General features: G+C 40.6%; 6 protein-coding genes across 7 annotated transcripts in view; 2 read left to right on the top strand and 4 right to left on the bottom strand.

Moving 5' to 3' along the window:
- The window catches only part of LOC109408864 (phytanoyl-CoA dioxygenase domain-containing protein 1), a 47,231-nt gene extending 13,859 nt beyond the window's left edge, over positions 1-33,372 (top strand). Inside the window, exons 2-3 of one of the 2 annotated variants that reach the window (XM_029867126.2) lie at positions 32,326-32,879; positions 32,946-33,372. In XM_029867126.2, the coding sequence (XP_029722986.1) occupies positions 32,326-32,879; positions 32,946-33,228 (837 nt within the window). In that variant the 3' untranslated portion in view covers positions 33,229-33,372. Of the gene's footprint in view, positions 1-23,275; positions 32,256-32,325; positions 32,880-32,945 lie in introns of those variants that run through there. The other variant, XR_009996411.1, reaches the window with a different exon arrangement.
- Positions 1,944-8,565, bottom strand: LOC134285415 (uncharacterized). The gene is made up of 2 exons (XM_062846105.1): positions 6,847-8,565; positions 1,944-5,554 (listed from the first exon to the last, which is right to left on the bottom strand). The coding sequence occupies exons 1-2, from the start codon at positions 7,351-7,353 to the stop codon at positions 5,240-5,242; spliced, it is 822 nt and encodes a 273-aa protein (XP_062702089.1). The 5' UTR covers positions 7,354-8,565; the 3' UTR covers positions 1,944-5,239.
- Positions 33,373-45,391: 12,019 nt separating the features above from the next.
- On the bottom strand, positions 45,392-46,849 carry LOC109430401 (omega-amidase NIT2). Its single transcript, XM_019706462.3, has 2 exons — positions 46,190-46,849; positions 45,392-46,118 (listed from the first exon to the last, which is right to left on the bottom strand). Exons 1-2 carry the CDS (start codon positions 46,526-46,528, stop codon positions 45,627-45,629), a joined length of 831 nt encoding a protein of 276 aa, XP_019562007.3. The 5' UTR covers positions 46,529-46,849; the 3' UTR covers positions 45,392-45,626.
- A 326-nt stretch (positions 46,850-47,175) lies between these two features.
- Positions 47,176-48,012, top strand: LOC109408866 (omega-amidase NIT2-like). Its single transcript, XM_062858547.1, has one exon. It carries the CDS (start codon positions 47,176-47,178, stop codon positions 48,010-48,012), a length of 837 nt encoding a protein of 278 aa, XP_062714531.1.
- A 13,197-nt stretch (positions 48,013-61,209) lies between these two features.
- LOC109430404 (omega-amidase NIT2) lies at positions 61,210-62,404 on the bottom strand. Its single transcript, XM_019706465.3, has 2 exons — positions 62,205-62,404; positions 61,210-62,150 (listed from the first exon to the last, which is right to left on the bottom strand). Exons 1-2 carry the CDS (start codon positions 62,221-62,223, stop codon positions 61,312-61,314), a joined length of 858 nt encoding a protein of 285 aa, XP_019562010.3. The 5' UTR covers positions 62,224-62,404; the 3' UTR covers positions 61,210-61,311.
- Positions 62,405-64,919: 2,515 nt separating this feature from the next.
- LOC134291158 (uncharacterized) lies at positions 64,920-66,482 on the bottom strand. Its single transcript, XM_062858537.1, has one exon. It carries the CDS (start codon positions 66,480-66,482, stop codon positions 64,920-64,922), a length of 1,563 nt encoding a protein of 520 aa, XP_062714521.1.
- Between the last annotated feature and the right edge of the window lie 5,607 nt (positions 66,483-72,089).

Here is a 72,089-nt window from a genome sequence, read left to right as displayed (position 1 = left end):
TATTAATTAGTTTATTTACTCAGAAGTTCATTTGAAAATCCTCAAGCAGTTTCTTGTTGGCATTCCTTAGAACTTCTTTTAGGAAATCTTCCAGTATATTTTTTTTGGAATCCACATGAGGCATTAGGGTATACGCATGAAAACGACTAATAAGGTTCTCCACGAAGTCTTTAACATTACGACTCATTACCGGCCATCACAAATATTGCCGCAATGTTCTTCTCATTGTTGCACAACCAATCCCCGGTGTGCTGTGCGGTATGTGATTAGCTTCTTCTAGCAAAACTCTTGGAATATCAATGCTGTGATCTTTGCACACTCGTGGATCCAGAGTGCGTGTTACATTTGAATGCGATAATGCGGCCAGTTTCGTGATATCATGCAATACTCATTGATCTCGCATTGAGAGCATCATCTTCGCTAATCAATTTTGGTACCTTGAAAGGCATTCCCAAATAAAAATGTGATTGCTTCTGAGGAAGTTCAAACAACAAATAATATTCCCGTGCGATGGAAAGGAAATATTTGAATGCCCCTAATTATAGCTAATTTCTGCCTCTTTCTGTGTGTGGAGATATTTTATTTCTGATTTTGTCTGACACATTTGACGCTACATTGAACTGCATGCCTAAGATAATTGAGCTCGTCGTCTTCGACTTTAGTCCAGTGAACTTTCTCGTTGCTGCAATATTAATAAAAAAAAGAGGAAATGCATCCAGTTTTGCCTTAAGGAACTGATGAAACAACTGTATTAGAAATATCCAAAAGGAATCCATAAAGGAAATTAGAGAAGTCCACAAAATGTTTTCGTTGGGAGGAATCCCTAGCTCGATTTTGAAAAAGAATCCCCAGAAGGTACATAGTGGAGATTCTATTTAGTCAATGCCCGATTTTGTTAGCTTTTTGTAGGTGGTAAGGATAAGCATAAGTTAAAATTCACGAATAAAAAAAAATTAAAAAAGAAATATTTTTATCTCAATTTGGCCAGTCTATTTTGAACAAGGCAGATAAAAGCAAGCATGGTTCACTCAGCATTGGTAATTTATTCGATGTATTTCGACGTCATATATAAATTATGTAACGAATAAATTTTGCTTAACTTTTGAAAATGGTCAAATATGTTTGCAAACAAACACATTTCTGCTCCTTTAGCGCCTAACCCTATCCAACCTTTCAAAACAATATTGTTTCAAATTTCTGCAAAATTCGGAACAGAACAAACATTGCATGTTGATTTTAAAAAGACATCTGCAAACATATGATGCAAATCATTCCTTTAAGTTGATCTTGTTCCAATATCAGAAAAAAGTGGAATGTGTGCTTCCATTTTTCCAGGAATTTCTGCTGGTGTTCCTCTAGAAATTCCGCCGGGCTTCCTCCTGAAATGTTTTCGAACATTTTTGTAAGAATTCCTTCAGATATTTCCCCATTGATTGTTCGAAGCATTTCTCCTGTGATACCTCCAGAAGTTCTTGCTGGTATTTCTGCTGAACTGCCCCCATTCGCACAACAGTCCCATGCGAATAGGAAACCAAACAAACATGGGACTGTTATGTGAACAGGGGCAGTGAACTTTTCCCAAGAATGGGAAGACTGGTGCGCTCAGTCAAGTCAGGTTTATCAAATATGACTTTGCCAAAAGGGGGGTCCATACAGCCGAGGCGGTAAACGCACGGGTTCTTCTTCTTCTTGGCGTAACGTCCTCATTGGGACAAAGCCTGCTTCTCAGCTTAGTGTTCTATCAGCACTTCCACAGTTATTAACTGAGAGCTTCCTCTGCCAATGACCATTTTGCATGCGTATATCGTGTGGCAGGCACGAAGATACTCTATGCCCAAGGAAGTCAAGGAAATTTCCTTTACGAAAAGATCCTGGACCGACCGGGAATCGAACCCGTCACCCTCAGCATGGTCATGCTGAATACCCGTGCGTTTACCGCCTCGGCTATAACGCACGGGTATTCAGCATGACCAAGCTGAGGGTGACGGGTTCGATTCCCGGTCGGTCCACGATCTTTTCGTAAAGGAAATTTCCTTGATTTCCTTGGGCATAGAGTATCTTCGTGCCTGCCACATGATATACACATGCAAAATGGTCATTGGCAGAGGAAGCTCTCAGTTAATAACTGTGGAAGTGCTCATAGAACACTAAGCTAAGAAGCAGGCTTTGTCCCAGTGAGGACGTTACGCCAAGAAGAGGAGAGGAGACTTTGGTTACCGAAAGAGAGGAAATCGAATCAATCGTCACCCTTGACCTATCTGCCAATTGAACGTAAGGAATATATTGGACAGACATCTCAAACACTTGACAAGCGCATAGCGCAACACAAGAACTCAGTACGCACGAACGCATCAGCTACAGGACTCACCCAACACGCGCTAGACAACGGACATCGTTTTGACTTCTCTCGAACTAGAATTCTGGAGAGAATCAACAATGACGCGAGCAGACTAGCAGCAGAGGTAGTTCACATTAAGATAAACAGAGAAACGACGGTTAATTTACAGCGTGACGTAGACGGGTTCTCAAACACATACAATAACTTGATACACAAACTGAAAGACGACCAACGACGAACAAGACGACACCGAGACGGAACATGACATAGATAATTAGAATTAAGTGTGCCGCCCCAAAGAACGCAGGCGCGGCGGAAATTGTAAGTGTTTAGTCTAGAAATTTGAAAATTGTAAATGTTTGTAATTATGTGATTGTAATTAATGTGAAAAATTGTTTATTGTTCCTTTTATATGACAGTTCTGAGGATGACCGAAAAATAAAAGTAGGTTGAAACGTAAAACCAAATTACGATTTTAATTTAATATCATCACCGAGAAACACCAATTAAAATCGAACAAGAATTGACAAAAAGGAGAGCAAGGATTTAACGCCAAACCACTTCCAGCTGCTGAGCTCGAACAGAGTGCAGCCAGCAGTAGAACCCACAGAAGAAGGAACAGTATTACGGACGAACTGGAAGCATATCCAAGTTATGCTGGACCGATTTTGGACCCGATGGATTCGAGAATACTTGCCCGTTATAGCCCGACAAAAGAAATGGTTAGGCGAGGTTACGCCGATCAACGTTCTAGATTTGGTCATCGTTGTGAACGACGGGATTCGAAACAGTTCGACGCGAGGAAAGATCTACGTGTCTATCCGAGACGGGATGGACAAGTTCGTTCTGCAAATGTTCAGACGGTAAGAGGAGTCTTGTGGAGACCTGCAGCGAAGCTCGCTGTTCTAGATGTTGCCAGGGATAAAGTATAGCTTTAGGAGACCTTAAGCAATACGAGCGGGGCGTGTTGGCAACCCGGACTAGTGCGTTCGGTACCTGCGGTTCAGTACCGCCCGCCCGTCACTTTTAATCGTCAAAAATATCCAAACATGAGAAGTGCTAAATCACGATCAGTTAATCGGCTAGTAATAAATAACGTTTGTTGATTTTCTAAATTTTCTAATAGTATTTATTATGAATTGTTTTGTAAGTACCCTAAATTATATTCAAATTTGTTTCCCAAATGAATTTCTTATTCACTCATCATAAAATTATAGCACAAACAAATATTGGAATACACGATTGTTGATACACAAAGAACGGATGATTTGCACCTACATGCAGGACTATTAAATGTAAGAAGGTAATCGTAAATTTGTGAAACACATGCAAAAATAACGAACTAAACGATTAAAACTAATTCACAAAATAAGTACAGGTTTGACTAAAAGAGGTACGAAAACTTTGTCCGCTCCATGTATCATCAATAACTTAATACATATATAAAATACAAAGAAACCTGAAAAATGTCTTGGTTGGTGGAGCGGGCCTGGTGTGATGGTAAAAGTAAGTGACTATCACGCCGAGGACCTAGGATCGAATCCCACTCTCGGCAAACTCACAAAATGTAAGTTCTTGGATCAGAAGTGCAGTGGAGTGTGGCTTTCCGATCCCGAACTAGCCTAGGGGTTTGAACTTCGAGAAACACTTGATCAATTTGATTTATAAGAGCGATTTCAGAAATCAGCAACAAAAATCTTAGAGCATTATTTCACATCTTATATGTTCCTAGTATAACGGCGATGTTTCATTTTACATGATACTTTTTTTTAAAGCGTGACATTGCATACGCTTGATTAACTTTACACAAATTGAGGATTGTGGGACTTCAGTAACTAGAGGAAAAATAAGTGCTTCGAAAAATGGAGGTGTTTCGACGAAATCGTGGGGTCTGCAAAAATAGTTGTAGCCCTTACTTACGGGGGGTCCATGAATTTGAGTCATCAATTGCTTTTTCCTTACTTTTTTGGCGAGGACTTTCAGAAAATCATCACCTTAAGCATTTTTAAAGACAAGGTGTAATAAGTGAGCCGATCTCAGTGATAGTTACTCGTATGCATGAATCAGAACTTTTCAGAACATCTTCAGGGGAAAATTTTATAAACAGACGTTTGGGCTTAGCATGGGTAGCAAGTTGTCCCCACTGCTGGCAGACTTCTTCATGAGCGACTTCGAGGATGAAGCTCAGAAGAAAAAACTGTTTCTGAGGGTCTGGTGGCGATATGTAGATGATGTTTTCGCCCCGGTGGAGGAGCGCTACCTTGACCAGGCTCTGGCTGTGCTAAATTCACAACAGAAGACGATCAATTTACTGTAGAGAGAGAAGTGGAAGGGAGCCTACCGTTTCTCGAGTTAAGTAAGGAAGACGACACGTTGAAATTCGGGATATACCGCAAATCCACATCAACAGATAGGTATATTGCTTCTGACTCAATCATTTTGGCGCTCAGAGCTAGCTGCTTTTCACTCCATGGCACACCGGCTGTACATGAAGCGACGAGTTTGAAGAAGAAAAAAGTCGTGTTTATACAGCAGCTAAGGTAAACGGATATGACAGACCTTTTGTGAAAATTTTTTTGAAGAAGCAGAAACGGAAAAACCACCGCATAAGCATTAGGACCCTTCAACAGAATCCAGAAGAAATCAGAAGAATCAGCTTGCCGTTTTATTATTATTATTATTATTATTATTCGTTTATTAATTCAACGGACTTGTTTTAGTCTTATTGAATGTACTTATTCTAAACAATATTGAAACTCATGACATACTACATTATTTCACTTATTTATACATTGGAACGTATACATTAACAAAACAGGGGACAAAAGCAAAAAAAAAAAACAACAGAAATCAACAAAAAAAAGCGCACGTATTACTAAAAATACACTCTAATGGGACAAGTTACACAATATCGGGTTTCCACGTGCATTCTCTTCTTCTAAATTCACGAAACTTAACGTATCTTGGCCATGTAGTTGACATCATTGCAGTCGCTTTCCATTTGCAATGCAAGATTACTTTAAACGAGACATAATCAAGTGCGCTACAATCAACCCATCGTGGAACAAGCTTTCTAACATTCCTACACTCAGCATCACAGGCTCCTAAACATCGGGCGACCATCAGTTGGATATCCTCCTCGGAAACGTTCCCATCTAGAGTAATGCGGGGCAAAAGTTCGCACGGGGCAAAAGTTCGCAGTGGGTCTTTTTCTGAGCACGAGTTAAGAACTCAAACAAATCTGTATGGGTTCGAAACATAAGCAGGTCAGTTACTCGTCAATAAAAATTGGAACGATTTCGTTATGGTTTGGCAGAGTTATGCAAAAAACTGTGTTTCTAGGTGTTTTGATAGAATTTTTGGACCATTTGGAATAAGAATTTGTAGTAACAGGAAGAAGAAGAATCTCATAACCTCTTGATGCTGGAGAATCGTTATTCTATAGTAGTGCGCGGGGTGCACTCGAACAAACTATAAACTACTAGTGCTTCTTGTAGAAAGGGACATTGCTAAAACCTCGACAGTGGGGTAAAAGTTCGCAGTAGCTGTGGGGCAAAAGTTCGCACTAGATTTCTGAATCTAGTTCATCAATATAATTACAGAATCTTTGGGGCAATGATGATTTCGTATAGAAACTACTATATATGTATAATATATGTAGTATGCACCCTGAAATCGTTGCGGCAGAGGGTTTGAACTTAGTTTTGAAGGAAGATTGATTGTAAGGCAAACATTATGTTCACCCATTTTAATCAAAAAATGAAGAATGGCCAAAAACATTTTAAAACATTCTCTTCGTCATCCTCGTCGTGTCTTTCCATATGTTTCTGAAGGTCTTTTGTTCATCTACTTTACCGGAGTCTTTCATAGCTTAATTTGTAAATTCACAGTTATAATTTATCACCATACTGACGGGGATAAGATTCGATTACGGTCCCGTTCAACAGTTTTGCTGCATATTTAATTTTATTTTTCATGTATTCTGTGCAACACGTATATCTATGATTACTCCACAATGTATTTTGACAACTACAGAAACGCTGGAAAGGACAGCTCTTAGTTAATAGTTGTGGAAGTCTTCATAAAACACATTCTATACATAAGCTGAACATCAGGTCGTATTCCAGTTGGGCCGTGATGCTAAGAACAGAAAGAAACAGATTTCATGGCAAGAGTGAAATGACGAATATGAATTAACATGAAATAAATGAACATCACACCAATAAACTACCCTTTACAAGGTGCGAACTTTTGCCCCGCATAATGCGAACTTTTGCCCCCACTATGGGGCAAAAGTTCGCATTGGAGTACTTGTATTGAAAATTGTATTACTATAACTAGAAAAGCAATGCGAAAAAATCTAGTACTACGTTTTGAAGGCAACATGATAAGGACCCGTTTTACAAAGAACAACGATATTGTTTTCTTTTCGTTTAATAGTTATTTTGAGAAGTCTGTTAGGTGCGAACTTTTGCCCCGCATTACTCTATGTTTGTCAGCAACAATGCGAAATTTTCATCTCCTACAGTCGAGTCCGTTGATCGTTCCGAAACAACAGGTACACTTGCACTTGGCGTTACACTGCTATCGTTTATACCGCTCATTTCTCTATCGGGTTGCCGTGATGAATTTGGGGTCGAGTGACGAATCATCTCCGTGTTCGGATGGCAGCTTGCAGTAGTAGTTAGCGTGGACAGTAGTAAACATTCAACTTTTGCCTTTAGCTCATCGACATCGCGTTGTGGTGCATATTCTTGCTTTTGACTGAGTGAGTGATCGGGTCGAGCAGATGATCCTTTAGCACTCTCGGTTCGTTCGTTTCTCCAACAAATGAATTCGGCAAAACAGTCATCACACAGCCAAAAGCTGTTTCTTTTTGGAGGTGACACAGCAGCTAGATCAGCATTCTCCAACCCAACACAAGCAGCGTGATGTATGGCAGCACACAACCCATTACAGTGAATGAATGGCTGACTTCTCGTGTCCACTGGAAGAACGCATTTCTTGCAATTCATGGCGATATTCAACAGTCAATATTTCCTTGTTTTCTCCACAAAAACGGCGAGGAATCGGCAAGATGAATAAAACAACAGTTACGGTACCAATGAGGTCGTGTTTTCCAGGTAATTTAAACAATTTATAGCAGCAAATTCAACGGCAACTGAGATAATCTCGTTAGACGACAATAGAACGTACACCGACCGAATCGACAACGACAACCTCAGGATAACCAATCATATAAAAACAGCGCTTCGTCGACATAATCTGCATGAGCATGAGCATGAGCATAGATGACCACACAATTCGTAGTTACTGCTCCGTGATTGACCAGAGCAATCAAAATTGCACAAAGAAAAAATGAGTAGGGCTTGGGACTAGCTTACTATTCTCAATGTACACAGTTCGCGAGCTCTCAGCTTTAGTAAGGTCAATAACGGCGCCGGCTACGTCCTTACGGTCATCAAGGATGAGAGGGAATGTTAGTAAGACAAACGTTGTTATAAAGACCACGAATCGCTGCATCTCCACGTTTGTCTTAAGAAGGAATTTTCGTTAGTAGGGTAGGGTACATTGTCAGTCTGGGAGTCACCTATGGTTGGTGATATGATTTGACAATGGATCAATATACACAAACCGCCGTTAACAACCAACCACTTTTCGACGCAAAAACAACCAAAAAAAGAAAATTCTATCGCGCGTCTCCACTCCACTAGGGAGCAGAAACCTTTAGTCTATTCCACATAGAAATAGACTGAACGCGACTCACTTGTCGGCATCCGGATTGTTTCCCTCGACCGGCGAGCCCGAACCAACACTTTTCACTGGTGATGCTTCGCCGTAGCATCACCAGCCAGAATGCCGTTTGCGCGCGAACCTAAAACCCCTCAGTTGTTGGCGCCCAGATTTTTTTTCCTCGACCGGTGAGCCCGAACTAACACTTTTCACTCTTCGTCGATATAATCTACACGTAGTACACAAAAGCGTCAAGACCTTATGAGTTAATAAATTTAAAAGTAAAACTTAATTTTTCGCATTAAAATCAACTGTTCAATCGAAGCTACTGGGACTGACTAACTAAAAAGACTCCCATCGGCCAAGCTGCTGGCCTATTTATTGATAATTTTATTATTGTTTTGATTTATACATTCCACATCTGTGTTATGACTTGAAGTTATCGCTGGAAATGATACATTGCCGGATAAGTGCTGTTGCAGGTGCTTAGGGGCCGTCCATATACCACGTGGACAGAAAATTCGTGGTTTTTGACCCCCTCCCCCCTCCCCGTGGACAAGCGTGGACTTTTCATTGACCCCTACCCCCCTCCCCTAATGTCCACGTGGACATGAGAAAAAAAAATGATTTTTTTTTTCATATTTCTAAAATAAATGAAAAAAGTGATTTTCAAAAGTTTTTTTAAATATTGTTTTTTTTTTTCTTCCATAAAACAATATTTACAGCATCTTAATTGTATTGCTGAGGTTTAGGCTTTAATATTCATTAGAAACATCTTAAATTTTAAAGGAACCTACAAAAAAAGTTTTTGAGATAATCCTGCAAATCCCTACATGTATTTTAAAACTGTGAAGTAGTTTAGAAATTTGATATGAAACTTCGAGAAATCCATACAGCACTTCAATGAAAATTTCCTGACAGAAACACCAACATGTGCATTTTGAATCTCCAGAATATTCCCCGATGAAAAAACTAAGTAATTAGAAATTCTGAAACCGTCTATCTCCGTTGGTTTGACCGCATCTAATCTGAACACTTTTTAGTTTGACCCCCACTAATCTGCACATCGTTCAAATTAAAAATGGTTCAAATGTCAATCTGCCATTAGAACGGAGTGAAACGGAACGCAGAATCAAAACAAAACATCAAATAAGGCTGCCAGCTGTGCGTTTTTCTGTCGCCCTCAGGGTTGGTTCAAAATAAAAATGAACCGCGTTGGTTTGCATAAGGTGCCGTACAAACTAACGAGGGTAGACGGTAATTTGAAACAAATTAGTCTGTGAATCAATATTATGATTTTTTTACTTGAAGAAGTAACTTACAACTAATAGACAATGTATAATAAAAAAAATGTATGAAAGAACTGTTGAAGAGAATCTCATAAAAAATGCGACACAGTTTGTTTCGTTTGTAGATTATTGTTTCTTAATTTATATTTCAATGTTGTCCGCGTGGACATTTAACGAACCCCCACCCCCCTCTCCGTGGACAAGCGTGGACTTTTCGCTAACCCCCTCCCCCCTCCAAGCTGTCCACGTGGTATATGGACGGCCCCTTATGTGTCCGGTGCTCTGCTAGGGTGGTGCTAACTCCTCCCCCTTTAAATGACTTTGTCCTCAAAGTCGTATGGATCGATCTGCTGTTGGAATCCTCAAGTAATTGTTCATTTGTTGAAGTCTTTCATCGGAAACATCAGGATACGGTGATTTGATTTGAATACCTTCTGGTGCCGATGGTTTTTCTTGCTCATGTAAATTAATTTCGATTTGTGTACTTTTAGCTTGTTTTTTAACTGTAAGCACGTACACTACAATTGCTGCCGTGATTAACGTTGTGGTTGTAAAAGTAATTGATCCAAATACATACAATTTCCATTTGAAAGAATGATTTTTCAAGTACACATGTTTTAGCATTCTTCTATGCTCTAATGTCAAATTTGCCAAATATTCTGGTGGCGGAACATCGATTTTGTTTTCTTCATATGCTAGTATTCCTGTTGTCGGTCTGAACGAAATTCTCGGAGCTTCCATGAAGACATTCGTATAGCGAATGTTGTTGAGGTACAATTCACATTGTTCAAAATGAATTAAGAACGATCCTTCCAAGAGTTTATTTGAATTGCTGCAGTTGGTTTGTAGCGTTACATTCACATTATTCAAAAGTAATGTTGCATCATTGATTCTATTAATTACTCCAGATGAATACACCTTTTCGAATGTGCAGTTTGCATGTTGTGACAGAACTAAATTTCTGATACATGGGCTTGTTGGTTTTATCATCTTGGATTCATATAAAAAATACTCAGAATCTTCCTTGCATGCCGATGTTTCCAAAGTTTGCGATTCATTGGTAAGAATGTAGCTTGATTCAATATGAATTTTAGTTTGATTTTGAATCAAAGGACTTACGTATTCATAGTTGTAGGTTTCATTTGAAAGTTGAGGAATTTTTAGCATATACATTACGTGCGTGTTATTCATGGCAATTTGTGTACTGGTTCTGGTCAACATATCTTCAAATGATATAACAGGGATATTCTGTTGTTGTAGGAAATTTCTTATTTTTAGATAATCCTTCATAGATAAGATTTGACTGCTCGGAATTCCATTTTTTGCAAGTAATATGGCATCTTCAAGTACTTCCATCTGATGTTGGGCTGCATTTAGATTTAGCAAGATCGTTAGCAGGTTGATGTCGACAATATGTTTTTGTTGTGATTTAAAATCCAATTCTAACAAATCATTGGTGACTTGATTCAAGTGTTTGATACGGAAATTGATTGCTTCGTTGATTAAAATTTGTTGATTATTGGTTTCAATTAGCGCGTTCATTGTGTTGTTAATTATGTTCAAATCATCAGCATCAGGAGTTCCAGCAATCCATTTCAACATTTTTCCAATAGTGTCCAACCGTTTTACACGAGATTGTGGAATGTTATATGGAATAATTTTTAAATATGTTTGTTATTATTATAAACATTTTTTCTTATCAGCTCATCAAATTTGAGGATTATATTATGTAACTGCATAAGATCTATTGGTTGTACAATCCTTACATATCCTAATTTAATTTTGGCTTGTCCCAATGGTATTATTGCTAAAGGATTTTTATTCAGGTTATGAATCTGTATTTCTCCTTCAACCAAAAACATGGAATATATTGATAATCTGAAAATAGAGTAAATTAACATATTTTCATATTAGTTTTTTCTTATATTCATCTTATGTATTTTTCGATTATCTATAATATACGTATCAAAGCATTCTTTAACTTGATTTTTTTTATATCTACTTTTTCTTTTTGAAATATCTTTAGATTTCTCAAAGACATAAGAACCTGGTTCATAAACTGGATAGGTTTTGTCTTGTATATTTTCGTTCTTTTTCTGATAAAAATTTAGAACATTCTCATGGCTTTTGGCTTTTCTTCTGTCTATTTCTTGTATACTTAAATTTCTATTTATCTCACTAATATAAATGTTGTGTGGAGTGTTTTTGACAAAACTGTGGATTGTATTACAGGTCGGACTCGATTATCCGGAGTGAGATTCTGATGCTTCTTAACCATATATCTGGGCAACGAAGAGCTGTATAAAGCTGTAATTTTGACATTTTGTCAAGCCAACTTCGATTAGTTATCAGTCAAAATTTCAGCTTCTTACACCATTCCGTTTGCGAGATATTATTTTGGTAAGCGCCAGAACCCGACTCCGGATAATCGAGTCCGACCTGTATTGTATTTATGTACGGCTGATCTAATTAATTGAGGAACATCGATTTCTGATGATTTATTTTTTATACATCTTGCAATTTCACGTATGGTAGAATGGCATCGTTCGATTTGCCCATTCGTTTCCGATCTGTTGATTGGAGTTTTATAAATTTCGATATTCAAATTTTTCAAGCGTTGTTCTACTACATTCGAATTAAATGAACTTTCATTATCCAAAATGATTATTCTGGGTATATTCCACTCATGCATTAATTCTAATAGAGCATCTTCAATATCCAACAATGATTTACTTCCTATTGCTCTATATTTTAAATATTTGGAAAATTTATCAATAGATGTGAAAAACAAATTATCCTGATCATATGTAAATATGTCTACATGAACTATTTCACAGGGTTGATTCGGAATTGGTGTTTTAAATTATATAAATTTCTGTGGATTTCTTTGATATTTTTCGGTTTTGCATATCTCACAATTTTTAACAAATTCTTCTATTATTCTAGTCATTCTTGGGAAATAAAAAGTTTTTAACAATTGTTCTGAATTTTCTTTTGCATTCCGGTGAGCAAATCGATGAACCCCTTTTATTTCTTCTAATTGTCTTTCTTGAACATTTAGGTCTTGTACTTTGATTTGAGAAAACCTAGCTTTTATTAATCTTGGATTGAACGATTGAACGTTTCTTTGTAGATGTCCTGTATTGTAGCCATTATTGGTTCATCAGTATAAATACCATTGATTACATTTGGATTCAGAAATTTTTTTAGCTGTTCCTTCAAAAATTGATTTGAAAATCTAGGCTCAATAAAAATATGTCGTTTATAATTATCAAAAGGAACTACAAGGCCATAACTAGATCTTGCTCCAATTTTGAAGAATAGTTGATTTTTGAAGACATTTATGGGAGCTTCTGTAGATGGAATATAGGAACTGTCATCATCTTCTGCTGAATGTTGAGTCGCAGTGAGTGAATTAATTTGAATTCGTGACAAAGCATCTGCAACAACATTAGCTTTGCCAGGCTTGTAACAAATCTCATGGTCATGCTCTTCAATAAAAGCTTTCCATCTTTTGAGTTTTGCATTATTGTTTCTCGGAGAAATTGTATACGTCAAGGGCTGATGATCAGTATAAATTATTATTTTATGACCATAAATAAAATTCCTTAAAGTATGTAATGCCCAAACTATCGCATCTCTTTCTCATTGGTTGCATAATTTTCCTTTGTGGTAGACAAAGTTTTTGAAATAAATGTAATTGGTCTTTCTCCATCGTTAAAGTTTTGTGACAAAACAGCACCAATTGCTTTATTTGAAGCATCTGTTATTAGTAAAAATGGTTTATTAAAATCAGGAAATGCTAACACATCTTCTGAAGATAGAATCTCTTTTAACAGTTTAAACGCTTTTTTTCCTTCAAGATCCAATGATATATTGAAATTCTTAGACTCATTTTTTTGAAATCTGCCGATGTCCATTTTCTCCTTTCAAAAATTTAGTCAATGGTTTAGCAACTTTTGCATAATTTTTCACAAATCTTCTGTAGTATCTGGATAATCCAAGGAATGCACGTAATTCTTTTAAATTACTGGGCTCTGGGTAATTTTGGATACTTTCAATTTTTTTCGGATTTGGTTTCAATCCATTTCTGGATACAATAAATCCAAGGAATTCGACTTCAGATTTCAACCATTCTGATTTGTCTGGTTGAATTTTAAAATTTGCATTTTGTAAAGTTTCCAAAATAATTTTCAAATTTTTTAATTGCTCTTCCAAAGTTTCTCCAAACACTTTTATATCATCTATATAAACGTAACATATTTTTCCTATATAATCATGTAAAACATCATCCATAACACGCTGAAAGATGACAGGAGCATTTTTCAATCCAAATGGTAAACGAACGAATTCATATTTTCCGTTGTTCACTGAAAATGCCGTTTTTTCTACATCTTTATCATTCAAAGGTATCTGGTGAAAACCAGATGCAAGGTCAAGTGTAGTAAAATGTTTCATTTTTCCTAAATTTGCCAAAATAGAAGACGTATCGGGTATTGGATACCTATCACTTATTGTTTTTTGATCCAGTTTACGATAATCAATAACAAGTCTATACTTTTTCTGCCCTGAAGCGTCTAGCTTCTTAGGAACTATCCAAACAGGGGAATTGTACGGAGACCTTGACGGTCTTATTATGCCATCTTGTAACATTTTTTTCAATTTGAGTATGAACTTCATGTTTCAAAGCTTGAGGATAAGGGTACAATTTTGAATATATGGGATTATCATCAGAAGTTCTTATATCAGCTTTCACTTTTGTCGTAAAAGTCAATTTTTCATTCGGTGGTTGAAATAGATCCTTGTATTGCTTTAACAAATCATGAAGTTTATCTTTTTCTTGTGTTTCCAGATGTGAATCTCGAATCTCTATTTGATTGAGCATTTGTAATTTACGCTGCAATAGAGGGATTTCAAACTTTGAATCAATTATTAATTTTTCATTCGACGTGTCAATAACAGCTTTGATTTCCTTGAGTGTGTCATGACCAATTATTGCATCAAAAGTTCTTAGCTTCGGCATATGGAAAAGTTTCACATTAACATTCGAGTATGGTGCAAAAATTTTACCTTGAGAAAAGCTGTCAATTTTGATATCTCCTCCTACCGATGAAACATGAAAAGGATTTTGAACCGCATGAGATATTTTTGCAAACTTCGGATGAATCAAATTCTTATTTGATCCTGTGTCAACTAAAATACGAAGTGGGTTTTCCAATTTACCATTACCATAATGTAAAAAATATGGTAATGATGATTTTACTCTAAAAAATGTAACTCATTTTCATCTTTAGGTTCTTCAATAATATATTGTTCATCAAGTGGTTGTTGGTATTCAACATTTTCACAATATCTTTCAAATAAAGGCATTTCAGGGTATTCAACATTTGCTAGATATGGAAGCTGTTTGAAATATTCCTCTGAATCATCATATTCGATATGGTAATTTCGAGGCCTGTTGACATAATTCACCATTTTGCTTTGCAGAGACGAATCAACATCCATTGGAGCTGGTCCACGTTGGAAAGGATTAGGTGCACTCACTTGTTGTGGTTTAGGCTGTGATATTGGTTGAGGTATTGATTGCATTCTTGGTAATTGCTGGGATACAACTCTTTGTGGAGGCATCATTTGTTGATGGAATTGATAATATTGTGGTCTTGGAACAAAACTTTGCATATGACGTGGGAGTTGATTCATATATGGCCTGTTTTGATATGTTATATTATGGTGTGGTAATTGTCTGTTCTGTATTGGGTGATGTGGTACAAGGGTACTGCCTGGTATCCTGTATGGTGTTTTGTTTGGAATTGGAGGTGGTAATTTTTCGGAAGTAAAATTTCTAGGTTTAATCATCTTATTTCTTAATTCCATGTTTTGATACGTTATGCAATATGCATAAGCATTCGCTAATGAGTCTGGCTCATATTTTTTTAAAAATTTCCCTAGATCACCATCCAGACCCCTAATGAATGCATCGATCGCTTTCTTATTGTACATTCCAATCATTGCTTTTGAAGCTTCTGGATGACTATAAGCTTCATTAGTCTTAATTTGCCCCGCAATCAATGATAAAAGTTTATTTATTTCATCAAAGTAGACTTTCAAAATTCGCCCTCCTTGAGTTACACTCATCAATTGATAATCCAGAGTTGTGAGATCTCTTTTCTCACCGTAATAAGTCAGAAGCGTTTTTTTAATCTGGTTCCAATTGATATTAACATCCCAAGTAACACATCGAAACAAGTTGCTGCTAAAAAAGTTGTTATGCAGACGTTATTCGAAAACATCTCTAGTTAAAACATAGTTTTTTGAGAACATGTGCATTCAAAATAATGTTGCCAATATGTTTTTTTGAAAACAAACTCAAAAACCAAGTGTCTCATGTTCAGGCAATAGATTTGTCATTCAAGTTTGATCAACATGTTTTATTGAAGTTTCAATAACAACATGCATAACATCTTCCCTTCAAATGAAGAACGTGGTTCAATTTTCTCGAATGTTTGTTTACATTCGCTTGTCAAACCCGTCATATGTGAACAAGTGAAAGAGTGTGAAAGTGTTCTGGATTGCGGATTTCACAGCGAATTTTGCCGGAAACCAAGAAAGCTAATAATAAAAAACTCCAATTCAGTCGTAGTTCTTCTTTAATCATAACCGCAGAATGACTTAACTAAAGGGAAAAGAATGCTGAAACAAGTTTGGCGACCCAGCGAATACGGACGGCAATTGATGGGGATTCTTTCTGTTACCCCGATGGACGTACTTTTTACGTGAAACATCCAAAAGTTCTCCCCCAAGCTTTATGTTTTTAATGATTCCACACCCATTCCCACACATATTCCCGAAGCCGCTGGTCGTTCTCTTCTTTTCTTGCACTGATGCACCGTGGCCGGGACTTGTCCGCTGTTCCGCTTCGACGGCAAAAATCCTCCTGTGTTGTTGACCCTTTCGTTTAAAGGTGCATTTCTTTGGTAACCCTACTGCGGCGGCACTACGACGATTACGACGAGGAACGAAACGAGGCGTTTTAGCATTTTACGTTACGATTTAAATCGTAATTACGATCCATTGAAGTCGACGATGGCGATGTTTGTTTTGTTTATTTTTGACACTGCCCTTCAAAGTGCGTCAGACGACGAAATGGATTAGAAAAAAAAACTTTTGTTATATTTTGGTTTCGAATACTTATAGATGACAAAATTCAAAACATAATAAAACATTGTTTGGAAGATGTTCATTATTACAGTGTGTGTCAAAAAAGAATGTTCACACGTCAAAGATGCACGAGTTCAGTCGATTGTTTCTTAAGAGTTTTGATTAAGAGATTATTATTGAAAATGGGTAAGGGTCTGGAATTATTTCGGTAGGGAGAGATTTTTTAATTCAGTTAATAACATTATTTTACAACAATGCATATGAATTTTTGAACTCAACTATATATTGTACGTGGATCCACTGGTTCAATTGAAATTGGCCACCTGCCCTAATGGTCCCCAGACATTACTTTTGATAAGTTTGTTGAAAATATAAAAGAATATTAGTAAGGCCAGAAGTTAAAATGTTTTTGGTTGACACTGTATCTTCTTCGTACCAGTCGTTTGATGGTACCACCATGTTGGTTTTTTCTGGAGCAATACGAAACATGTTGAAGCAGCTCAGTGGCGGTCGTGAAAAATAAAAATAATTTGACAAAATGCAGTCGATAGAATGGCGCATTAATTTTGTGGAAGTAATATGCTAATTTTCACGGTAAAATTTAAAGCGCACACTTCATTTAACGTCTCTCGACTACGTATGAGTTTCATTTTCTCAATTTAATTTGTGAGCTTCATTTATTTTGTTCTTTGCGGACAATCTCCTCATACATAAAATAAAACAAATACATTTTATAACCTTTTTATGCATTCGTGCGTTTGTTATTATCTTGATGTTAGAATTTTGTATTCCGAAAGCTATAATATGTATTATGAATAATTTCTGTAACATGTTTGTTTGTTTTCATTCGGTTACATAGTAACTTTTGCATAACAATTATTTGTTGCAGTAGATAAATTTCTTGCGCTTTTTCGGTCATGCAAAAGTCACGGAACATGTTATCGTATCTTTATTTCATAACTTTATAATGTTTTGGAGAAGTAGGACAAACTTTTCTATAACAAGGTGTGTTGCTTGGGATCCGAATTCACTAAAGCCGTATTGGCTTCGCCTTTGATTTTTCTCCTGCTCACTGTACAAATAGCATAAAATCTGTTTTTCTGTGCGACAGTACTACTTGTGTTGATTTGGTACGCCTTTACTAAATTATCCACATCTGTAATCCAGTTACTTAATTCATCCGATGTTCCCTGAAAAATTGGAATTCCAGTGATTAATTCCGGTATATCCTCAATCGAAGATGGATCCGCTGGCGTTCCGTCCGGATTTACATAATACAAAATAGGATCTTCGTAATTCAATTCTGGCGGTGTTACATGCAATTGCTCTAATGCATTAAGCCGATCATTAATGCGGTCAAGAACACCTTGCTCATCATTTGGCATTTTTATGTTTAGTTTATTAAACGCTTTTATTAAATTATCCAGAATTCAAAATTAAATATTTAAAATAATTGAACGTTATAAGTTTGTTTAAGATATACTACACTTGACTTCACCTACACTACACTTTATTTTCTTTCAACCTGCAAATAAAATTGATAATTCGTTATACTCACAAAAACAATATAAGCATACTGCGAATGCCCTGTCCTGTTTTAGAGAGCACTTCGTCTTCCAGATGGGTCTCCGTCTTGTGTCGTCGGGACTCCTTTTTGTGGCGACCAGACGCAAGCTTCAACTGTCCCGGTGAAGCGGCGATCTTCCCGTTTCTCCTATGCTGATTGGTGGGTGACTAGGGGCGCTCTTCTCCACGGCTGCTATGATAGTGGCGGTCGCTACTTTTACAGCGGTAAAGTTGAAATTTTCGGATAACACTCACGATGTTTTATCACTCGCGACGAATTAAACGGTACTCGCGCTGGTCCCTATTCGGGCGCCAGTTAATAAATTTAAAAGTAAAACTTAATTTTTAAAAAAAGATATTAAATTTAAGTACAAAGATTACATGAGTTTCGGATTAAGGCGAAACTGGAAGCATTTCCTCACTTTTTAGTTTTTGATTTTTCATTAAATAACGAAGCAATATTTTCAAAATCGGTTTTCGTGCACATGTAGAGTATGGATCAAGGTATCTTCTGATTTTTTTTTGTAGTGGAAAATGTTTTTCGTTTTTGCAGAAACCATTTTTGAACAAAATTTCACAAAAAAATGGTTTCTGCAAAAATAGAAAACATTTTCCACCTCAAAAAAATTCAGAAAACACCTTGATCCGTACTCTACATGTGCACGAAAACCGATTTTGAAAATATTGCTTCGTTATTTAATAAAAAATCAGAAACCGAAAAAATGAGAAAATGCTTCCAGTTTCGCCTTAAAATCAACTGTTCAATCGAAGCTACTGGGACTGACTAACTAAAAAGACTCCCATCGGCCAAGCTGCTGGCTTATTTATTGATAATTTTATTATTGTTTTGATTTATACATTCCACATCTGTGTTATGACTTGAAGTTATCGCTGGAAATGATACATTGCCGGATAAGTGCTGTTGCAGGTGCTTATGTGTCCGGTGCTCTGCTAGGGTGGTGCTAACTTATGTGATCTTTTATGCAACCTTAAGGACAAGGTACCGCCGGATGAACAATTTGGAATATACGAGATACCATGTAAAGACAGTGTACATTGGCTAAACTCGCCGGAAAGTGAAGGTTCGCTTAAATTAAGAGATCATAAAAACGCTGTCCTTGTAGGGTCTGGGAGCACTGGCAAGACAGAATGTTGAAAGGAGCAACACGCTCATGGGAGGTGAGAGATAAACGTCATGGGGTGACAAGGGAAGAAGAGAAAGAGAGAGATAGTTTGGGAGTGTGAAACGAGAAAGGTGTGAATTAACCGGGTCGAATACAAATCGTTTTTCTAGTTGCAAGACTTGATATCAAATCCGAAGACCAGCGGCACTACAATTTGGCGACGAAGGAGAATATACGGTATGTATTTGAATGAACATTTTTGATCCTAAATAGTGAAATACAGAAAAATCAAGAAACGAGCTTCATAGAGCAAGAGGAAAAACATGGCGGCATCGGGGTGTCGTAGACCGATGCTGCATCGATTTCATGCTGGTTGAGCTTTTGCAGGCGTGAATCTGTGTTAGTGACGTCTTTATAGTTTTGTGATTCCTGCTGCGTAGGGTGAATCCACCTATTGGGGACATCCTTGCAGCAACTTGGGAGTAGCAACGAAACGTTTTTATTGGAGTGTGTTTACAATTATACACGCTAGAATAATATAAAAGATGTTCGAATTATATACACAATGAATCAAGAGGTGAATGAAGAAATAAAAACGGAATAAAATGATGGTTTTACAGGAAAGCACCAGTGAAACCTTGTTGAAAAAAACTGAAAATACAGGAAATGATGATAGGGGTCGACCAAATGTCATGGAGATGAACTAAAAAAGTGTGCTTATTGAAATGTTTTGTTACAAATACCGTGGGGCGATATTTTATTGGTTGAGATATTTGCTATTGGTTGAGTTCAAATCCAAAATTTTCCCGGGAAAAGTGATAACTAAACAATGACTACAGATGTTTCATCGTGAGGGGCGATGAAGTACTGTATAATGTTGTAAGGGTCGAAAGAGAACAACATAATATCGTGAGGGCCGATACACGCAATGTCTCATCGTGAGGGGCGATGCATGACTGGATATTGTCGTGAGGGTCGACATAAAATTTCGTGAGGGTCGATAAAATATCTGTGATTCATATCCAACATTTCATCGTGAGGGGCGATGAATGACTGGATATTGTCGTATGGTTTGGCTATCGTCGTAAGGGTCATCATCGTAAGGGTCGTAAGATAATCTGGTGAGTATGAAATTGGTTGTTGCAAGAGTAATAGAGATTCGAATGGGCAGTTTTTACAGTGGTAGTATGTCCATAAGTCCATAATAATAGGGTTTCATATATTCCATTTGTGACAAAATTTGCGAAAATGTTGTGTACTTCTGGTATGACAACTGAGTCTAAAAAGACAATTTTGTTTTGTCACATTGATTATTACAGATGGACGAAACGAGACCTATGCCACAGTTCAGATGCGAGGACATTGCAAAAGCACGACTGCACCATGAATGGAAAGATTGGAAGAGTGGGCTCGAGAGATATTTTGATGCTAATGATATAAGTGATCACTACAAAAAGCGCGCTAAACTGCTGTACTTGGGAGGGCCACAGTTGGACAAAGTTTTTACCAACCTTCCAGATGGAAGCTGTGGTACTTCCCCAGTTGACGTCTCGACTAATAATGACCATTCCAAGAGCTCGGCCTACTTATCGATCTGCTAAACTACCACATCTCCTTTTCATTCAAAGCTGACCATTTTCCATTAACCGCAATCACTTCCTCCCGGTCACATCAATGAAATCTTTTCGCCTAACTCAACGGACAGAAGCCGTCCCTGAGGCAGTCCACCGTTAGGTGAACTTCATAATTTTATCGCCCAACTCAACGGATTGAATCCGCTCCTGAGGCAGTTCATCTTTGAGACTGAACTTGGTAATATTGTCGCCTAACACAACGGAATTGAATCCGTCCCTGAGGCAGTTCACCTTGGGGTGAACTTCATTATATTTCGCCTAACTCAACGGATTGAATCCGCTCCTGAGGCAGTTCATCTTTGGGAATGAACTTGGTAATATTGTCGCCTAACACAACGGAATTGAATCCGTCCCTGAGGCAGTTCACCTTGGGGTGAACTTCATTATATTTCGCCTAACACAACGGAATTGAATCCGCTCCTGAGGCAGTTCACCATTAAGGTGAACTTGATAACCGTTTCGCCCAACTCAACGGATAGAATCCGATCCTGGGGCAGTTCCGTGCAAAGGAACTTGTTTTTTTTTTTGGTTCAGGGAACCGAAGTTCGTTGCCAAGGTAACCACTGTTTAGCTTGATTTTTTCACGTGTCTCATATTATTGCTGCTTGACCTCGGCAGAGTAGGAGAGGGTTTCTTCTTGATCTTATGATGATTCTTGGTCAGCTCCACTTGCAGCACTTGTACGTCCTTGCACGATCTTGATTTTTTAATTGTCTTGATCTCCAAAATTGCTGAATCGTTTTTCCGATAATCGTGCCGAAAGCCAAAGGCCGATCCAAAGCAAACGGGGGTTCTTTCGTCGCCAATGTGGTACTTCCCCAGTTGACGTCTCGACTAATAATGACCATTCCAAGAGCTCGGCCTACTTATCGATCTGCTAAACTACCACAGAAGCAAATTTCCGTTAGTTGCTGTTGAGAAGAAGTATTACGACGTGGCAGTTGCAGCATTGGATAATTACTTCCAACCTGTGAAACAGGATATCCTGGAGAGACATCGTTTGCGTCAGATGAAGCAACTTCCTGGAGAAAAGTTTTCTCACTATATGGTAGTTATAGGTTTTTTTTTGTAAATAATTGTGACTTTATCATATTCATAACACTTAGGTTCGTTTGAGACAGCAAGCTGCCCTCTGCGGCTTCGACAAATATTCAAAAAAGACAAGGCAGGTTTTAACGGATATGACGATTACCGATGTCATCGTTGAAGGTTGTCTTTCGGTCGAACTCCGGCGAAGAATGCTATTGAAGGACCGCTCTTTAGACGAAATCGAAGAGATCGCTTCTGGCTTGGAAGGTGTCGATTCCCAAATTCAAGACCTTGCAGGGAAATCAAATGAGAGTAATTCGGCTGACAAAGTGTACAAAGTGAAAGATTTTTCGTCACAAGGGTACAGACGTCCTCTGGCAACTAAGTTCAGATCAGGAGAGGGTCGTTATCGCGGACGTCCGGCTGTGCGACATACTACGAACGTTGTTTGCTTTAACTGTGGCAAGTCTGGCCACATTTCGTCGTCTGATTCCTGTCCAGCGAAAGGGAAACAGTGTCGAAACTATAAACGAGTAGGCCATTTTGATTACACCTGTAAATCGTCTCGTTCTTCTGTAAAGCAGACATCGTTTTCACCGCCGAGTAAGAAAATTCGGGTTGTAGAGGAGAAAGAGACACGTGAAGCCGACGAGGGAAAGGTCTACTATGCTTTTTTCAACGGTAATCTAACCAACATGCTTACATTTGAGATAGGAGGCGTCTCTTTGGATATGCTGGTAGATTCAGGGGCGAATGCTAATTTAGTGACCTCGGAAGCATGGGAGAAATTGAAGCAGGCCGGTGTTCGCGTCACTAGTTCCACGAAAGAATCCGATCGTTCCTTCCTTTCGTATGGCAGTTCTGACCCGCTGGCCGTCCGTGGGAAATTCACAGCAGAGATCAAAATTCAAGATCGATTGGTGCTCGCTAATTTCTACGTCATGGAGAAAGGACAAACTTGCTTGTTGGGAGATGTTACTGCAAAGCAGCTACAAGTGTTGCAGGTTGGGGCCAACCTAAACCGTGTAGAGAAGTCTGATCCGTTCACCTGCATCAAAGACGTCGAGGTTCACATTCACATGGATCCGGAAGCTAAGCCCGTCGTACAACCCGTGAGACGGTTGCCAATTCCTCTCGAAGCTGAAGTTAATCGTAAGTTGGATGAAATGTTGAGCAGAGATATCATCGAGCCAAAGTTAGGTCCAACCACGTGGGTCTCTCCGTTGGTAGTCGTTGCTAAGGCAAACGGAGGGTTGCGATTGTGCGTAGATCTTCGTAGAGTGAACCAGTCAGTCTTGCGGGAGCATCACTGCCGTGTGCAGCATAGTTGTCCCATGTTAATAGGGAATCCCATAGAACATGGGACAACTATGCCGCACACGGCAGATCACCCCATGCCGGTCATAGATCACATTCTGGCGCGAATCGGGACTGGCGTAGTATGGAGTAAGTTGGATATAAGGGATTCTTTTCTACAAATCATGGTTGCTGCGGAGTCTCGAGATATTCTCACGTTTATAACAGAAAAGGGGTTGTTTAGATTCAAGAGGCTTCCGTTTGGCCTCATAACTGCGCCTGAAATTTTCCAAAGAGTCATTGACGAAATTCTTTGCGGTTGTGAGGGCACCCATTGGTACCTTGATGATATTTTTGTGGAAGGCGAAACTCTAGAAGAGCATGATGCTCGATTGGAGAAGGTTATGGCTAAACTCAAGGAGCGAGGGGTACAACTGAATATGGATAAATGCCGCTACAGGGTTACTGAACTGGAATTTCTCGGATATAAGATTTCGGAATCTGGAATAGCTCCATCTGAGGCTAAAGTTGAAGCAATCATAGCGTTCCGTCGTCCTGCAAACGAAGGTGAGATCCGTAGCTTTCTGGGTCTGGCCAACTACCTCAACAGGTACATACCTCATTTAGCCACCCTGGATGAACCGCTGAGGGAATTGACCAGGAAGGGTGTCAAATTCTCTTGGGATTCACGTCATGAAACGTCATTTCAAGCCATTAAACGTGCCATGTCAGATGTTCGTATCCTTGGGTTCTATGACGCACGCGACAGAACGGCTGTGATTGCCGATGCCAGTCCCACGGGGCTGGGGGCAATGCTTGTACAGACGAATAGGCAAGGGCACGATAGAGTAGTTAGCTTCGCATCGAAATCACTCACGGCAACTGAAAGAAGATACTGTCAGACGGAGAAGGAGGCTTTGGGACTGGTATGGGCCGTCGAAAAATTCCAATTTTACCTCTTGGGTCGAAAATTTGATTTGGTTACGGATTGCAAGGCATTGGTGTATTTGTTTACACCACGATCGAAACCGTGCTCAAGGATTGAACGGTGGGTGTTGAGATTGCAATGCTTCAATTACTCAATCGTTCATATCCGAGGAGACCAAAATGCTGCAGACGCTCTTTCTCGTCTTTCATGTACAACGGTCGAGCCATTTGATTCGGCAGAGGAACTTGTTATTCAACACATAGCTTCGGTTAGCGCTGAATCTATCGCGGTTTCTTGGCAAGAAATACTTCGTGAATCTCGAGATGACGCAGAAATCATGAACATCCTCAAGTGCATAATGGAAGACACTATTGAGCTTCTACCAGCTGCTTATCGTATTATTTCTACAGAGCTGTGCGACGTTGGAGGAGTTCTGCTGCGAGGAGATCGCATAGTCGTTTCAGCAGGATTACGACAACGAGTTCTGACCATCGCTCACGACGGACACCCCGGGGTGCGTATGATGAAATCATATCTTCGATCTGTCGTTTGGTGGCCTAAATTGGATGCAGACACAGAAAACTTCGTGAAAAATTGTCGTGGGTGTACATTAGTAGCTGCTCCTGATGCCCCTGAGCCGATGCTCCGCCGTTCGCTCCCTTCCGGACCATGGGAAGATATCGCCATTGATTACCTAGGGCCACTTCCTGGCGGGCAGAATTTGTTGGTGATTGTCGACTGCTATAGCAGATACCTCGAAGTGTGCGAAATGACTTGCATTAATTCTACGGAGACTATCAGCCGCTTGCGAGAAGTCTTCGGCAGATTCGGTATACCATCCTTGATAAAAGCAGACAACGGTCCACAATTTGCCAGCACAGAATTCAAAAACTTTTGTCGTGACTACGGAATACATCTGGTCAATACGATTCCATATTGGCCGCAGATGAACGGCCAGGTGGAGCGGCAAAATCGCTCAATCCTGAAGAGACTTAGTATCGCACAAGAACTTGGCAAAGATTGGCGAAAAGAGCTGCACGAATTTCTTTTGGTATACCATGCTACAAATCATGCGACTACCGGAGAAGCACCATCGAAACTGATGTTCGGGCGCAGAATCAGGGGTAGACTTCCTTATGTTCCGGTCCATTACGAGGATGAGGCTGTGCGAGATGTCGACGGAATACAAAAAGAGAAGGGAAAGAACTACTCTGACGGGAAGCGTCGAGCCACTTACAGCGAAATACGGGAAGGTGACAAAGTGTTTGTGAAGCGGATGAAAAAGAATCATAAGTTGGAGGCGGACTACTCTGCAGAGGAATACGATGTTGTGAACAAAAAGGGGTCTGATGTCATTGTACGTTCCCGGGTCTCCGGGAAAGAGTTCCGTCGCAACGTGACGCATCTTAAGAAGGTTCCACAAATAGACGACAATGTTCAGCCCACAGCGACGACAGAGACGGATCAAAGCACATCAAGCGAAGTGGTTGATGGAAGGATGGATGAAACCGTTCAATTGACTGAAACGCCGTCTGGTCGGAAACGTGAGAGACAACAACCAACGAAATTCAAAGGCTATGTTCCTTTCTAAAATTTTTGTAAGTAAAGGTGGGGTTGTAGGGTCTGGGAGCACTGGCAAGACAGAATGTTGAAAGGAGCAACACGCTCATGGGAGGTGAGAGATAGGGTAAAAAATATAATTTGGACATGTATATAATTTGGACATGCACTGCGATGTATGCCTTTTTCCGGAGAGCTAATAAAAGTAGATACTTCTGAATATCGACTATTGGATCAAACAGACTCTATTCTGATGACTTACGTTGAAAATACGCTTAACAATTAAGAATTTATTTCAAAATTATCGAAAATGTAAAATGTTTCACTAAAACCCCTCAAATGCACAGGTATGCAAGACGACATACACTTCACAGTCACATACAATATTAACCTCAAAATCGTTGATAAAATAATTGTAAGAAATTTAAAAGCCATATCGCAATGAGAACTGTTCAATAAAGAAGCATTGGGCAGCCAATCTCTTAACATTCATCTAGAACGCCTAAAATAGGTGGTGTCCAAAATACATTACAAGTTTTCTACTGTAAATATATTTTGGTCATCTGACGAACTGCATGGGGATGCTGTGCGATTGCATACTTGGAGGCGTATTCTGTGGTTCTGGCGATATTTCCTCGATTTTAACAAAAACTGTAATAGTTATCAAAATAGATACCTGTTAAGCGGAGAAATTTGATTATTTACACGAAATTATTAGTTAATTTATGCTACTTTCATGATATAGCTGTATTCATGGCTAAACATGGAGATAATTGCCCTGTCCAAATTATATATACCTGAGGGTGTCCAAAACATATATTCGGTGTCCAAAATGCAATTCTAACAGGCGATTGGAAATCGTGATTTTATCAGATAAAAATGCGTTCGTTAAGCTTTTTATCACCAGGAACGCAAAGTACAGTCATATTATAAGCGTAATAGTAACTTTGCAAAATAATCAATTCCTTTCTAAGGAAGCTAGGGGACGATTTTTCTAACGTTGTCCTCAGCCTGTCCAAAATACATGAATTACCCTAAACGTCTTGGGGTGACAAGGGAAGAAGAGAAAGAGAGAGATAGTTTGGGAGTGTGAAACGAGAAAGGTGTGAATAAACCGGGTCGAATACAAATCGTTTTTCTAGTTGCAAGACTTGATATCAAATCCGAAGACCAGCGGCACTACAGTCCTGTGATTTCGCCAACAAAAAAATGAGATCATGTCATGATTTCTGTTACCATTAGGAATAAAGAGTAATCGCCTAAGGGAAGATTCATTTATTGTACGTGGATTTGCTAACTGAACACGACGAATCAGAACCGTCGTTTTTGGAATCGCCGTTCGAATCGCCGTTGGAATCGTCGTTCGATTGCAGAGCGAGAAAGCAACAAAACTGACACATCGCTTTGACATAGGGTATTGTACCATTTGGGCAGGTGTACCTATTTTGGGCACTTGTCGCTATAACTAAGTCAATTTCAAACCGATTGATTTGAATTTAGATGCTTAGATACTGTACGTGCCTAATTCATGACAAAATTTCAAATCAATCGGTTTAAAATTGACTTAGTTATAGCAGCAAGTGCCCAAAATAGGAACACCTGCCCAAATGGTACAAGACTCTATTTAACGTAGGAGCAACATGTGCGTGAGATTCTCTCTCTCGGTTGGTGTGGTTTGTTTTGATTCAATCTGACATTGCTTTTATGCTGCTCATGCTGCCGATGCTGCCAGCTGATGGTGGTAAGGATGGAGGAGCATAGTCGGAGGGGTGCTCCAATGTGTTTTCAGAAGAATTCGTCGAGATAAAAAGTTTCGTTATAAAAAAATTAAACTTTTCAATGCGTGTTACGTAAATTATTTTACAGAGAATCAGTCTAGAGGTCGTTTAACGTAATAATAGCATTAACATAAAAGTCTATAATTTTACAAGAACGCATTAAAACGTTCCTTGAAATTTAATGGTGATTCCCAACCAGCTCAAGCAAATTCCCTTGCAATTTATCTTCGAAGTAAAATCACAATATTACGTCCATCATTTTTCGGGATTTCTGGTCCCCTCTCTCCCTCTGTCACGTTAATCTCCTATACCTAATACACGTACTGTCACACTTTCCTAGACCTCCCCCTCTTCCCCAAATATTGGACGTGATTTAAAAACGTTCCCTAAGCTTCTTTATTACTTGTCCGATAATTCTGTTCTCTGGTATCGATTATGTCAGCCCGAAAAGCTACCAAGAGCTGACAAAACCTGGTCATCATAGTATGGGATAAAAATGAATAAGACCAATATTTTAATATATCAAACTCAGGAGCATCAATTTTCGTGTAACTTAGTTTTAGAATTAAGAGAACTTAGTATTTTCATTTAAAATGTCCTAAGTTGGCGCGTTCAAATATTGCGAATCAAGGCTAAAGCTTAATTTAAAACAATTACAATATGAAATATGAAAAATACGTTGTAGCCTCTCGTGCCAACGCAAAAAAACTAGGAGTAGGTAATGTCTGAGACATAACCGCAATGTTGACGTAGGACAAATGCTGGAACGAGATTTCGACTTTTAAGTTTGTTGTTATGATAATACAAATGGTGGACTGATGTGTTGAGTAAAGTTGTTGTTTGATCGCTTTCGCTGAACGCATTCATAACCCAACAAACATTTTTGCTGTATAAGAGTATAACAAATCACTCTTAAGCTAACTTTAGTTCAAGAAGCTGTTATTCAGCTGGTTCGGTTACTTGTAAAGATGTTAACTAGTTCAAGAGTTATTTCGTTTTGAAGAGAAATGGTCAAATTACTGTTCTACGAGAGAATTTTCATCGTGCGGATAAAATTATTAGATAATTGAACGGCATTAGATAGATCTTTTCAATTAAAGTTTAACGTGAAACTCATTCGACAATACGATAGCCGAGAGTCATCGCTGAGTTTGTGTGCTGCTGCCTACACCCTTAAATGAAACAACACAGCGCACGAGTAACTTTCACGCAGCGAGCAAAAAGACAAAGGAATTTTCAAAGACAAAGACAAAGGAATCAGGGGGAACAGCTTTTATGTCCCTAGATTAGCAGATGAAGCTCCTCCCATTCGGCTGGCTTTCCAGTTTATTTCGTTTGCATGTCCCGCCCCGCATGCACCAGACACTCGAAACGGTTAATCAACCGAGAAATGAGAAAATTTTCATTTAACGAATAAAGTAACCAAAATATTGGAGGATTTAGATTATTTTAATTCGAAAAATGGTTAAATTAAACAATGTTTCTAGAAAAATGGTCTGGATAGGATAAAGCGTTGCTAAATTCCTGGTTGAATCATTAGTGACCGGCATCATTATTGTTGCGGGGCCACAAAACATACAATCCTTCACTTTTAGGTTGCACCACACTTTTACCGAGCGATGGAATGAAATAATTAGGGTAAATGTACCAATAGTGGTGCAATTAGTAGCTCCTTATAGAAAAATAATTGAATAAAATTGATTGTACCACAAAATAAAAAGTCTTAAAACGTTAATCGGTAGTTTTTCACTTAAATTTGCTAGGAAAAATGTAAAAACCATTGTTTATTTCAGTTTTTGCTAATAAATCACTTGCACCAACTATACTGCCGTGAATCGCAAGTCAGTCCCATCTGCATTTTGGGCAAAAATGAGTTAATGGCTGTTTTCGATCTTTCTTCGGATGATCTTTCAGCTGCGTGCAAAAAAATATATAGTTTGTTCAGTAAAATTGAAAAACATCACCAAGTCAGATTGTCCCATAATGAAAAGTAATCGCAAGTCAGTCCCATTACGAACTTGTGCACCCTCCAGTACAAAATCTAACACTATATTAGCCATGTTTATATTTTTCACTGTTACGTTTTCACGTTTGAAACAATATGTGAAAGTTTCATGATGATCGCAGAAGTTTTCAATTCATGGAGATTTTTTAGAGTTTCGCATAGAAATCGAATTTGAAAACTTCAGAGGCCATTTTCTCAATGCCTACTTTTTACATATGGGACTGACTTGCGATTCACGGCAGTATAGGTACACGGTTCCTATTATGGAGGTAAAATTTAACATTGGTTCCTATAGTGGCGCATCCCATTGAATTGTTATGGGACCCACCACTATTGGGGACTACGAAGCAAATTACCACAGTTGACCATGTGCGTGAAGCGCCGATTTTTTAACATGGGGAAGCATAGGAAGTCAATTTTAAAATGCTTCTAAAAAATTCAAAACATTATTTAATTAAAAACGGATTCATGTACGGGTTAAGAACCTTCGTATTCTACACAATCAGTACTTAATCTGGGAAAAAACTTTTTAATTAAAATAATATGCTTAAAAGTTTGCTAATTGAATTTCTCATCACGTACACCAACCCGCTTTTAATTAAATATTGTTTTGATTTTTTTAGAAGCATTTGAAAACTGACTTCCTATGCTTCCCCATGCTAAAAAATCGGTCCTTCACGCATACAGTCAACTTTTTCCAGGTGGCAGCAGCGTACCTTCGAACTCTCGAATAGGAACACTACCGCCACTGTAGGTGCAAAGGAGCAAAAAAATTAAGGAAAATAATTGTTTAAAATAGGTTTTTTGGCAAATCCTGAACACAAAACTGAATTAATGTTAGTAATTAATTATGATGTATCTATTAAAAATGTCATTTGCAAGCTTTTTGCTCGAAATAGTGTTAAATTGGCACTACCACCACTATTGGTACTACTTCCACTAAGGGAGCTTTTACCCTATCTGATTCACAACTCTTGAGGAATAATTTTCTATGGTCCTGAAAAGAACCGTTTGAATATTGGACGATTTCAGACAGAAAATTTACATGAATTTATCATGCCACGCAATGCTTGTTAGAATGCTGAACGCCGTCGAAAATTCGCCCGCCGCTTGCTGCCGTGGATGAGATTAGTGATCGCCTTCACTGTTGCTGAGCCACCACCAAGAATTCAATCTTTCACTATTTGGTTTCACTACACTTTCTCGGTCGATGCAGGAAATTTATCCAATTAACTCTCTAGGAAGCATTTTCGATGGTTCTGAAAAGAACCGTTTGAATTTTAGACGGTTTTAGGTAGAAATTGAAATCAATTCATCATGCCACCCAATGCACATTGATTTTATTCGCGCTGAATGCTGGACGTCGTTGAGAATTGGCCCGCCGCTTGCTGACCTGGATATTCTTCCTGATGCTATCAGCAATGCGCCACCGTCAATCAATCCGTGAAAGGACCGAGCCCCGAGGAAAAGCGGCGCAACTCGCACATTCGTTGTGGCGGATCTTTCTTTGGTGGATTTTGCTGCTGCCTCTGCCACCACCGCTGAGTAATCGATGAAAAGTATTCCTTCCTTGGTCTGCCGCGTTAGACGGTTAGAAGGCGAATGTGCAACAGCACCCTTGCCGACTACCACCGACACCGAGCCGACACGGCCGTCAAAGAAGAATAAGCGAAATCGCAAACGAACAAAGCGGGCAGCTCTCGTTCGATGCGTTCACCTCGAGACGACAAAGGCAAATGAGGGAAGATGCGAAGAAGCAGTAGCTTTTATATTCGACGGGAACATCCAAAATGTGCTCGATCGTGATTGGCTGGAATAAACATGGGTTCACTTTTCCCAATTTTTCAATAGCTTGTTATTGAAAATCAGCAAATGTTAATATTGGACATAATTGGTGTAAAGATTTGCAATCGATTGGAGCCAAAAATTTGAAAATTCAACGAGAAATGGCTGAGTTATAAACGCTCAAAATCTCCACTTCAAACGTAACGCGGCCGATTTCTGAAAATTTAGAATGACACCCGGTATAGAAAAGAGAGACGTAGTCCTACGTCAAAAAAATCTCGATTTAATTAACAAAAACCGACCTCATTTTCGTCCACGCCCTTGAACGCACGGCGCAACCAATTGTTTGTGCTCACCTGCATTTTCAACCCAAAGCCAAGTGCATCTCGTTCCTATTCCGTCTGTCTTGTGGTGTCGCTCGCACTTGAAAATTCGCGAAATCTTGGTCGGGTGCGAAACCATGGTGGCACACCATGAGATAAACATATCATTCTCTCATTGACGGGGGGCGCCCCGTGACGAGTGCACTTTGAACGTTGGCGCAATGCTATTCACGCTGCGGTGGACTTTTTGCCCCAGAGCAGCAACCGGCGACAGCAAATGATGCAATTCCGAAAATGTGCGCATCGTCACACCGACTACACAGTGAGGAAGAGTTGGCTCATAATTTTCTAAAAATATATTCTTCATCTGCACGTCCCAATGAATGGTACACCTTATACAGGCAACGATCGATCCGGATGATGGTGCAGGTTCGAGCGAACCACGCTTCCTCTCCGAGTGGTTTACGGCGTCTCAAGAGAGGAAGTTTGGCTGAGTAATTCCCGGCGAGATTTATGCATCGCAAACCAAAACAATGCGTTTCTTTTTGAAACGGCGTGTGTCGTTCGTCGAGTTGATCCGTCTGGTCAGCGTAAGATCAGCAAGTCACACGGACTAAAAAGACGGCATAGTTTAGTTACGCAAAGGAAAGGGACGAGGAATTCGAAGAATGTCTGTACACGTCATCGCCCCCCTTGAACCTGACAATGAGTGACGTGGCGCTAGTAGCATCTGAATGAGTAAAGCCATACTAATGGGTGTTTTTCACTTTTATTTTCAGATATTGGAGGATGGTTACACCGTAATTGATGACTTCCTGACTCCAGGAGAGGTGACAGAATTGCTCGAGGCTGGCAAAAATCTTCACAAAGATGCCCCCAAAGAAGAACGGAAGGTTTTCAGTACCATCAATTCCAGCGCTACCCAAAGCAGAGACCGGTATTTCATCGAAAGCGGTGACAAAGTTCGGTACTTTTTTGAAGAAGGAGCCGTAGCAGAGAATGGTGAACTACTGGTTGATCCATCAGTGGCCCTCAACAAAGTTGGTCATGCGCTGCATACCGATCATCCAGTTTTCAACCAGATCACATTCTCCAACCGGGTGAAGGAAGTCTGCTGGCAGCTGGGATTCCAAAAGCCTGCCGTAGCCCAGAGTATGTATATCTTCAAAAATCCCGGAGTTGGAGGTGAAGTCAAGCCACACCAAGACGCCACCTATCTGTACACGGAGCCCAGCTCAACGATCGGTTTCTGGATTCCTCTGGAGGACGCCACGCTTCAGAATGGTTGCCTGCACTTCATCAAGGGATCACACAAAAGCGGAGTTCACCGGAGGTATGTCCACTTAGATCCAAGGGCTTTCAATATCAACATTCAATTTATATTCACCACCTCTTCCAGATACATCCGCAACCCGGACAAATCCTCCCCGGAACTGCTCATCTACGACCGGCCGGCGCCTCTCTACCCGCAGTCGAACTTCTGTGCCGCCCCGGTGAAAGCCGGCTCCCTGGTCCTCATCCACAGCCAGGTGGTGCACCGGAGCGACGCGAACCGATCGGACCGTAGCCGGCATGCGTACACCTTCCACGTGATCGAAACGGAAAACTCGTCCTACTCCGGTGAAAACTGGCTGCAACCACCGGCCGATCAGCCCTTCCCGGTTCTGTACGAAAGGGATTGATCGCGGCGGACACGGTTCACGGACACGCAGCGGGGAGGGGAGCAAACGTAGATGCATGTGCCATAGCTGATGATGATTATATTTTTTTTGTTCGTTTTCTTTATTTCTATGTGCAAATATATTTTTTATCATGAGTAAACCTTAGCTAAAAGGGGAAAATTAATTGATTCCATTTTTTTGGTTTGGTGATTGATCAGTTGAAGGGAGCTGCGTTGCGTGACGCTTGGTAAAAGGGATTCACACCTGAGCGTGTAATAAGTAATGATCATGCTATCGCAAATAAGATAAGCGTTTTCCCGCAGCAAATAAATGGAACTGTTTTTTGCATTGCTATGTTAAATGTTGTTAAGAGGAAGCGGAGCAGCGAAATTCCATCCAGCTGTGCGAAGAATGAAATAGTCTGCAAACTCGTGAGTTGCGTTACTTAACTATTGAGTACATAGTTTTATTCTGAAAGGTAATTGAGATTGGTGATATGCATGAAGGGATTGGAGTTCGTGCGAGACATGAAGATTTTATCGGACTGTTCAAGTTTTTCTATTTTCATACTCTCTTGAGTACAAATCTTTGGATATACAAGCACAACTAGTGACCTCTTGTAGCATTAGCCCTCTATGAGGCTACAAAGTAACTCAACTCCAGCGCCCAGCGTTTACTAAAGCACCATCTTCATCGGTCTAGAGCGGTGTTCCTCTGGTTTCCTCGATCATGTAAGTTATCAAGTCTTCTTCCGACAATCCTCACTACATATCCAGCCCACTGAAGTTTTCCGTATTTCATGCGTTTCACAATATTCTCAAGGGCCCATATACCTTGCTAATGCGTTTAACGCACGCGTATCCAGAAACATTTCGTGAAGGAAATGACCTTGATTTCCTTGGGAATAGAGTATGTTTGTGACTATGCTGAACGCTGTACGCTGGACCCTCTTTTTAAGCCATGGGCCGGGGATGCATAATTGAAAAATGAGCATAAATTAAAAAAGACATATTAGAGAGAAATTTGTGCATACATTTAGTCAAGGCTTTAAAGAGAAAGCTTAGTTCGCGAGAACGAGTATTGCTTCGTGACATTTCATATGTAGCCAAGGGGATTTAAAGACACGGACACTCTTTTAAATTGCACTTTGAGAATAAGTAGAGTGTCCCAGTCCTTATTCATTTGGATCTCAGTGTAATTGGTACCAGCTCAGATCAATCACGGAGGAGCAACCATTGACATCTGAGTGTCGCGGACTGACTCAATATGCTCTCTCAGTGGGAGCCAAACATTGAAGATGGAGGTTATGTTTAACCTTAATGAATCTGTGTGATTGATTGAAGAGTATTGTTATCTAGGTGCTGCGGATGTAATCAAAACTGTTGTCACGATATCTCCATTTGCCGTTGTCAAGCCGTTGCAAAGCGAGGAGAAGGATAAACATTGTTTTGAGCCTGTTTCAGCTATTTTTTTTAACAACTATCCATCAAAATTTCCATCGCGAATGGAAAATAATAAACTTTTAACACAAGAACAACATTCGAATAATGGTGGATTGATCATGTTTACCATTTCTGAACAGCGTCGCGACGGCGTGTTTGACAACCGCACTGAGAGAGTTGGTTGCAAGATAATTGAATGCTCGTGCGTGTTTACAAGCTGTGTGCCGGGAGTGTGTAGGTGTGTGTTAGCTAGCTTGAAAAATAAAACCGCTTCTATTCGCACCACTCAGATTGACATGTATAGTCAGATTTTATCATCGATCGAAGAGTGCAAGGTTGCCAGATAGCGGGATCATGTTCACCCCTGGTTATCCTCTTTCATCTTAGTTGTATTGCCGTCGCGGTTGAAACCCGAAGTTTCCCCACACCCGACAATCGAATTTTCTCAAAATCCGTTCGTGAAAGCTAACGTCGGACGTAGTGCGCTGGACAGCGGACCTGGCCCTGTATCCAGCGCACTGTGCCCGACGTACGTCCGACACACGGTTTAGGAGAAACATCGATTTTCGCGTGTCAAAAATTCCGATTTTCAGCTGCACGAACAATATCTGGGGTTCACCGAAGTCCTGCAGAAGCTGTCTCAACCAGATGGTCTCTAGGAAAGTTTCGGATAGCACGACATACTCTGCTTCTATGGAAGAGAGCGTTACGCATGTTTGGGGGCGGCTTGCCCGCGAAACAGCACCACCAGCGAACAAAAATACAAATCCCGATGTTGATCGCCGGCTGACGGCATCGTAGTAGCCAATTATTAGCGGATCTTCTGTAGCACCATCCAAACCCAATGTTATTGGTCCCCTTCAGGTAGCGTAATAAACGTTTTGCTGTGGCCCAGTCGGCTTGAGTAGATTCCGAAAATTTCTTCCCAATATCCTACCCATGACCGCATATCAGTTCCATATTTGCTGGGATCATAGGCAGTATCGCTGTACTGGCTGCAATGTCCGGCCTCGCAACAACCGACAAGTACAGCATGCCTCCGACCAAGCTACGATACTGGGTCACATCCTCAAATGATTCGCTGTCCACGTTATCCTTCAGAATTCCGATGTCCATATGTGATCGCGTAGTTTTCGCGTTCTTCATTCCGTTCTTCGCAATGAACTTATCGATGACGCCAGTAGAATGTCATCTACGTGGACTGTTTTGTGGGCTCAATATTTTGTGGAGAATATCTTCAAATAATAAATAGGCAGTACGAAGCTTTTCGAGAAAACAAGCTTTTTTAGAATTCTTAACTAGTTAATTTTTGTATGAAGGAATTAAATAACAAAACCTATAAATCAATTAATGATGTCACCATAATTTCTTAACACAATCAAGTCAAAAACTTGTTGAGCATACGTGAGTTTTCACTTTGTATGTGGTTTTGGGAAGTTCTTATGTGACATTTTTAGAAAAAAATACCCAAAAATTCAAGTTTCACCAAAAAGTAAATCGTGAATAACTCTAAAACAGGCAGAAAAAACGCGCGAAGTTTTTCCTCATAAAATTTCCTATCTCTTTATGGAAATTGTATTAAACTAGCATTAGGTTGAAAATTTTTTTATTATACCAAAAAATGACAAATTTTAGTAAATTCAAAAATTCAGTATCAAAAAGTTACCTGCAAAACATGTCGTTAATTATTTTTCCCAAGTAGTTTGGATCTATATCAAACTGTAAAAAATATAAAAATGGTAGGTATGGCCACCCATACGCTACAACCCTCGCCTTCAACTTCACCACTTGATCTTCCTGATTACGCTTGACCTTAAAACCCCATTTGGGTCCAGCGGGTTTCCGCCCCGGCAGTAGGAGTACTAGCTCCCAAGTACCGTTCCGCTGATGCGAGTCCATCTCATCCTTCATCGTTGCACGCCAATCCGAACTTTCAAGAGCTTCCACATGGTTTTTCAACGACACATGCCGCAATCCCAACAGCGTACTCCAACAGATAGTCTTCAAGATGCTTCGGAATTGCTTGGTTCTGCCGTGCTGATCTACGCACGGGACCCGCTAGTTCAGCGCGTGGGGTGCTGAATTCTTCCTCCGCTTTGCCAGAATCCTCGGAATCGGTCTCCTCCTTGAACGCTAGGTGCCGTCTCCGAAGCTGGAAACTCAACGGACGACGTTCCGTTCTCAATTTCTATGAAGCGGGCGTCCCTGCTGATAGTGATGCAGTCGGTCTCCGGATCCACAAATCTATAGCCCTTGCAGTGGCGTAGCTAGGAATTTGGGGGCCCGGTGCGGAACAAAATTCGTGGGCCCTTATGAAAATGACAGATGTACATATTTTACAATGATAAATGTCTCGATTGATCACCTGTTGTATTTTGTACAAAACGATGAAAAAATCCAATGAAATCCATCAATGAACGTAAGATTTTTTCTAAGAATTATGTCGAACTTTTTTTAACAAATTATTTGGGAATAGTACCAAGTAATCCTTAAGGAATTCAAAGATCAATTCAAAGGTTGCTTTACCGTTTTCTTTTAAAAAAATCTCTCTTGAAGAACAATTTGTCTTCAAGAATCTTCCAAGTCGTTAATGCAAGGATGTCATTCAATATTTCTATAAGCACTCCTTCAGGAATTCTTACAGTGTTGTTTCCGAGAATGTTTTCAGAAATACTTCAAAGTACTTCAAAAGATTCTTGCAAAGGCTTCATCGAGTATTTCTCGAAACATTTGTTCAGGAAGTCCACCAGGGTTTCTATCAATAATATCTCTGAGGATTCATTTAGAAGATTCCAGAAAAAAATGCTACAAAAAATTCTTAAAAGTTTTGTTGGAACCACATATTCTTCCGAAAAAATAAAATCAAAATCGGGTTCTGTAGGGGTATCCCGATTATTTCATAATTTGAATCTCCGTCCAAAAAATAGTCGAAGTCCGAAATTTCATCATTTTTGGTGCCCGGGAACTATTTTTAAAATCCATTTAAAGATTGTATGGGGATTTTTTTTTTGTTCGGGGTGAACTGTCATTTTATCGATTAAATTGTCATTCTATCCACGGAAATTAAAACTGTTTAGTTAATTTAACCGGCAACACAAAGGAATTGGAACGCAATATAATCACGTTATGCTTAGAAGGATACCAAGGATTCCTTCAGAAATTCCTAAGTTCTTATAAGAAAATTCTCAGAGGAGGTTCGTAGGAGTTTTGTAGAAATTCTTTCGAAAAATCCTTCTGGAATTCCTCCAACGAATTCTTTAATATCCATCAACTCAGGGACATTTTCCAAGGATTCCTACAGGAATTTTTGCTAACATTTCTCTGGGAACTATTTAAAAAAAAATCTATTGTGATTTTTCATAAGACTCCTTCAAAGTTCCAGGTTATTAATGATTCCGCTAGAAATTCCTCCGAAAAAATCGTTTAAAAAATTCTCTGAGAATTCCTGGTAGGGTCAACATGCCCTTAATAATCCTACAGTCGCAAAAGAGTCCTATTCGAAAACAAAACGATTACGGAATCGACGATAACGTAATTTTTGTTATCATTCGTGCTCATTTCTAAAAAAAAATACAAAAAAAAAAGAAACAAGACAAAAAGCGCTTCATTCCTTTGATTTGAGTAGGATGAAAATTGGAGCGTATATGCTTAAACAGTAAAGGAACAGATGCCCTATCTTATCGAATAAAAAAAATATTCTCATGTTACTCCAAGGATTCCTCCTAAGACTGTTTTGCTACTTTCTTCAGGAATTCTTTAAGAATGCCTAGAAGCATCTTTTAAGTTATTAATGCAAGATTAAGATTTCATAGAGGATATCCATAGGGAATTCTTCAGGAATCGCTTTAAGAATTCCTACGGGATTATTTCCAAGGATTTCTTAAATATTTCTCCAAAACAAAACTTTCGAAAATTATCAAAAAATTCTTTCAGAATTCCTTCAAGGATCTTGTTAGAAACTACTGCAAGGGTTTCATCAATCGCATAAAGCTTTCCTTGTCTAATTTATTTAACAATTTCTCCAAGAATTCTACCGAGGATTACTCTTGGGATTTTTCCAGGACTCGCAAGGTTTTATTCAAAATTTTAAAGAAATTCCTTCAAAGAGGCCTGTGGAAATCCCTCCCAAAGTTTCTACAGGAATTTTTCTAAAGATGTCTTTAGTAGTTCATCCAATAAATGCTCTTACGATTTCTCCAAAGATTCGTTCAAAATTTATTAAGTATTCTCTTAGAATTTCCTCAATTGATTTCATTCATTCTTACTTAAACTTTCAGGACGCGTGCCTGTTCGAGCCTAAAAATGCACTGTGCTTGCGCTGTATACGACGAGCGAGGTATTTTTTCTGGCATTGTTGTACTTTTTACAACGGCGCGCGTCCTGAAGGGTTAAACTGATGTCCCCAAGTATTCCACAAACTATTTTTTTCCAACAAATCTTTCGGGCATTCTTCATACAAGGATTTCTTTATGTTTTTATATAATTACTTCAGCAAGATTTTTTCGAAGATTATTGCACAAATTCCTCCAGAGGATTTTAGTGTTTTTGATAGAAATGCTTAAGAAATTCCTCTAATAATTTGTTCAAGGATTCAAGAACTCATTATGAGAAATTAAAAAAAAAAACATAAGATTTTTTTTTCAATAAATAAAAAAAAACACTTTTAGAAATCGCTTTGTGATTTTCTTGGGAAATTGTTTGTAAACTTCTCTGGTAATCACCTTTTTTTTGGAAATTCCTTAGGTAATTCCTTTGCGAATTTCCTCGGCCGTTCCGTTTTAAATTCTTGGATTTTTTTAATTCGCAAGAGTGTATCTCATAGAACTGCAAAACCAGACAAAAACCAGCTGCAAAACAGACGTAATTCCGTAAAGAATTATGAATAAAAATCCAGAGGAATTACCAAAGGAATTATCTGAGGAATTACCGGAGTCAGTCAAACGAATTGACAAAGAAATTTTAATGAATTTGTAAAGGAACTATTGAAATAAAAACAAACGTAAATTTCAGGTATATTAGCAAAGGGACTGCCGGTGTAACTTTCAATGAAATTGCTGAAATCCCGTAGGAGTTTCCTGATAAATTTCCAAAGCAATTGCCCAAAGAATGTCGAAACTTCAAAAATAATAACTAAAATCAATTTCGAATATTATTGCCGTGAAATTATCATAAGAGCTACCAAAACAAAATCCAAAGGGATTGCCGAAAAAATGCCAAATGAATTAATCAATCAATTTCCATATGAATTGGCGAAGAAGTTTCCAAAAGAGTGTTAAAGTTATTCCCAAAGTAATTATCAGATGATTTTTCAAATGAATAGTAAAAAACAGCAAAAGGTTGCAGACAAATTTTTAAAGAAGTTTTCGTAGAAATAAAAATTTGAAGTTCGTGAAGTCATTGCTGAAGCATTGCCGAGAGTTCATTAAAGAAGTTTTCAAAGGAATTGCCTAACAATTTCTCAAAAGATTTGCCGCAGAAATTTTCAATGATACTTCTAACAGAGATCCTAAAAAAAATTAAGAGTTTTTACTAAAGGGATAGCGCACTCAATTTTCGACACAATAGCTAAAACAGTTTCCAAAATGACAGCCACAGAAATTTTCTAGAAATAATGCAGAATGAAATCAGACAAAAAATCCTTAGGGAATTCCCAAAGGAATTTCCGAAGAAATTTTTTAGAGTATTTGCAGAAGGGATCAAGGTATTCCTTAACGAATTGCTGCACGGATTTTCAAAGTAATTGGTGAAAAAAAATCCAAAAAAAATTTTCGAAGAAATACATCAGAATTTCTAATTAAAAAATAAAATAAATTTCCTTCCAGAATTCTCACAGAAATTCCTCCACAAAATTCTACTGTGATTCTTTCAATGAATCCTTCAGGTATTCTTACAAGGTGGAAACCAGTTTCGTCTGGATTCCCTTCACGAAACTTTTGAAAATGATTATTACTATTTCATGAAGTATTTGTTCCAAGTGTGGAACGCCAAGAACTTTTTCTTGAATATATTTTACGACTTATCTAGGAATTACTTCAAGGACTTCTTTACAAATTTCTCTAAGATTTCCTTCGAAAGTTGCTACAAACTCCTCCATGCGTTTCTAAAGCAATTTCTTCAATTATACATACAATTATGTATGTATATGTATTATGTATTATGTATTATGGCCATAAATTCTATAAAAAGTTTTTTTTAAAGATTTCCACAAATGATTCTTTTGGGGCTACCTCACATAATTGCTTCAGCAATTTTGGAGAAGAATCCTTTAGGAATTCTTTTTTTTTAAATCCCCAAGAATTTCTTTTCGCAATGCCTCAAACGGTTTTTCTTGAAATTCTTCAAAGGATTTCTTAAGAATTTGTTCAAGCATTTCTTTAGTTATACCTACAGGGATTTCGTCAGAATTCCTTCAATAATTGCTGTAGGAAATCGACCAAAAAATCCTTATGCGATTGTTTTAAGTTCTTTTTCACAATTCGTTCAATAATCCTTTATGGAAGTTCAGTGAAGATTTAATCTTTTCTCCAAGGATTTTTTTTTTCAAGCTACAATACAAAGATTCGTTCAAGGATTTTTTAAAGTTTTCCTAAAGTTCCTACAAGTATGAACACATTCGTCCCCAAAGGATTTGAATATGCAGAATTTCCCCCAAGGCCTCCTGCATAAATTCCTCCAAATATACAGGATCTTTTTGTTTTTCGATATGCTCCAAAGAATTTGAGAGGAATTCATTGAGGTTTCCGCCATTGATTTCTTTGAGAAATAATAGGCATGTCATCATTAGTTCTTCCAAAAATCTCTTTGCTTTCAAAATTTCTTCAGGAACTCTTTACCTAAACCTTCAATGTACTCATTGTACTTCTAGTACTACTACATAGTACTGTAGTAATCCTTCAAGAATGTCATCAAAGATACCTGCAAACTCAACCCAATGATTCTTTCCGAATACGTCTTGGAATTCATCAAGATAAAGATTCCATTAAATATTCCTCCAAAAATTCTTGCAAACATTTCTACAAGAATTCTTTCGGGAATACCTCCACAATTCCTTTAGAAAATCTTCCAACGACCATTCAGGTATGGCTCCAAGCGTGATCTCCGAAATTCATGAAAAATAATTCCCATGAGGAACTCCTACAAGATTTGGATAAATATCTAAAGGAATCCTGTTAAAAATTCCTTAAGGTTCATCTGAGGGATTCCTTGAAGGATTTCATGACATAATCCTTGTAGGATTTTATGAAGAAATTCGAAGAGGTAGTCCTGAACGAATGTTTGAAGAAATGCCGGAAAAAATCCTTGAAGGAATTCCTGAAGGATTTCTTGAGAAGTTTCTGTAGGAATGCTTGGAGGAGTTCCTGAAAGAATGCATTATTGTAAGCTTTCGAAAATCAATGCTTAGAGGAATTTCTGAAGTAATCCCTGAAAAAAGTTCTGAAGTTAATCTTAGAGGATTTTTTGTAGAACTCCAGGAGTTAGATAAATCGTAAAAGATATCCCCAGAGACAAGGACCTTAACTGAAGGAATTCCCGCAGAAACCCTTCAAGGAATATGTAGGAAGAAATACTCGATGAAATAGTTGGAATACGTTGATTGCATTTTTTATACGAGAGTAAAACTTTTCAACAAACTGTTGTTATTACAGTTTTGACGTGACATGTGTTCAGATCTTAACTTTAATAAATTAGACCCCTGAATTTCAACTGCTACCTTAACCCTCTAATACCCAACCCTGCCTTTAGACGGGGTATAGTTTGAGCATTTTTGTAATTTTTGTTTCGTGGAAAATCATTTTTTTATATTTTTGACTGATATGTAGGACTGTTCTGTATATCTCAAAATGGTTTTTGGTGTATTTAAAAGCGTATTTACATTTAAAAAAAAATCATTGAAAAATTGATGTTTTAGTCACCTTTTAGAAGTCATTGTTTATTTTGTATTGAATCGCTACAATTAATATATTTTAAATTTTTCCCAAATCATACTATCCTTGTTTAATAGTTTAAGGGAATTGAATACACTCTAAAATTATTTTCCTTAAAATTACACGGAAAATAAAATTTTCTGTAAAAAAAATTTAAAATAATAATAATTCAACAATAATCATAAAATCTCAAAATATTTTCATCTAAAAAAATCCGTTCCCTAAATTGGCTTCCAGGAAAAATGTAAAAGTGTGGGAATGTTCAAAAATAAAAATTAGAAAAATCAAAAACTGAAATTCACGAAATCGAGAATTCAGGCCAAACATTTCAATAGGTCCTATCTGCATTTGAGAGGCTCTCTTTGTTCATTTTCTCTTTCAATTATTGCAATGTAATGGTACACTTTTCAACTATTTTTGCAGTACAAATCAAAAGACGATTGTTTTGACCATCGTTCAATGCAAGGAGACAATCATAATACAAATAAACAGCTGAGATATTAACGAAAGAGAGGGAAACCAAAGAGAGCCTCTCTTCTGCAGATAGGACCTTTAGACATGTTTGGCCTGAATTAAAAAGAATCATCTTCCAAAACATGTTTCGATTTTAGATGACGAAAAATGATATTTAGATCAAAATCAAAAATTTGGGTATTAGAGGGTTAAGCTAAGTGAACAGCTATGTTTGGTCCTGTAGTTGGGATGATACTTATTATGACATTTTCATTATGCTCATGAATTTTACTTCCATATCGGTACTGAATTTCTTAAAATTATATTTTGATTTCTAGCACATTTTTTGCTGTATTTTGGGACCCCTGCAGGTTCAAAGAGCAATCATCGAATTGTTAATGATAGGACTTCAAATAAGTCATCTGTGTGCCCATTCCAAAATTTCACGAAGGGGCCCCTACATACCTATCAGCAGATCTGCAAGTATTGAACTTATACTTGTAGCAAACATTCGCTATTTAAAGAACTTCATTCAAACTAGTGTAAGAAACCTTCACTGATTTGGAGGCCCCTTGAATTCGGGGGCCCGGTGCGGACCGCACCTCCGCACCCCCCCCTTGCTACGCCACTGAGCCCTTGTGCTTCATTGAGGAAACTTAGACGCTTCGCTTTTGGTTCCATCTTGCTGCGTTTCACTTGCTGCGGACATGGATGTATGCCTGACTGCCAAAAACCCGCATGTGGCCAAGGTCCAGCATCCGCCCCCACCACACCACCACATCTCAAATGGAGTTTTGGGAACTGATCTAGACGGGATACGGTTCTGATTGTAGGTAGCGGTCGAAACGGCTTCGCCCAGAAACGCTTATCAAGGCCGGAGTCCAGAAGCATACAGGTCGCCATTTCCCTCGAGGAACTGTATACTGTTTTCGCTTTGCACCATCATTTCTCTACGGCTTCAGGCATGGTTTCTTTTTTCTTCGCTTCCAGAAGCTTCCGGCAGTTCCGCTGCAGGTGGGCCGGGCTTCTTGCAATAGAAGCACTCACGCGTCTCACTCGTCTTCATCATGGCGGATTTCATCGCTTTCTCTTTCTTCGCCGGATTACCGTCCCGTTCCAGCCGGCGCTGGAATTTGTCCATCAATTTGGACTTCACTACCTGGAGTGTAATCACCGACGAACCGACGTGACAGTGGCGTTTCAAAACTCACGGTACAGCCTAGAGTGACTGAAGCATACGCGCGGAATCTCTAGGCAGCATGGTCACACAAGGTGGAGCTCGATGTGGTAAGGATGGTAAGGAAAGTATAAAGAGGTCTGCGAAAGTACAGTAAAAGCAGCCATCAACGACACATCTGAGAGCACCATGGGCTTCGTGGAGCGGAATCAATGGAACAAATGGTTTCAGGAGGAGCGCAGAGCGATTTTCGGGGGGAAAAGAACTAGGCGCGGATGGTAAAAGGTGCAGCAAGAAACCCGCCAGAACGTGGGACACAACAAGAAGCAGAGGATGCCATTCACCAGCCTAAAGCCAACAAAGCAGCTGGTAAGGATGGTATCGCAGCTGAACTTTCAAAATAGGCCCAGAAAATTTGACAATCCGCCTGCACCGGATGCATGTTGCAAGAATGCCGGAAAACAACTCTGCAAAGATAATGTTCGATACTGATTTGGTTGGCAAAAGAAGGCGTGGAGGATGCGGACCAGGGGAGCGTGATCTGGTTGGTATTGGGCGTGACCGAGGATGGAGATTGGCAGCCATAAAACGACTATTGTTGATTATGTCAGGCCAAACATTTCAATAGGTCCTATCTGCATTTGAGAGACTCTCTTTGTTCACTTTCTCTTTCAATTATTGCAATGTAATGGTACACTTTTCAACTATTTTTGCAGTACATATCAAATGACGATTGTTTTGACCATCGTTCAATGCAAGGAGATAATCATAATGCAAATAAACAACTGAGATATTAACGAAAGAGAGGGAAAGCAAAGAGAGCCTCTCTTCTGCAGATAGGACCTTTAGACATGTTTTGCCTGATGTGTTTTCCTAATTATGATGTTGTTTTCATGGAGACCTATATCGTTCTTCTCAAATGAGTCCATTCTATAAAATTAAGCACAACCAACCACAGCATGACTTCGACCCGGGGAAGCATTGGGAAGTACTTGTGAAGATCGGTGAGTAACATATGAATGTACCAGGTCGTTGAACAATGACATTTTGATAATGGCACATAACAATTCTATTGTAAACAAAATATAGTCTGTTAATTTGGCAAATGAGCCAGATCTATTGTTTCACCGAATATTTTGTTTCAAACTTACAACCATATTGATAATCTCCCAAATAAAAAATAAGCATGACTTTGCTGATTTCTTTATTTCTGCTGAAAAGTGCCTCTGACTACAAAAGATAGTAAAATAACACTCCTCAACGTTACTTGTCTAACCGTATACCATTCCATCAGTCAATTTAATATCAACAGTAAACACAGATTGCGTTCAATTGCTAAAATTTTGCTACATTCCACAAACGACACAATACAATCTTTCCTTGGTCTATACAACTTTTCATTTGTTATCTATTGTGATGACCTTACTTCTTAACAACAATTTCGTATAAATCAGATCTCTTCTGCTTGAGCACCGGAATTTGGCTTCTTACTTCTGGAAGAGTCCTTAGCACCAAATCGGCAACTACTATCTCTTGGAACTCAGTTCCTTTTTGGATCACTCTACCCCATGGGTCTACGACCACCGAATGACCGTAGGAAACCAGCTCCGCGTGAGAATCCCTAGCCGGAGCACAAAACGCCACAAACACTTGGTTGTCCAGGGCACGTGCTCTGGCAAGCAATTCCCAGTGAAGTTCCCCTGTGTAAACGTCGCACACTGCTGGGTAGATCAAAAGATCACATCCCTTCTCACGATATGCGTTGGCGAACAACGGAAAGCGCATATCCCAGCAAACGCCTAGTCCGATTTTGGTTTCACCTACATAGAAGGTCGTGTAGTCACTGCCAGCGGTAAACACCTTCGATTCTTTAACCTCCAGCTTGCCGGGGATGTTCGTATCGCAGAGGTGAACCTGTTTGAAGGTCACGAGGGGAAATGTATTCTCAATGAGGAAAACCAGTTTCAACCACTATCAGTACTCACTTTTCGATGTTTGGCAACCAGTTCGCCATCTGGACCCCAAACCGTACAGGTGTTGTATAGCTTCCCAAAGCACTTTTCCACGAACGATCCTCCTACGACAAAGACACCGAAATCTCGCGCTGCCTTGCTCAACGTCTGACTCGTTTCGCCTTGTGGTATCTCCTCGGCGTTTGCCTCAAAGTTTTCTGCACTGTAAGGGCAGTTGAAGCTCTCCGGTAGCACTACGACATTGGCATCCTTTTCCTTTTTGGCGATTCGAATCAAGTCGACTGCATTCTTCAGGATCTTCTCCTTGGGTCCAGCGATCTTCAGCTGAATCAGTGCAATTCTGATGACCATCCTGACAATGCGAGCACGAGTTAACTACTGGCAAATGCGGAACCGATTCCAGCGTCCGTCCGATGGAGCTCTCCGTTCGCCAGATTGCGCGATGACCCTTAAAGGCCAAACCGTGACCGATCGACACTCAAATGCACAACCAGTTGAATTGACGAGTACGCTGATAACAATTCGGTTGGCTATAGTTCCCCAAGCGAGGCATCTCAACTCAGCTGTTGTTTGCATTAACGGCTATTTATAAAGGATTCTACTACTCTTGAGCACTTTCTTTTTGCAATGGCATCAAACGGGCATTGCTATACCTACTCTGTCAATTGTTGATATGAACTGTCTGGTGATCGACATCGATGAACGGTGGGTGATGAAAGCTATTCGGAAGTGTTTTGATTTGGCTGATTTGTGGTTGTAAATAGTCATTTGGTACGGATGATCGAAACTGCTTGATGCATGTATGTAGGACAGAATGCAGTTATGGTTGTAGAAGACTGAATCAAACATGTGTGTATAACTACTATTAGAAAATAAAAATCGAGTTTGTATGGGTCATCTTTTATCATCAGAAAATGATAACAACATCCTATTTATGGCCGGTTGTTATTCCAAACAAACTGTAGTTTTCTTTGATCAGTGGCTCAAACAACATCGTCATGGCTCCCGCACTCAAAGTTGCTTTGCTCCAGTTGGGAGGATTCCCGACAAAGCAAGAAGCCATTACAAACGCCATCAACCAGATCCGGATTGCGGCAAAGAACAAAGGTGCCAAACTCGTCATCTTGCCGGAATGTTGGAACTCCACGTACTGCACCAAAGAATTTCCCCGATCCGCCGAACAAATTCCCAATGGAGAAACTTCAAAGGCCTTGTCGAAGGTCGCTGGTGAGCTTGGAATCACTCTGATAGGTGGAACGTACCCGGAGATCGATGCTGGTAAGCTGTACAACACTTGCCCGGTCTGGGGCCCCAAAGGTGAATTTCTCGGAAAGTATCGCAAAATGCATCTCTTCGACATGGACATTCCCGGACGATGCACTTTCAAGGAGTCCAGTGTTCTAACGCCGGGAAATGAATTCCTAACGTTTAACGTTGGAGACACAAAGGTTGGAGTTGGCATTTGCTACGATCAACGATTCCCGGAATTTGCAGCGGTTTATCGAAAGCGGAACTGCGATCTGTTGGTATTCCCGTCGGCCTTTGACACCTTCACAGGACCGATGCACTTTGAACTGATCGCTCAGGCTCGTGCTCTTGATAACGGGATGTTCGTAGCGCTTTGTGCTCCAGCGAGAGACACATCGAAGGATTATGTTGCCTACGGATACTCGACAGTTAGCGATCCGTGGGGTCGAGTTTTGAGCCGGGCTAAAGAAGGGCCAGAGATGTTGGTGGTGGATTTGGACATGGGACTGCGCGATTCCATTAGACGCCAGATTCCTACGCAGGAACAGAAGCGAACTGATGTGTACGAAGTGGTGTGCAAGATTTAGAAGTGTATATTTTTTCTTATTTTGTGTATAATAATAAATGATTGAGCTCTTTTCAAGTGTGTTATATGTTTCATTGTTACAATTCCATATACAGTTACTGTGCTAATGGTGCTCCTCCTAAGCATTTAATCATCCTTTAGGAAAACAATCATTTCCGTCACCGTTTGATTCCGTTTCTACTTTTCGTATTAGCATATGTCCCAACTTCCAACAAAAAAAAACAAAAATAAACAAAACAAGCATTGCCACATTTTTGCCTTTCTCGTACACTAAGTGTACTGGAAAGGCTATATGTTCACTCCAAAAATGACTTTTTGATAGAAGGCCCGGAGGGTCGAGTCACATATACCAATCAACTCAGCTTGACGAATTGAGGTGATGTCTGTGTGTGTGTATGTATGTGTGTGTGTGTGTATGTGTGTGTGTGAGTATGTGTGTGTACAAAATAAACTCACATCACTTTTTGGCAGTAAACCTCAACCGATTTTTATGACCGACGGTTCATTCGACGCGGAATCTGGTCCCATTGTTTCCTATTGAAAATGGTTCGGATCGGTTCTGCCGTTCCGGAGATATGGCCATTTAGGTGTTCCGGATTGGTACCCCAGGGAGGGGCCAGATATGAAAATGCTACAAAACCATGCATGCGACATATCAGACCGCGGCTTTTTCGATAACCTGACGAACGGTAAGCAGGAAAATACTCTCAGTCCATATCTGAACCAGTAGTATTTCGGAATCGGTTCCGGATGTCCCGCCGGAGGTGGCCAAATATAAAAGTGAGCCAAATCCATGCATGCGACACATCAAATAGCGGCTTTTTCGATAACCTGATAAACAGTGAGCAGGAAAATAGCCTTTGACCCAGCAGAGACTACTGGTAGTGTTCCGGAACCGGTTCCGGGTGCCCCGCCGGAACTGGCTAAATATAAAATTGAACCAAACCCATGCATGCGACACATCAAATCGCGTCTCTATAGATAACCTGATGAACGCGTTAGCAATAAAATGAAATCAGACTATATTTAGGAAAACCAGTAGTATTCCGGAATCGGTTCCGTGTGTCCCGTCGGAAGTGGTCAAATGTAGATGGGAACCAAACCCATGCATGCGACACATTAAACTGCAGCTTTTCCGATAACCTGAAGAACGGTTAGCAAGAAAATAGCCTGCTGTGATGAGCAGAGACTACCGGTTGTGTTCCGGAACCGGCTCCGGATGTCCCGCCGGAAGTGGTCCAATATAAAAGTGAACCAAACCCTTGCATGCGACACATCAAATAGCAGATTTTTCGATAACCTGAAGAACGGTAAGTAGGAAAATAGCTTTAGATCACAGCATAGACTACCGGTGGTGTTCCGGAATCGGCTCCGGATGTCCCGCCGGAAGTGGTCAAATATAGATAGGAAAAAAAAACCCACGCATACGACACATTAAACTGCAGCTTTTCCGATAAACTGAAGAACGGTTAGCAGGAAAATAGCCTGCTGTGATTAGCAGAGACTACCGGTTGTGTTCCGGAACCGGCTCCGGATGTCCCGCCGGAAGTGGTCCAATATAAAAGTGAACCAAACCCATGCATGCGAAACATCAAATAGCGGCTTTTTCGATAACCTGATGAACGGTTAGCAAGAAAATGGTTTCAAAGCATATTTGAGACAACCAGTAGTATTCCGGAACCGGTTCCGGATGTCTTGCTGGAAGTGGTCAAATGCATATAAGAGCCAAACCCATGCATGCGACATATCAAACCACGGCTTTTTCGATAACCTGATGAACGGTTTACAAAAAAATAGTCTCAGATCACATTAGAGACTACCTATAGAATCCGCAAGAATGACCAAAATGGATGAATGAATCAAATCCATGCATGCACATCAATTTTCGGCTTTTCAGAAAACCTGTTGAACAGTTAGCAAGACACTAGTCTCAGACCATATTTGAGACAATAGGTACAGTCTTGGAACCGGTTCCGGGTATCTCACAGGAAGTGGTAAAAGTTAAAACAGTGAAATAATCAATGGAAGCGATAAAACTGATGCAGGCTCATTAAATCACATCTTCTCATATTCCTGAGGTGTAAATATACAGTAGAATGGGTTTCCATGAGAAAATTGAAATTTAATCGCATCAACCTCGAGCAAAAATTTTCAATTCCCTATGAGCTTGAGCTTGAGCTTGATTGACCGCTCGTGGATGCTACTCCAGTATCGCCAGACCAGCTACACTCACACAAGGACCAATGAGATTACTGCCGGGGACTAGCAGGCATTTTCAGTGTGTGAGCGTTGGTGATCTTCTATTTTTAGGCGACAATGGCGCCTGCCACGTCAGGTTGCAGGTCAATGTGGGGAAGGGGTAAGGAAGTGATGATTGCAATCGTTTGTATCCACATCTGGCCGAATATACCTCTGCGCCAGCACAAATTCATGCGGATGTTGAAGTGTTGGTGGGAATTGGTTGGCAGAAGGTTCACACATGATACCAGAGGAAGGTGATAGAATTGTGTGTTTTTATTATTTTGAATATGTGCGGGCACAGCTCGCTTCATTGCATAACTTGTAGGCGTTTTTCTAATAGGATTGTGACACTGTGCTGTGAAAATTTGGAAGGAAGGGAAACGGCTTTTTCAACCCGTTTCTGTTCTAGCGACGGCTATGAACATGTTTATATACATGAGTTGTATATGTAGAGAGCAGAGAGAAAGTATATAGAAAGATACAAAGTAGGAGGAAAGGGACGGGCCAGGGATTGAACCCAGGACCTTCTGCATATAAATCAGAAGCGGTAGCCACTAGACCACCAAGCCCGTCTACGAGCAAAGTTTTTCAATTCCCTATGGCGTCTAAAATTGCTGCGCAAAATTTTGATCCGACTGATTGCTCCTCGCGCTCTGTGATATGGTTCTAATTTGAATTGGATTCAGTACGAAATATTTCATTTGCTTTCATTTTTTGGTAAAATTTTTTGAATCTAGTAACCAATGATAATAAAATATAGCCTGAAGTGTGTAGGAAAAAGTTTATCGAAGACTGTAAAGTGATTTTTGGTTGTGAAATAATTTTTATTTAGGCTTGTTATTATCGTCTTGGTATTGATGATATTCCAGTTAAAGTAAAGGTGGTCACGCAGTCAAATAAGAGGTCTGATATTTTTCAGCTCTGCCTATACATTGAACATAACACCCGAAATATGTGCCATCAGTAACTCGATGATGGCTTGGATTCTTGCTTTTATAAATAAATTTGTTCACAGGATTCAGGATGCTTACGTCGACGGTAAGATCATGCGTACATATTCGACGAGAAAGGCACTATCACCACTAGGTGGATTAATCCGGGTTTTTTTTCTTATTTTCAACGTAATGGAAATATGAGTACCCTTTTGAGCAGTAGGAGCGGTTTCCTCAGTTTACATACGTTCATTTGTTCAACATCATTAAGACAAGACATAATCAACAATAGTACGCCACAATACTCGGTTTGTGGCTGCCGCTCTCCATCCTCGGTCGCGCCCAATGCTCGCCAGGTAACGCTCCACCTGGTCCGCCCATCGTGCTCTCTGCGCTCCACGCCTTCTTGTGCCAACCGGATAAGTTGCAAACACCAGCTTTGCAGGGTTGTTGTCCGGCTTTCTTGCAACATGCCCTCCCCACCGTATCCTTCCGGCTTTGGCCACCTTCTGGATGCTGGGTTCGCCGTAAAGTGCAGCGAGCTCGTGGTTCATCCTTCTCAGCCACACACCGTTCTCTTGCATACCACCGAAGATCGTCCTTAGCACGCGTCGCTCGAAAACTCCGAGTGCTTGCAGGTCCTCCTCGAGCATGGTAAATGTTTCGTGCCCGTAGAGGACCACCGGTCTTATTAGCGTTTTGTACATGGTGCATTTGGTGCGTGGGTGAATCTTTTACGACCGCAGTTTCTTCTGGTGCCCGTAGTAGGCCCGACTTCCGCTGATGATGCGCCTCCGAATTTCACGGCTCACGTTGTTGTCAGCCGTCAGTAAGGATCCGAGGTAAACGAATTCCTCCACCACCTTGAAAGTATCCCCGTCTATCGTAACACTACTACCCAGACGGATCTGGTCGTGTTCGGTTCCGCCTACCAGCATGTACTTTGTTTTTGAGGCATTCACCACCAGTCCGACCTTTGCTGCTTCGCGTTTCAGGCGGGTGTATAGCTCTGCCATCGTTCCAAATGTTCTGGCAATAATGTCCAAGTCGTCCGCAAAGCACACAAATTGTCCGGATTTTGTAAAAATCGTTCCCCGGCTGTTGAGCCCGGCTCGACGCATCACACCTTCCAGAGCGATATTGAAGAGTAGGCATGAGAGTCCGTCACTTTGTCGCAATCCCAGCGAGATTCGAATGAACTGGGTAGTTCACCCGAAACCCTTACGCAGTTTTGCACACCGTCCATCGTTGCTTTAATCAGTCTAGTCAGCTTCCCAGGAAAGCCGTTTTCGTCCATGATTCTCCATAGCTCTGCGCGGTCGCTACTGTCGTATGCCGCTTTGAAGTCGATGAACAGGTGATGCGTTGGGACCTGTAGGGTTTTGCCTTGGGGTGGTCTGGGGTTTTCTGGATGATTTCCGGGGGGTTTTGCCGGGAGTTTCGGGAGAGAAGATTCTGCGCACTAAAACACTTACTAAACACCTTTTTCAACACCACGCTCACGCACCGTCCGTCCGTATCGATGGTCACACAACTTCTGCCTCAACTCCTTATTCGACCGAACGCCGACCGCAGTCGGCGACCGTCGTCGTCGTCGTCGTCGTCGTTCGTGCAGTTTGCCAAGGTCAATAAATGTACAAGATTGTTACAGTTTATCTTCAGACTCTACAGGACCTGGTATTCACGATATTTCTGGAGGATTTGCCGTACGGTAAAGATCTGGTCCGTTGTCGATCGGCCGTCGATGAAGCCGGCTTGATAACTTCCCACGAACTCATTCGTTTTAGGTGACAGACGACCGAAGATGATCTGGGATAGCACTTCCCAAGTAACCAAAAGTTCCGCTTCCCATGACAAAATGCACTTTCATGTTCCATGAAGTTCAGGTAAAGTTCCGAACGGAACTTTCTAGCTGCTTAAGAGGCTAACAATGAGCCTTGCTGGAACTTCGCACTTAAGTTCCAGCAAGGCTCATTGTTAGCCTCTTAAGCAGCTAGAAATGTACTGCTGCAGCATTAGGGAACGTCCATAAATTACGTCACGCTTTTAGGGGGGAGGGGGGGTTCAGCAAAGCGTGACGACCCATACAAAAATTTTAGAGGTCTCATACAAAAAGTGTGACATAGGGGGGAGGGGGGTTGGAAATGGGCAATTTTTGCGTGACGTAATTAATGGACGTTCCCTACCGCCCTCGCTGCGTTCTTCTCCTCCAAAACCGTTCTGAACTCTTCGTCGAACCATTTGTTCCGTCGATTCCGTTCCACGTACCCGATGGTGCTTTCGGCTGCGTCGTTGATGGCTGCTTTCACTGTACTGCAGCAGTCCTCTAGAGGGACCTCATCGAGCTCGCCCTCGTCTGGCAACGCGGCCTCGAGATTCTGCGCCTATGCTGAGGCGACATCCGGTTATTTCAGTCACTCTAGGTTGTACCGTGGAGGTCGCCGGTACCGTACATTGTTGATGACGGAGAGTTTTGGGCGCAGTTTGACCATCACCAGATAGTGGTCGGAGTCGATGTTGGCGCAACGATAAGTTCTGACGTCGATAATGTAGGAGAAGTGCCGTCCGTCAATCAGAACGTGGTCGATTTGAGATTCTGTCTGCTGTGGTGATCTCCAGGTGTAACGATAAGGGAGGCTGTGTTGGAAAAAGGTGCTACGTATGGCCATATTTTTGTAGGCGGCGAAATCAATGAGTCGTAGGCCGTTTTCGTTCGTCTGCTGGTGTGCGCTGAACTTACCAATCGTCGGTCTGAATTCCTCCTCCTGGCCTACCTGAGCGTTCAAATCTTCCATGATGATCTTGACGTCATGGCTTGGGCAGCGATCGTACTCGCGTTCAAGCGTTCAAGCGTTTGGGCTGTGCACGTTTATTATGCTGAATTTGAAGAATCGGCCCTTGATCCTCAACTTGCACATTCTATCGTCGATCGGCCACCAACCGATCACGCGCCTCTGCATATCACCCATCACCATGAAAGCTGTTCCCAGCTCGCGTGTGTTGCCGCAGCTCTGGTAGATGGTATGATTACCTCTAAACGTTCGCACTATGGATCCTGTCCAACACACCTCCTGCAGCTCTACGATGCCGAACCCGCGGTTCTTCAGTAGATCGGCGAGTATGCGGGTGCAATGAAGTTGAGAGATCGGCAGTTCCACGTACCGAGTTTCCAATCGCAAGTCCTTTTTGTTTGCTGGGGTCGTTGCCGTTGGTCTCGGTTCGTATTATTCTGTTGCTGATTTTCCATTAAAATGTTTTTTTTACGGCTGGCTCGTAGGGCCTGACACCAACCCCCTACTTTCCGGAGGACCATAGTGCACAGTTGAGCTTTTAGAGTCCTTCCCTGGCACTCGGACGTAGATCAGCCGCCCCTAACATGGGGATCAGACGCTGTTGTGAGCCGCTCCTCCTGAAGAACAGACGCTCAGGTTTGCCGAAGCAAACCCCCCCGTCCCTGTCAGCCTATGACCAAAGTTCCCACCGGGGTTGGTTACCCTATCTTCCCTAAGGTTGCTCATAGCTTCCGGCCGGTACCGCGAGGAGGTAGGGATAGGAGTTGCTGGGCTGAGGCTAGTGGATCACAATGGGATCTGAATTGCGCAGCATGCCCAGCCTTTACCGTGCCATCGGTTTCCTTAGTTATGTAAAGTTTATTAAAAACTAGCTGTCCCGGCAAACGTACTGCCTGCCCAATGTTTTTTGACACACAGCTCCATAGACAAGTGCTTCGCAAAGTCATCTGCATAAGATCTCCTCTTTCCAGAATGGGGAAGGGTTCCCCATAAAAAAAAAACCCTGCGTGGAAATTTTCACGCCGATTCACAGTGGTGGACCTCCATAGAAAGGTCCTACCTTTTTAGATACGTTACGCCAAATTCTTTGAAACTTCTGATAAAAATATAAAACTAGGGTACTCCTTTGGTCCCGAGACCATACAAACATGAAAAAACTAAAATAATTGCATTTTGTTGCACCTCAACACAATTTGGGTCCTAATAGGCATAATGGATATATTCAGTATGGAACATTTACTCAACTGAACTGGCGAAAGTTGATTCTTATCAGTGGCTTAGCAAGGGGTGCGTAGGGTGTGGTTCACACCGGGCCCCCGAATTCAGGGGGCCTCCAAATCAGAGAAAGTTTTTAACACTAGTTTGAATAAAACTCTTTAAATAGCGAAGGTTAACTATAAGTGTAAGTTCAATACTTGCAGATCTGCTGATTGGTATGTAGGGAGGGGCCCTTTCGTGATTATCAAGAGTTTTTGGAATGGATTCCTTTAGCGATTTCTCCAAGAAGGAATCTTGCAGGATTTCCTCATGGAAAATATCCTTCATGAATTTCGGAGATCATGCTTGGATCTATACCTGAATGGATCTCAGAGAGATTTTCTAAAGGAATTTTCAAAATTGTAGAAATGCTTGCATGAATTCAAGGACAAATGTTTGAAGGAATTTCTAAAGAAATATTTAAAAAATCGTCTAGATGAATTCCAAGATGTATTCGAAAAGAATCGTAGGGTTGATTTTGACGGTATCTTTGATGGCCTTTTTTAAGGATTACTACAGTGCTGTGAAATAGTATTAGAAGTAGTAGGAATACTCTGAGGATTTACGCAAAGGATTCCTGAAGAAATTTTGAGAGATGAAGGATATTTTGAAGAATTAGTGATAAAATGCCTAGTCTCAAAGAAATCAATGGCGGACACCTTGAAGAATTTCTCTCAAATTCTTTTGAACAAATCAAAAAATAATCTTCAAAAGAATTGCAATACATTTCCTTGGAGGAATATCTGTGGGACCCCTGGGGAAAAATTCTACAGCAATACTTTGGGGATGCATGTGCTCATCTTTGAAGCGTTATTTGAAGGAAAACTTTGAAAAATCCCTGAATGAATCTTTGTAACGTAGCTGGTAAGGAACCTCTTTTATTTTTATTTCTGTGTATTTTAACCACAATTCTACACTAACAAGAATAAAACAATAAAAAAATCGTTCGAGACATTGCAAAAGGAATTTTTGGAGAAATTTCTAAAAAAAAATCTTAAAGAAATTCCTAAAAGATTCCTCTGGAAAATTGCTGAAATGACTATGTGGGGTAGCACCAAAGAAATCGTTTGTGGAAATCTTTAAGGAACTTTTTATGGAATATTTGGCGGAATTTTTAATGAAGTCCTTAAGGTAATCCCTAGATAAATCGTAAAAGTTATCCAAGAAAAAGTTCTTGGAGTTCCTCACTTGGAACAAAAGCTCGATAAAACCGTGAGAAACATTTTTGGAAGGTTCGTGAAGGGAATCCGGACGAAACTGGTATTATCGCTAAAGAAATATTTAAAGTTATGAATAGAAAAAAAACTGATGAAAACCTTGGAGGAATACCTAAAGAATTCATTGAAAGAATACCAGTAGAATTCCTTGGAGGAATTTCTGTGAGAATTCTTAAAGAAATCTTGCATTTTTTTTTTTTGAAATTTCTGCAGTATTTCTTCGGATTTTTTTTGCTGAATCTTTTTCAGTAAATACTTTGGAAAACCGTGCAGCAACTCGTTAAGGAATATTTTAATCCCTTCAGCAATTACTCTGAAATTTTTCTACGGAAATTCCATAGCGAATTCCTTAAGCAATTTTTTTCTGATTTCGTTCTGCATTATTCTTAGAAATATCTTTGACAATTCTTTTGTAAACTGTCTCAGCAATTGTGTTGAGTTCGCTATTCCTTTCATAAAAAATCAAGTTTTTTTAGAATATCCGGTCTCATTGAAAATTTCTGTTGGAATTCTTTCGAGCGAGAAATTGTTAGAAAATTCCTTTGGAAACTTCTTTAATCAATTCTCAGCAATGTTTCAGCAATGGCTTTGCGAACTTATTCAGATTTTTATTTCTACGGAAATTTCTTTAGAAAAATCCTCTGGTAATTATTCTGGGAATAACTTCAACACTCTTCTGGAAGCTTCTTTGCCAATTCTTACGGAAATTGATTGGTTAATTCATTTAGTATTAACTTTTGTAATACATTCGCTGAATTTCCTGTAAGTTACCAGACAAAACCTTACGAACTACCTTTTGCGGATTTTTTTCGGAAAATTCTTTGGAAGTCCTTTTAGCAATTTTCCTCCTCTTCTTGGCGTAACGTCCTCACTGGGACAAAGCCTGCTTCTCAGCTTAGTGTTCAATGAGCACTTCCACAGTTTTTAACTGAGAGCTTCCTCTGCCAATGACCATTTTGCATGTGTATATCGTGTGGCAGGCACGAAGATACTCTATGCCCAAGGAAGTCAAGGAAATTTCCTTTACGAAAAGATCCTGGACCGACCGGGAATCGAACCCGTCACCCTCAGCATGGTCATGCTGAATACCCGTGCGTTTACCGCCTCGGCTATATGGGCCTTATTTCGAACATTCCCATAAGATTATTTTTTGGGTTTTCTTGGACATTTTTTTGAAAACTATTTTAGCAATACTACCGGAATTTGCTTCGGTAACTCTTTTGGAAATTTCTTGGCAATATTATTTTAAATTGATTTGGGTTCTTATTTTCGGAAATCATTACTTTTTGAAATTCTTCTAGCAATTGCTTTGGAAATTTATCAGGCAACTCCTACGTAATTTCAGAAATTTCATTTAAAATTTGACCGGCAGTTCCTTTGCTCATCTGTATATCTAACAATTGCTTTCATTAGTTCTTTTAGAAATTCATACGACAGGTACTTTGAAAATTCCGTAGTCAATTCGTTTGTAAATTTTAGAGGCACTTTTTTAAAAACTTCTCCGGAAATTCCTTTGGTAATTCCTCTGGAAATTTGTTATTACTTTTGAAGTTCTATGAGATACACTATTGCGAGAAGTTCAAAAACACTATCCTAAAACATTTTACAAAGCAATTCTTAAAAATGTTTTAAGATATTTCAATAGAATTTCTTGGAGGAATTTCTGTGAGAATTCTTGAAAGAATTTTTATATTTTTGTTTTTAATTTCTTAAGGTGAAACCTCAGGAAATCCCATTTCAATTTTGCATTCAAACTTTAGAGGCACAAATCTGACGAAAGAAGCATCAAACCAAGCTGCACTTGTTTATCCTGGCTTTGCTCACTTGCAAAAACAGGCAGCTTTTCCAAATCGAGCGCATTTGTTTACGAATTTTCAAGATTGGTGCTCTTGAAAACGCGAGTAGGGGACCAAGTCGGCCATTGTGGTAGCCATGTTTGTGTTCTCTGAAGTTTCTCCTTAAGAGGACTTCCTGAATCCTTGAATGACTTATTGGAGGAATCGCTTATGTATTTCTAGCAAAAGCCCTCAAAGCATCCTCTGGAGGAATTCCTACAGAATTTCTTGGAGGAATATGTGTAAGAATCTTCGAAAAAATCTTGCAGGAGTAATTACGTAAATGCATGAAGAAATCCTAGCATGACAAAATTCCCAAAAGATTTCTTGTAGAAAATTATTTCTTGAATACCTAGGGAAATCAATTCAACCCTTAAAAGATGCTTCTAGGCATTCTTAAAAAAATCCTGAAGAAAGTGGTTGAACAGTCTAAGGAGGAATCCTTGGAGCAACTTCTGAAGAAATTGTTTGAATTGATAAGATAGGGTATCTGTTCCTTTACTATTCAAGCAAAAGGTTCTAATTTTTATCCTACCCAAAACAAAGGAATGAAGCGCTTTTTGTTTTTGAATGATTACAAAAATAACTTTATCTCGGTGCCGTAACCGTTTTGTTTTCGAATAGAATGTATTTGAGATTGTTACTAAGAGCTTGTTAACCCTACCAGGAATTCTCAGAAATTTTTTAAACGATTTTAATTACAATCAATTATAAATCCTGGTGAAATTCCTTACTGAGATGCTTGATGGAAACTTAGATTGATTTTGCAAATGATTATCTCGAAAGAGTTTTGAATGAGTCTTATCAAAAATTGCATTAGAAGAATGCTAACAAAAATTCCTGAAGGAATTCCAAAAGGATTTTTCGAAAGAATTCCAATTGAACTCCTCAGAAGTTCCTCTGAAAATTTCCTTAGAGGAACTTCTGTAGGAATCCTTGAAGATTAAAAAAAAAATTATCCAATGGGTTCTTTAGAAATTTGCCGGAGGAATTCTAGAATGAATTTCTTGGTAAAACCTTAAATAAACGTCCTGAAGGATCCTTGCAAAAAATTTTCGAAAAGAAAAGCGTTGCAGTAATTTTTGAAGGAATATTTGGAGGAGTTTGTGAAAGAATCATTGGAATTCTTAAAAAATCTTCTAAAGAACGCCAGCATGAGTGATGTCTTGAGGAAATGTTAAGATATTTTTTTAAGATATCTACACAGCAAATAATTTTGTAATATCCAGGCGCGTATTTTCTGGTGATGTATTCATTTTCGAACGTAATCTCACTCGGTTACATCGTTTTCCAACAATTATCACACTCACCATGCACACCCTGGTTGGCACCGGAAAGTATCAACAAACCCATTCCAGCAGATACCTAGAAGTAGTATCATATTTATCACCTTTCTTCTAACTTGGTGAAATAGCTGAGAGGTAAGGGATACGCCTCACAATCAACGGATCAGTGTACGAATCCACGCCAATATTTTACTTATATACGATTCATCTAAAGATCCGGTTCTAGCGATTGCCAGACCCACTCTCAAGCTGCGGCGGCTCATTTGTTGCATGAAAATGATGTAATTGTTTACATCACTTTTACGACGCGACTGATGTGCAGCGAAAATGATGTGATATCACAAGATTTTTTTTGCTGTGTATGAAAGAGTTATGTGAGAGAATAATTGAGAAATCCTTGAAGAATCTATGGAGAAATACTTAACTTCTGTGGAAAACCCGTCAAAGGAATATTTGGAGGATCTCCTGAAAGAAATCATGGAGGAATGTTTTAAGAAATTTTAGAAGCACTTCTCTTCCACCGACGGAATTTCAATGTAATTCACTTGCGTGCACAACTTTTTCTTTTCGCTCGTTCTTTTTGAAACACACAAGAAAGAGGGAGATAAAAGAGGGGGCAAAGTACCCCCTCTTATATCTGCTTCTTTCTCGTGTTTGTTTACGAGTGAGTGAGAAAAAAGAAAAAGCTGCGCACGCTAGAGATGTAATTGCAGATTTTTTGTAGTATTTTTTTCTAGAACTTCTTAAGAATTCTATGGATGATCTTCTAGATGAATCCTCAGAGAGGTGCTGATATTCATGCATTAACCACTTAAAATATTCTTGAAGACAAATTATTCTCCAAGAGAGATTTTTTTTAACGGTAGAACAATCTTTTCCTAATTCGTCAAAGATTACTTGGCGCAATTCTTAAAAATATTGTTGAAAAAAAAAATCGACATAAATCTTAGAAAAAAATCTTACCCCCATTGATGGAATTCCAGGATGTATCCTGGGGGTCACAAATTTGATTCCACACTGGGCCCCCAAATTCCTACACAGCAAAAAAAATCTTGTGATATCACATCATTTTCGCTGCACATCAGTCGCGTCGTAAAAGTGATGTAAACAATTACATCATTTTCATGCAACAAATGAGCCGCCGCAGCTTGAGAGTGGGTCTGGCAATCGCTAGAACCGGATCTTTAGATGAATCGTATATAAGTAAAATATTGGCGTGGATTCGTACACTGATCCGTTGATTGTGAGGCGTATCCCTTACCTCTCAGCTATTTCACCAAGTTAGAAGAAAGGTGATAAATATGATACTACTTCTAGGTATCTGCTGGAATGGGTTTGTTGATACTTTCCGGTGCCAACCAGGGTGTGCATGGTGAGTGTGATAATTGTTGGAAAACGATGTAACCGAGTGAGATTACGTTCGAAAATGAATACATCACCAGAAAATACGCGCCTGGATATTACAAAATTATTTGCTGTGTAGCTACGCCACTGATTCTAAATACAGAACGGTGCATAGTATGACTGTTCTAACTATGTATCGGTTATACTATCAGTCACAAGAACTATTTACTGGATCTAACTTCTATGAGCGTTTTTAGGAAAACAAACATGGTCAAGAACGATAAGAAATGCAAAAACAATTACAAATATTTATTCAAAATGCATATTACATCAAAATCCATGAACGTGCTTTCTTCTTTCATCGTAACAAAGTAACGTTCCCAAACCAACAACCATTCAACTTTTCTGCTGTTCCGTATCGTACAAATCCGTCCTTCTTTGGCTGAAAATCGGAATCTGCGCCCGCACTTCGTCCACTTTCGCAAACTCCAAATCGGCCAGCACCGTTTCTTCGCCTTCCTTGGCCGATGCAACCACTTGCGCCCACGGATCCACCACCATCGAATGCCCCCATGCAACATAACCCGCTCCCGCATCTCTAGCCGGTGAAATAGTCGCCACGTACGACTGAGTGTCATTGGCCCTGGCACGCGCGAGCAGCTCCCAATGCAACGGTCCCGTTTTCATGTTGAACGCACCCGGGAAAATCAGCATATCGCATCCTTTGTTCCGGTAAAGCCGAGCCAACTCATCGAACCGAATGTCGTAGCAAATGCCGATTCCGATTTTGGCACCATCGATGGGAACAATGGCCAAATCACTACCTCCTGTGAGGACGTCCGACTCACGGAATGTTATTCCACCGGGGATGTTGATGTCAAACAGGTGGATTTTCCTGTAAGTTGCCATTAGGTCGCCCTCAGGCGACCATACCGTACAAGTGTTGTAGATTTTGTTCTCTGTGGGATTTCTCTCTGGAATGGTTCCACCAATGAGATAGATTCCCAGTTCCTTGGCGATTGCTGACAAACTGCGGCTAGTTTCACCACTTGGGACTTCCTCGGCATACTCGGCAAAGTGTTGCGTTCCATACGGCGAGTTGAAGCACTCCGGAAGGGCTACGACCCGGGCTCCGTCATCCTTGACCGCCGATCTGATTCGGGTGAGCGCATTGGCCACATTCTGGGATTTATTAGGTCCTACTTTCAGCTGCAGTAGAGCGATTCGAAAGCCGGCTACGGATTATAGATGTTGAATGAGTATGTAAATGAGGAGATTAACGTACAAACCTCTTGCCATTTTGATCATTCCTCTGGGTAGATTCGTAACAAACTGATCTCTTATCAAAATACGCAGCCAGAGTTATTTAATAATTTTCTTAAACAGAAAAGAATACTACCTCATAGCAATAAAGAAGTTGTTTGCGGTGGTTTATCAGTAATTTTTGGTTTGTTGCACCGTATAGAGATGCATGCTCATAGTATTTGTAATTTCGAGCTCGGGTCAACGAGGCAATAACAAATGAGGTACGCTGACAGTACAAACAACGCGTCCAAGGATGCCGAAACATAAATTCAGTGTAAAAAAATATTTGAAAAAAAATGGATTTGTTGCTTTTGCTATTTAAAACCATGGAGAAGTGTAATTAATTAATAAAATTCAAGCAAACAGTTTGGTTACGTATTCTTTGGAAGCCGACCATCACTAATACATTAACAAAAGAGGTAATAATTTCGATAATCATGTAGTACAATGTTATTCCGGTAGAGTGCGCCACTGTAGGTTTGTGCCCAGGTTAAATGTATTTCGAAGCTTGCTAAGCAATAAACCCATATTCAAATGCTTAGAACGCGCACGTGGACGGCTCCACTTGTAAGAAACTGTTCATAATTTTCGCGTCTGGCATTATGTGGGTATGACTGCAATGATCAGATGGGTCGAACGCAGATCGCTAGAAATTCTTGGTCAATCTCGATACGTACAAAATTTGCTTGGTATGGACCACAAACGGAATCGCACAAGGAATTTCCGTTCAGTGCATTAGTTTCCTTTGCAATTTTACACAGCAGGCTCTATTTGGTTTGTCATTTGTTTTCAGCTCCATATCTACAGCGGTCAAGAAAAATCAAACGCGAGTGCATTTCTTGAGTAATTCCTTGCCTGAATTTTTGTTTTTCACACACACACTTTGTTTTTCTAATGGAAAGATGTGTTTTAATGATTTTAACCAATTGTTTTCACAATTGGTGTTTTCACAAGGGTGTTTTCAACACTATTTCTCACTAAATTCCAAAAATTTTCTTACTCCTTATCGGATTCACTACCTCAATAGCTTGTCTAAGAAATGCCGTCATCAAAACCTGGGAAAAATTCATGAGGCCATTTCCATAGCATTTTGATGAGATCAACTTTCTTATTTTTTCAAGGTTTTTCTATGCAACGTAAGGACTTAAATGCAGTTTCTTAGCGTTTACAAACACATTTCATTACAACTAAGTTTTTTCTGCAGGTCTTCCTATCCTTCAGATGGCAAAGCTTGTCAAACTATCAAAGCGAATGTAATAAACAGTTGTTGAGATATTAGTTTGTTTTACGTTTGTTTCAGCTAATGTTGTTCAAAATTTTGCTACTTTTTTCTTGCATTATGAAGGCTTTCCCGAGCAGAAGAAAATATCAACAGCATAATAAAATATGTTCTTTTGGCCCAATAACTGTATGATGGAATCAGTATTTTTTATGTTATTAGCATAACATATCATGTTATGAACTTGTCTGTCATAAGCGGCAAAATAACAAATGTCATAACAAAAAATGTTCCTGTAAGACTAATTCAATATCATGTTTTGTTAGACCAATTACAACTTAATAACAGGAAATTTGTGAACTTGTTACTGTTGTGTTATTCTTCATCATATATTTGTATATTTTCTATAGCAGAACAATAACTAAACTTGTTCTATATCAACATATATTATTGAAATGTTATCTTGTGGATATATCACAATACTTCAACATAACAAAACAAGATTGGTTCAACAAAAAATGTTATTAAAAAGGTATATTTTGATAAGTTAACAATAACAAATTATGATATAAAAACAGGCTGTGTTATTCTATTGTTATCAGTTTGCTATTCTCCTCTGCTCGGGTTTAATGATGGTTCTTGACATTTTTTCCGGCCAAAATAACTTTGGATGCTAGAGAAACATCTTTTCTTATCGATACAGTAATTTCCAAAATGTTTGTTAAAGAAATGTTTCATTTATTAGATATTTTATATTCCACTGTCTTATATTTCATGACCGTTTTGTGCAACTTCCATTTTTTAACATTTGGTTTACAGATCTCGATTTTCTATCTTTTGCACGAAATGGTAACTGTTGTGATGGGTGGAGTTTCAACTTCTTTCAAGCAAACCGAAAGCCAAATGTTGGTGGGAGTAAGCTTTAAGCTAAAACAAGTTTAATAATTAATTTTCTGAAGAAAAGAGGAAGAAGAACTTACATTTTTAGCTGAACCTTAGATGTCGAGATCGTATCACGACTTATCGGCCAATCGCAGTTGATTTCTGTTTTTAAATAAACATTATTTAGGCTGTTTAACTATTCATCAATTTTGAGTACTTACGGGTTGTTTTAGGTGTACTTGTATGTTTAGATGTTTAAGTTCTAACAGGGGCTGGGTTCTAGTTTCCCTATAGTTTAGAGTAAGTAGGTATAACAATCTAATTCATTATTCGTAATTGCATGTGTTTACCTGACGATTGAATAGTTAATTAGTTTGAATTCACTTATGGATTACTAGAACAACTTTAGCTTATAGGTATTTTGAACTTAATAATGTATGTTTTAATGCTTAGAATGGAATTAGTTTTAGAAATACGATCAACAATCTTCAATCTTGCAAATCATCGTTCCCTTTCGGTGACGTCTATTCGCATCTCATTGCAAGTCATCAGTGACAGCAGAACACCGATCGCGACCACTGTTGACCGGTCAAAATGACTAGGCCACAGTTGAGCTGCAACGGGGGGGCTCGTCGTGACATCCCCCCTCCCGTAAACCCTGGTGAATCTCCTGGTCTTCTGGAACTCCATGCCCAGGTTTACCGACCTCCATAACGTCGAGCATCGCCAACTTCGTTGCTGGTCTCCGTAGAATTCCTGATGCTGTTCGAACCAATGCTTGTCTCACTCGCCCATCCCGTCCTGGAAACACTTCCTTCACACGTCCTCGGATCCACTGGTCCCTCGCCGTTCCTCCTACTATCATCACCAAATCTCCGACGACTAAGTCCCGTGCTTCCTTGAACCACTTTCCCCTTCGTGTGATTACGGGAAGATACTCCTTAACCCACCTTGACCAAAATCCATTGGTGATAGCCTGTGCTAACTTCCAACTGCTCCGTAGAATCGCTGACCCTTCGACTACTTCGTCCGAATGTACCTTATAACCATTAGAAGATCCTAACAAGAAATGGTTAGGGGTTAGCGCTTCTTGGTCCGCGGATTCGAGAGGGATGTAGGTGAGCGGTCGCGAATTGATCATCGCTTCGGCTTCGAACAAAATTGTTTCCAACGTCTCGTCGTCGGGTCTGCGAGGGGCATCGATGATAGCTCCTATGGCCACCTTCACCGATCGCACCAACCTTTCCCACGCTCCTCCCATATGCGGCGATGAGGGGGGAATGAAACGCCATCGAGTGGTCGTACTCGTGAACACTGCAGCTAAAGCGTCGTTTCTAGCTCGTACATGCTCCCGATCCAGCTCTTTGCTAGCGCCTTGAAAACAGGTTCCATTGTCCGAGTGGAACTCAGCTGGTGAACCACGTCGCGAAATGAAACGGCGCACAGCCATAACACATGATTCCGTAGACAAACTGTGAACAACCTCCAAGTGTACCGCCCGCACGGTGAGACATGTAAAAAGTGCGATCCACCTTTTCACAAGACTACGGCCGACTTTGACTAACACCGGTCCGAAGTAGTCAAGTCCAACGTACGTGAATGGTCGTACGTACGGCTGGAGTCTGGCCTCGGGAAGTGGAGCCATTACAGGAGGGTCAGGCATTGCTTTTATGACACGGCACATCATACACTTCTTCGAAACTTTTTCGACCAGCGAACGCAGTTTGGAGACCTCAAATCGTTGGCGCATTTCGTTGGTAACGATCTCACGATTGGCATGGCGATAGCGGCGATGATACCAGTCAGTAACTAGAAATGTGATTGGGTGTTGTCTAGGGAGGATGGCGGGATACTTAGCTTCCATTGGTGCGAAGGTTGCCGCTCCGATCCGACCCCGCATCCGCAGTACTCCTCGCTGATCGAGGTAGGGCCATTTTTTGTAAATTAGACTTGATTTCGACACGCGTCCATGACGAGCTGTTGGAGACCCTTGCGTTGTTGAAAGAATCGAAATTTCTTCAGGGAAGGCTTCCGCTTGTGCCACCTTCCAGAGCGTTTCCTCGGCACGCTTGAGTTCCTCCTGCTGAAGAACTCCTAACTGCAGTGTTAAACCCTTACTTTTGAGACGAGCATTGTCGATGAATCGGAGCGCAAAGGCCATTGCGCGCTGCAATCGAGTCCAATTGCTGAATCTCGAGACATCAATTAACGGTGTAGCAGTGATGTGAGTGTTGCTTGCTCGCAGTTCTTCGATCGTAGTTGTATACTGAACTTGCTCAGGCCAGTATTCTTCTGGTTGATGTAGGAATGAAGGACCGTGGAACCATGGGTTGGAAGGCGAGAAATCTGGCCCGTTTTTCCACTTCGTACCCATATCAGCGACATTCCATCCCGAAGGGACCCATCTCCATTCCCTTGCGTTGGTTGTTGTAAGAATCTCACCTACTCGCACGGCTACAAATTTGTTGAAACGTCGGTGTTCGGATCGTATCCAGGCCAACACGGTGCTGGAATCGCTCCAGAGAACTCTTCTGCTGATCGGCTATGTGTGGTAACCTTGGATTGTTTCCAAAACACGGGATCCAAGGACTGCGGCTTTCAATTCCAAGCGGGGAACTGACTGAACTTTTACTGGCGCCACCTTGGTTTTGGCGCAAATCAAAGCCAGCCGTATTCCGCTTTCAGTCTCCAAGCGGTAATAGGCCACGCAGGCGTAGGCAGTGTCGCTGGCATCAACGAGTACGTGAAGCTCAATTCGGTCGAAGTTTTCCGGGAATGGCGTGCCGAAGTAGCACCGCGGTATTCGTAGTGTGTCCAATTGCGGAAAGTACTGTATCCATCGTCGCCAACGGAGATAGAGTTCTTCGCTGATTTGATCGTCCCAGTCTATTCCCGTCGCCCACACGTCCTGCATCATCATTTTGCCATGTATGAGAAAAAACGAAACAAAGCCTAAGGGGTCAAACAGGCTCATTATTACCTTAAGAACTTCTCGCTTTGTCGGCGTGTGATCGTCCTCAAGAATCGGCTGCAGGTCACGGCGCATCGCGAAGGTATAGGTGAAGACATCGTTGCTAGGCATCCATTTCATTCCGAGAACGGACTCAGTTGTTTCCGCTCGCACAAGAGCCAGGGCCTTCGATCCTTCTTATTTTGGTTCACCAATTCCCCACAGCACCTCCTCTTCGTTAGACCGAAAGTTTCGTATTTCGAATCCTCCCTTTGAGTGCACGTATTTCACGTCATTGACCACTTCTACGGCTTCACGAGTAGTCCTAAGCTGTCTAAATAATCATCTACATAATGGTGATCTTGAATAGCGGTGGCGGCTCTTGGATGATCCCGGGCAAACTCTTCAGCGTTCAAATTCTTCACATATTGTGCTGAAGATGGCGAGCAGGTGGATCCAAAAGTTGTGACGTTTATACTGTAGATTTGTGGTGAACGATCGGGTGCGTTGCGGAAAACGAACATTTGCGATCTTCGATCCTTTTCGTGTAGTTTAATTTGAAGAAACATCTCCCTGATATCGCCAGAAACGGCCACTGGAAACAAACGAAACCCACTGAGGACTTTTGGCAGTGGAGTAAGGAGATCTGGACCTGTCAGCAGGTGAGAGTTAAATGATACCCCACCCACCTTTGCTGCGGCATCCCAGATGAGCCGAATCTTGTCTGGTTTCTTAGGATTGATAGCGATCCCTAAGGGTAGAAACCAGGTTTTTCGAGGATCAATGGTGGGAATTTCTGCATCGCACACCCGCTGTATGTAACCCTTCCTCTCGAATTCGCTTATCTGCTGTTGAACTTTCTGCATCAAAGATGGGTCGCGCATCAGCCTTTTCTCCAAGGATTTCATCCGCCGGAGTGCCATGGGGTATATGTCCGGGAAGTCTGGGTCATCGACTTTCCATAACAGCCCTGTCTCAAATCCGGACGTTGTTCGCCGAGTCGTCTCAGCGAGAAGTTGTTTGGCCCTCCTGTCGTCCTCCGAATCTAGTTTGTAATCTGGTCCAGAGATTCCACAGTCGTCTAGCGTGAAGTAATCCCGTAGTTGAACGTTGAGCAGATCATCTGGACTGGGTGCCGCTGCAGTGTGAAAATTAACCACAGCTCTTGGTACTGGTTGCTTAGGAGAACTGCCGTATATGCCCCAACCGAGACGACACTTAACTGCTATGGGATCGTACAACCCTCCTTCTCGCAATTTTAGGGGAACTACAAGGCGGAGGTTGTCCAAACCGATCAACAGCTTCGGTTGGACTAGTTCATAGTCGTCAATTGGGAGGCCTTTCAAATGTGGAAAGCGAGAGCACATCTCCCCGTACTGCAGCCGCTGAGCCGGCAAGACTAGACAGCTCACCGTACGAACCTGGCGAAGGTCGTACCGGTTACTGCCGTTTTTTCCAGAAACCTCTAGGTTAATTTCCTGAGACTTCTGCTCGTCACGCTTAACGTTCCCCGTCCATTGTAGCGTGAGTGGTTTCCTAGGACCCGTAACACCGAGCTCCTTAGCCACTTTCTCTTCCAGCATAGTGACCTGTGAACCTTCATCGACGAAAGCAAATATGGTTACACTTTTCTCCTTCCCGTAGAGTACAACTGGCAGTACACGGAATAGCGTCTGCTGAACGCTGGAAGGGAACTGGCTTGACGAAACGTTCACGGAATGGGACGAACTCGGTGGACAGGATGGAGAATGAAGAAGCGTGTGGTGTTTGAGGCGACATCCTTCGAATCCGCATCCCTGCCATGACTTACATGGCCACTTGCCGTGGTTGTTCAAACAAGTTCTGCACCACCCATTGCTTTGTACCATCTTCCACCGTTCCTCCAGGCCCAAGTTTTTGAATTTACTGCATTCGAAGATTTTATGTCCCTCCTGACCACAGGATCCACACGATCGAACCGGTTTGCGGGAATTCCCTACCTGCGTCACTTGTTTTGTCGTAGGAGCATCGCCGGACGTATGGGTTTGTACGGCCATTGTTTTCTCCTTACCTCGTAGCTTCTCGTTCCTTGGAATTTTTTGATAACCAGGAAGTTCGAAACTTACTTCACTGGCAGCGCTAACCAATTTTCCCATGAACTTTCCAAAGGTTAGGATAGTTACTGGATTCTCCTGGTTCTTGAATGCAGCCCATTCCATTTTCATGGGCCCTGGTAGTTTCTCCACTAGTTCCTGCATGAGCATAGGATTTGACAGGTGCTCTCTCTGCTGAGCGGCCTGAAGATGGTCAACGAAATTTTGGACGGCCAGTCCAAATTCCAGAATAGATTCTGGTCGATCGTGCCTAGGACCCGGCGTTCTCCGAATACTTTCGAGAAGGGACCTGATTAGCAGTTCAGGTCGTCCGTACAGCATTCGTAGAGTATCGAGTACATGTGGTACACTGGCTGGCAACAGCAGTCTGCTTCGTACCGCATCACGCGCAGGTCCAGTGAGACACCTTTGGAGCCGAACGAGATTTTCGGCGTTTGAGTACCCGCAAGCAATGGTAGACTGTTCAAAGCTGCTTATGAACATCGGCCAATCTGCTGGGTTCCCGCCAAAGGAGGGCAAGTCCTTTCCGACCACCTGTCGGGCAGCGATTTGCTGTGAGCTCAGAGTGCCAACCTCATCACGGAGTAGCGGAGGATTACTGGCAGTCGATGACTCGCGACTATATGAATTTTCGTGGTGATTATTCACATCGCCGCCTGAATCGCCGTTTTGACGGATGCGATGACTTGAAGTTTCTTCCCTGGACGGACGAAGTACCACTGGGCGAGAATGCTGTCGGATGATTGGCTCAGAAATCAGCGGGGAACTGTGTTGTATGGGCTGACACCAGGGTGCTGGTCGTTGACACAGTAGCGGTTCGGAATTAGTGACACCGGCAACACGACGCGAGAGAGTCTCCCGTTTCGGAAACGGCTGATACAGTACCGATTCGACGAGAGGTGCACATCCCCGAAGGACTGGTTCCGAATTTGAGACGAACCGATGAAATGGTTCCCTGACCATAGTCGATGAAACGCTTTCTGGATGAAAAGCTCGACACTGCGGCACAGGATAGGCTGCTGATCGAGGAGGTCTTGCTGTGTTTAGATTGATACAGTTCGGATTGGAGATGTGTACGAAATCCAACCCCTGAGGAGGATGTCCATCAGACCGTTGCTGTGTATTCTGGTGAGATAGTTCCCCAAACGTTGGGTTATACTGACTGAGCTTCGACACCTTCGGGGCCGGAGGAACCAGTTTAGAATGAGGATTGACTGGGCTCCCCACTACATTCTCTCCGGTCTTCCCACAAGGGGGTTGTGCGTTCAACCAATCAGACACCTTTTCGCGCGAGTTTGGCACGGAACTCCTAACACTGCCGCGTTCTGATATCTGCAGGACTATCTCGTTCCTCTTTTCGAGTGACTCCCTACGAAGTGATTGCTGTTTCACTAGATGTGCCTTTTCTGCCTCCAACTTGCGTTGTCGTAATCGCGACTCTTCTTCCAGAAGCTTCTTCCTCTCCTCTAGCTGACGATGTTCCTCCTCGAGTTCACGCTTCTGTAATTCTTCCTCCTCTTCCAGTTCCTGTTTCTTTAATCTGGCTTCTTCCTCAGCCAGCTCCAGCTGTCTTCTTGCAGCGGATGACCGAGTGCTACAGCTCCTCACCGATGGGACCTTATCGGTGGTAGATTTCGTCACTGCCGTCTTACCTGATTTGGGCTCCAACTCCATATCCGATTTACCAACGGACCCTTTTGTAGATCGATTATCTTTTGTACGTGACCTAAGAAAACGACTGGGTGGTGCAGATGCCTCCTGGCAACATTTGCAGGTGAATGAACGATTTTGGGCAGATTCATTCACACCTGCACAACTGAAATGTTCCCATCGTTGACACTGATCACAAATTATCATGCGGGCGCTTTCTGAGCTCGGAAGGGTGCATATTTTACATAGTTGCTCCGGCCGTCTGTCGTGATGTCCTTCCATCTTAAACCCACGTCCTAAAAATCTTAAAGGATGTTGTGATGGGTGGAGTTTCAACTTCTTTCAAGCAAACCGAAAGCCAAATGTTGGTGGGAGTAAGCTTTAAGCTAAAACAAGTTTAATAATTAATTTTCTGAAGAAAAGAGGAAGAAGAACTTACATTTTTAGCTGAACCTTAGATGTCGAGATCGTATCACGACTTATCGGCCAATCGCAGTTGATTTCTGTTTTTAAATAAACATTATTTAGGCTGTTTAACTATTCATCAATTTTGAGTACTTACGGGTTGTTTTAGGTGTACTTGTATGTTTAGATGTTTAAGTTCTAACAGGGGCTGGGTTCTAGTTTCCCTATAGTTTAGAGTAAGTAGGTATAACAATCTAATTCATTATTCGTAATTGCATGTGTTTACCTGACGATTGAATAGTTAATTAGTTTGAATTCACTTATGGATTACTAGAACAACTTTAGCTTATAGGTATTTTGAACTTAATAATGTATGTTTTAATGCTTAGAATGGAATTAGTTTTAGAAATACGATCAACAATCTTCAATCTTGCAAATCATCGTTCCCTTTCGGTGACGTCTATTCGCATCTCATTGCAAGTCATCAGTGACAGCAGAACACCGATCGCGACCACTGTTGACCGGTCAAAATGACTAGGCCACAGTTGAGCTGCAACGGGGGGGCTCGTCGTGACAGGTAACAAAGTTGGTATTGTTTGTATCCTTAGAGTGTTAACTGCATGACCAATAATACAGTCATACCTCGATATAACGTAACTGCAATTTTATT

The sequence above is a fragment of the Aedes albopictus genome, chromosome 1 (genome assembly GCF_035046485.1).
Source record: "Aedes albopictus strain Foshan chromosome 1, AalbF5, whole genome shotgun sequence".
NCBI lineage: Eukaryota > Metazoa > Arthropoda > Insecta > Diptera > Culicidae > Aedes > Aedes albopictus.
This window is presented reverse-complemented; position numbering and strand designations above follow the sequence as displayed.

What these genes read in the sequence shown, in the direction of transcription:
- LOC109408866 (XM_062858547.1), top strand. Translation starts at nt 47,176, where the DNA reads ATGGCTCCCGCACTCAAAGTTGCTTTGCTCCAGTTGGGAGGATTCCCG.
- LOC134285415 (XM_062846105.1), bottom strand. Translation starts at nt 7,353, where the DNA reads ATGAATTGCAAGAAATGCGTTCTTCCAGTGGACACGAGAAGTCAGCCA. An exon ending in CTGTAGGAGATGAAAATTTC is followed by an intron (nt 5,555 to 6,846) that starts GCATTGTTGCTG and finishes CTTAACTCGTGC; the next exon opens with TCAGAAAAAGACCCACTGCG.
- LOC134291158 (XM_062858537.1), bottom strand. Translation starts at nt 66,482, where the DNA reads ATGGCCTTTGCGCTCCGATTCATCGACAATGCTCGTCTCAAAAGTAAG.
- LOC109430401 (XM_019706462.3), bottom strand. Translation starts at nt 46,528, where the DNA reads ATGGTCATCAGAATTGCACTGATTCAGCTGAAGATCGCTGGACCCAAG. An exon ending in TGGTTGCCAAACATCGAAAA is followed by an intron (nt 46,119 to 46,189) that starts GTGAGTACTGAT and finishes ACCTTCAAACAG; the next exon opens with GTTCACCTCTGCGATACGAA.